This window comes from Dendrobium catenatum, unplaced genomic scaffold (assembly GCF_001605985.2).
Source record: "Dendrobium catenatum unplaced genomic scaffold, ASM160598v2 fragScaff_scaffold_1444, whole genome shotgun sequence".
Lineage (NCBI taxonomy): Eukaryota > Viridiplantae > Streptophyta > Magnoliopsida > Asparagales > Orchidaceae > Dendrobium > Dendrobium catenatum.
This window is the reverse complement of record NW_021319906.1, coordinates 223891-295979: the sequence shown is the minus strand read 5'-3', so window position 1 is coordinate 295979 and position 72089 is coordinate 223891. Positions and strand designations below refer to the sequence as shown.

The window sequence follows — 72089 nt, the reverse complement described above, 5'->3', positions numbered from 1 at the left end:
AGATGAACCCTTTAAATTATACCTTCAGTATAACTTTAGGGAGGTTTATAGGATTCATACTAAGTCTTCATGATATAGAAATTGATCCTTCCAAAATAAAATCCATCTTAGATAAGCCACCTCGTACAAGTCTTACTCAATTAAGATCATTTAAAGGTAGAATAACATATTTGAGAAGGTTAATTTCTAATGTTTCTAGCTATTGTTAGCCATTTTCTATTTTATTTGAAAAAGATGATCACTTTCATTTGGATAAAAACTACTAAAGTACCTTTGATAATATAAAGTTTTATTTTATGGCACCTCTAGTTTTAATATCTCCCATCATAGGAAAACCTTTAATACTATATACCATATCTTTGGATGAATTTCTTGAATCCTTGTTAGCCCAAATTAATAAGAAAGATAAAGATAATACTCTTTATTATTAAAGTAGATGATTGCCATGTTGGATGCCTTAACAAAGCTCGTACAAGAATTAACTTATCTGAAAGAAGAATCAATACCTATAAAAGTACAAGGATATTAGATATTGTCTACTATAAATTTAATATGCATTAATAAAAAAAAAAATTATTTTGAGGGTGCAACTTCTCTTGTGGTAGATAATGTGAGGGTTTATTGGCAATAACCTTTCATCAGCTATTTATGAGAAAGAAAACTTTCTAAGTATAACTTAACTATTGATTATTTTAAGAAAAGGGCTCTCTCTAATGCATTGGTTAAGGGTATTTTATACTTCCAATTTTTCAACTAAATGTGGTTACATTTTCTTAATAAACACCAAGCCGTGTAGATTATGATGAAGGAATATGATAGATTATGTGATGCCTATAAATTTGGTCCAAAAGTGAAACTAAAAAAAATAAATGATTGGGGTAATATTGGTTATCAATGATTAACGAATACATAGATGTTGCACATCATTGTCATCAATGTCAAGTTTATGGTATATGTTCACCCATGACTAACTATGTAGGTACCTACCTATTCATAGATTTCTTATAGGTTATGTTCAAGTTAAATAAAAGGAGGATCTACTTCTCCCACATAATAGTCTATTTGAGGGACTTGCTCAAGAACTACGAAGTTGCTTAACATTGGAGCATAGTGGACTAATTTCAATGAAATATTCCAGGCAGTCACCCCCCTCATTGAGGGTAATCTTAGAAGTTCCTTTCTCATTCATATGTATCTTTATTCATCCCATCCAAAGTTAAACCTTCATGTGAGATACATCAAAAATCAAGCAGACAACACATACTTCCCCCACAAGATATCTCTCACATTTAAATCGATCAAGACCATATTAAGATACTACTTTCCTCCTCTCACCTCAATAAGGTGACATTAGATTGTCTCCCTGCTTTATCTTGGAATAATCTCCCAACTACATTAATTTGCTTCTTACTCCCTCTTAACTCAATGGGGTGGCCTCAGACTGGATCCTTTTCCAAAATGACTCAATCTATGAGTACATTGATATTCTCATCCCCTCTCATTGAGAATGCTACTTCATGCAACACAAATGATTGAGTTACATCAAGGACTAATGCGACAACTATTATCTCTTATACATACATCCAATACTCTCCAAATCCTATAAATAGCGGAAGGAGTAACAATGGCACAGGAATGGAGAGAAGGAGTAACAATGGCACAGGAATGGAGAGACAACAACACATATAAAAACATAATGATGAGACATATCCACATACAAAGTGCGGGCACAACTTACTTTCATTACTCTTAAACACCTGGCTTGGATAATAAAGATTTTCTTTAGATACAATCCCTCCTCTCGCTCTCTCAACGATTCTAACTTCAGTATCTTTAATTAAAAGCTCTTAGTCCACAAGTGGAAAGAAGTATGGCTCGACATCATCCACCAGACAAAATAGGATTCAACATCCTCTAAGGTATGATTAGTGTGGATGTGATGCTAAAAGAAAGAAAATTGCCACCTACCAAGTGACTTGAGTCCTTAGTGAACATATTAAACCTATAATATACCACTCTGTATAAACTATAAAAAAGGAAGAGCAATTTTTGAAATATACCACTCATGAATATTGGTGGTACCCAGAATAACTTGAGGTACTTTAAATTTCATAACATTATGGTCATGACACTGAAGAATGCAATCATCTTCAAAAACTAGTTGAATAACACATCAAGGATGTAAAACTTAAAGAATTCATTTTCACCAAACTGGAGTGATGACTAAGAAAATCCCCAATATAAGAAAGTATCAATGATTCCTAGATGACTTGAGCAATCCACATCACTAAAGTAGTGTCTACCATCATGGGTAATGCTTGAAGGGAAACCCTTTCACACATAAAGAAGTCGTGCACTACATAGGTTAACATATAATCATACTCGTGATCTTTTTCATGACACACACATCATCTTCAGAAATAGATATAAATTGATGGGGCAACCCCCACAATGAGGCCATTATCATCAGAACCTTGACCACTAACTATTAAATTAATAGCATTTTGATAGACATGAGGAGTTAAATTAACATAATATTCAAGTTAACTTTTCACAAAATGAATATGCTCATCTCTCAATTCTTATACTACAGAACCCCTCTATGGATTCTTTTGTGAGAGTAGGGAGATTGAAGGAGTAATTACCCTACCTGTCACCTGGGGTAAAGGGAATCGCCAATAAATAACCATGGAAAACTTCATCATCATTGATGTTATTGTTACTTACAACACCATTTTATGTAGGCCACTACTAAATATATTCACATCCATGGTATTTATATATCATATCACTATCAAGTTTCCAACTAAAGGAAGAGAAGTTATGATAAAAGGTGACCTAGCCCAGTCATGCACCTACTACCTATAAGCAATGGGTTCAGCTAACACTTCCCCAAAAATCATTTAACTATACATAGAGTAAGGTCCAAGTATTGAGATAAACAAAGCCATTGAAGACATATCTACAATAAAAAATGAGCGTGGTAGTTCTTTCAACATCAGCACCTCTTTTAGTTAAGAACATCGAGATGAATTGATACAAACACTCCATATCAATCATGAAGTGTTCAGGTGGATAATCACAGGTATGACAAGCATCAACAAATAAATCATATGCCACTGGCTAAATGCATAAAGAGAGTCTAACTCCATCAAGCAGAAGATCAAGAAAAGATCTGCCTCATCCAAAAATAAGTAAAATAAGCAACTTATTACCAACTTCTTTAGATAAATTCAATATTATCTTTGATTTCTAATGTGGTAATGGTTCAAAAGTAAACAGGCTAATGGATAATGTGCATGGATTTCACTAATAGGAACTCAACATACTCTAAGGATGGCTACCCATTTCTACAAATTAATGTGATAGTTGACTCCACTATGGGTTACCTTTCATGAGTTTCTAAGATGCTTTCTTAGGGTATCACTAGACCAAGATACACTTCAAAGACTATAAGAAAACTATATTTATGATAGTGTAATGTATGTACTATTACAAGGTCATGTCATTCACACTGAAAAATACTAGAGCGACTTATCAGAGAATAATGCAGAAGGAATTCAAGGAGTAGAAAGGTAGAAGCATTGAATTATATATGGTTGACCTCCTATTTAAGACCCGATCTACTAATCAACATATTAAAGAACTATAATAGATGTTTCTTACTCTCGATACTGAATTCACTAAAATGCACCTTCGGGGTAGGCATAGGAAAATTCCTAGGGTTCTTACGCCTAATAGAATCAAAGTCAATACTAACAATGTATAATGTATAGTTGACATGAATATGCTTAAAAAAACCAAATAATTCCAATGACTCACCACACAGATCATCAGACCTAACCATTTCTTCTCTCATCTAAGAGAGAGATACCCTATAATGGAAAAACTTATATTGACACACATCAAATAAGAAAAAAGATATTAATCTTAATTCAAGGCCCATTTCATTCAAGTGGTAATTAATCATTCTTAATTCTAAGCCTGATGAATCAGCCTAATTACTTAAATGGTATTTAGAACTCAATGAATTTTCTATCACTTACATTTAAAGGACAACTATCAAGTCTCAAGTACTGGCTAATTTTCTCATAGACTACACTTACCAAACCCACAAACTCAAAAATAATAAACCAATCTTATTGGATTCCATATATAGATGGTGCCTCAAACGAGTAAGAGGTTGATGAATACATCATTCTTAGAAGCAATGCAAGAGTCATCATCGCTCAAGCTACATGTTTCGAGTTTAAAGTCATTAATGATCAAGATGAGTAAAAGACTTTACTAGAGGGACTATGATCAAACTAGGAATCTCTTAAAAGCACAATTTGTGGGTATTAGACCACTAGAACTATAATAATAGTACCAGAGGGGATGAATTGGTGTTTAAAATTTTCTTTTTCAAAAGTCCTTCCTAAAAAATTAAAATTATTTCATAACATAAGTTAAAAAATATATCTTATAATACAAAATATAATGATATAAAAATCAAATGCTATCTTTTTACTTTTATTTTATGTAAAAATAACTATAAAAATATTTTTTCTTCTTTTTAGTTTTGAGATTGTTATTTTTTTCTAATAAAAACTAAATCCAAATTATTCTTAACATTCTCTACTCGGATTTGCATCAAAGTAAAATAGAAAGAAAGTAAAATTGTAATAAATTCAAGTGCGATAAAAATAAGAATAAACACACTAGTGATTTATAGTGATTCAGCCAACCTTAACCTACATCCTCTCCCTGGAGTCCTCCACTTTGAGTATTTTACTAAACTTTTAGTGATTCTCCTTTTTCCTATATAATAAGGCGGAGAAGACCTTAAAAATATCTTCCACCAACCTAATCTGACGGAGTAGCCAAATTTCTTTCACCAATGGTGCAATAGAGAAATCAAATCCCTTACACTAACTTGGTATGGTGGAGTAGTTTGGTCCTTTCTCACTACAAGGTGTTTCTCCCCAAAGTTTCCCACATGAAAAACCTTAATGCATATAGGAACTTAGTTGCATGTTCTCCAGAGTAACCTTGTAAAAACCCTCCCACACTCCCTTGAATCCCATAACGATCTTCTCCCTCTCTCGCAAACTTTACCCTTTCTCTCCTTAGCTAAAAGCTCCCTCTTCAATACATTCCCATAAAATTCACAACCCAATGATTATCTAAAGAATCTTCAAACTAAAATAATAGATATTTAAATTCCATGTTCTAAGAAAAACCCAAATTTATAATTTAACCATCTCTATTTATATAGCACAATCAATGAGTTGATTAAGAGCACTAGATAGGGAGACCCTATCTCTCCTACCCCTTTCATTAGTGCGGTGAATTATTTAACTAGAGACATTGCTAACCTCTTTGAGAGTCACCCTAGCCTCTATTTTAGAACCTTTGGTGGTTTTTCAATCTCTCACTTATGCTTTACTGATGACTTTATTTTTTTTATGAATGGCTCTTTCAATCAGATAAATAAACTTTCAGAGTTTTTCATTATTTTGAGAATATTAGTAGACTCTCTTTAAATAAAAATAAATGTTTCTTTATTGTTCTAGCAAAATGTCTAATGATCGTATTGTTGCTATCAAAGCTATGTCTGGCTTTGTGCAAGTTCAAATGCCTATTAGGTCTGTTGGGGTCCCCCTTTTTAAAGGTTGTATGAAGTCTTTTCTTTTTGACGATTTAATTACTTCGATTCAGAGCAAGCTTTTGTCTTGGGATTCAAATGTTTTGAGCTTTGGTGGTAGGCTTATTCTCATTAGAAGTGCTCTTTGCTCACTTTCAGTTTATACTTTTCAAACTCTTCAACCTAGTCAAACTGTTTGTAATAAGATTAATAAACTTATCAATAAGTTTTTTTTTGGAAAGGGGCTAACATTTATTCTAAAATCACCCGATCTTCTTGGGATAAATATTATGGTGTGTTAAATGAGGGTGCTTTGGGTTGTAAGATCATGTTTGATTTATCCTATGCATTTTCTTTCAAGTTGTGGTATACCTTTCGTACTAATATAAGCCTTTGGGCTAAATTTATGGTTGTTAAATATTGTGCAGGTAAACATCTTACTATTTGCTCTTTTAATCAAGGTGACTATAAAGTTTGGAAGAGAATTTGCAAGGTTAAATGGATTGTATAACTGCATCACTCTTGAGGTCTTGGTCGTGATAATATTTTCTTTTGGCAGGATCATTGGTTAGGTTAGTATTCTATTGATTTTATTACTAATAACTCTTGTACTGTGGCTGTTAAGGTGAACTTTTTCATTACAGATAACTGTTAGGATTATGATAAATTTGTGAATGTGATTCCTAACTCTATTATTCACCAAATTTTTAATCATTCCCTTAACACTGAATCTGAGGATTTACTCTTATGTAATTTGTCCAAAGATGGTACTTTTAAATTAAAGGATGTCTAGAATCCTTTTTGAACCAAGAATGATATTTCTATTATTTTATCTCTGATTTGGAATAAAAGCATTCCCTCCACTATTGTTATTTTCATTTGGAGAATTTTGCATAAGTTTATTCCTACTAATGATAATTTAATTAAATGAGATTTTATTATACCTTCCAAATGCCAATGTTACTATAATATAGAGAACATGCATCATGTTTTTCTTTCTGGTCCTTTAGCTATTAAAACTTGGACTTATTTTGATAATATTTTCAAATTAAATTATTTTAACGCTAAACTTTCTATTAATGATAATCTTAAATTTTGGTTTTCCAAGTTTAAGGGGCACATTAAAAATGTTATTCCTTCTCTCATTCTATGGTATTTATGGTTGGAATGGAACAACTCTCTTTTTAATGGTGTCGGCATGAGCCATCATAGGATTATCAATAATGTGAAAGACAAAGTCATAAGTCTCTTTTCTGTTAACCTTCTTTCTTACAAGAATTTTAGATATTATTATTTTGTGGCATTTACTTTAGCATTAAGTTGAATGGTGATCTGCAACTACCTTCTGGTTCTAGAATTGTTTACTGGCTTAACCCCCCACCCTTAACACTTATAAACTTAATTTGAAGGGTACTTTTAATTAGCAATTGTCGGGTAATGGTGGGATTCTCAGGGACAATTATGGTAACATTATTATGGCTTTGTGGGTCCCTTACAATTGCATGATGAGAATTTTGTTGAGCTCTCAGCTATTCTCTATGGGATTGAAGTATGTATTTCTTTGGGTATTTTTATTATCAGTATTGAAGTTGATTCTACTTTTTTTATTCAATGCTTAAATAGTTTGACGGACTCCGTCTACAATTCTAATCTTTTTTACTTGGTGATGGATATTAAATAGTTAATGATCTTTTTTAATGCCTCTTTTTATCATGAGTATAGGGAGGTGAATTCATGTGTTGTTTGGCTGCCTAATTAGAGTTGCAATTTGGATCAACTCACTGATTTTGCTTCTAATAACTTACCTGCTCTTTTAAAAGGGCTTATTAGATTGGATAAAATTGTTATCCCTTATATTAAAATTTAATGAGTTTGGTTTGTTAGTTCTTATTTTTTTTCTTTGAGGTTCCCTTAGTTTTGGCTTCCAGACATATTTTGTTGGTTTAGTTTTGCTAGAGCTCTGTGTTTCCTAGCACTTAGTTTTATTGTATTGGCCTCCATGGGTTTAGTAGTCTAGGCATTTTGGTTTCCTTCAACTGGGATTTCCTAGCTTTCTGGGGGTATTATTATTTTGGTGTTTCTCCTATGTGATGCTTGGTGTTACTGTTATTGTTGTGCTTAGTTGGCCTGGCAGTTGGTTTTATTTGGAGCTTTCCTAGTTTAATGTTGGCAAGGTGGTTGGGTAATTATTATTAATGCTCCTTCCTTTGTGTGGTTGGGGAGTTTTTTATCATAATTGATGGGTATTGTTTTTCCATTAGTATTAGTTTTCATTTTTGTTCTTGTATTTCCTTTCTGCGTGTTGGTTTGAAGGTGTACTGGATGTGCTTTGTGCTTAACTATTACTGTTGGCCGATGTTTATGGGGAGGGTGTTTAAGGTTTTTTTATGGTTTTTATTGGTAGGGAGGTTGTTTAGGAGCATTATTGGGTATGCCTTAGTTTTTTGTTCTCTGTGGTTGGGCTCCTTTGGGGTTGTTCGGGTGGTCATTGGTTGGACTCTCTCTGTTTGGTTATTGGGTTTTGTTATGGTGAGTTGTTCTTTGATTTCCACTTGTGGCTATATGCTTGTTATTTCTCTTCATTGCATTTTTTTGAGTTATTGCTGGTCTTCAGGTTTCACTGGTGCATGGTGTTGTTATTTCACTAATGGTAGTGGTATTGGTGGTTGCTGGAGTTATCATTATCTTGTCTTAAATGATGTTTTATTTTTCCTTTATCATGGATATCATCTTGGTTTGAAGTTTGTTCTTACTGTAGGTACTCGTACTGATGCTTTTTGGGATAGAGAGCTGGAGCTGAATGTTTTTTGTTGTTGCTTTCCCATTTTGTGGGTGCTTTCTCTTGTGCACCATAGAATGTACATAGGTTTCTTTATATTTTTGCTTAATAGGGACCTCGAGCTCTTAGGTTTTTTTTTACTTTAATTTTGTAGCTCTTCAGAGCATTAGCGAGCTAGAGGGCCCTTTAAGGACTCTATAATTTTTTTTATTAATTCATAGGCCACTCCGTGGGTTTCTCGTATATATATGTATGTATGTATGTATGTATGTATGTATGTATATATATCACAATTTAAAGATCGTACAATATGATTAGTTCAATTCTCCCTTTTGTACTATGCAATGAATGGTTCCTTGTACGATAAGTTCTAAGGTTTTAACTAATTATACAATACAATTTAGGATTATACAGTATGATTAGTTCAATCGAATCATTGTTCATACTAGAACACTCCTAGATGATTAGAAATCATCTATATTGAGTATTCATTATGATCTAAATTATACCATATGATCTTAACGATTAATTAATCCTGATTCAATTGATTAAATTTTTGGATTAATTTTGGCAAGATTTTTCAATTTCATACAATACGAACAAGTTAATACAATATGACTAGAGTAAATTACAAATTTAAAAGTAGTACTTGAATTTGATTTTTGTTGGGGTTTTCTGAATATAATTGATCATCCTATACAAGTTAATTCATATAGTATGATTAGTTTAAAATTTAATCCAACTAATTAAGACATTTTGATTAATTTATAATCATGAATATCATATAGTGCGATACATATCATACAGTATGATATTTAGAATAAAATAAATACTTTAATTTTTATTTCCCCCGTGTGTATATGCATGGTCACTACGTTAACATGCACATTTTATAATATAGTGACTCGAGAAAAATAAAAAAACATACTCTTACAAAAATCAATCCAATACTACCCAATCTTGAGCCTTGATCCTTTAAATTTGCTTGGTGTATGATGTACCTGAACTATTAGTACACATAAAAAAAACTTATGTAATAAAAATAAATAGGAGAAAGAAGATAAAATCCATTAATATATATTATTATTATCAAACATAACTTGAATTACAATAATCTCAGCTTTTTTTATGATGACAAATATTACTGGTTATATTACAAATTAATTATATTTTCCTCCTAAGTTCTCCCCCGTACTAAGTGATTTCCCTTTTCTTTAATATGGTGAAGATTTTTTTTTTAAGAACATGAAAAATATAACCAATACACAATAAAAGAAAACAAAATTATATTTTCCTCCTAAGGTCTCCCCTTCCTCATCAAACTCCTACTCCTCATCTATAGGTTGTGAACCACAAAATTTTTTGAGTGGTACATTTCTATGATAAATTGACCTGAGTCCAATAATAATCCCCCTATAGCTAACACTGTGGGGTTGCACTCCTTGGGTAGATACATGGAAGTATTGATATGTAATTTATACAAGTTGCCTACATACATAAGATAGTATAGAGGTTCTATCCGCATTGAGTCTTAGGCTTACAAAACATTTATATAGGAGTACAGAGTTAAAGGTAAATGCTAGATTTGGAATAAATTAGAGTGTGATGCTAGCAAAGAGTTCTAGTGCCTAGTAGTTTATAATCTCCTTATTAATTAAGGATTCTTAAAGGGGTAATGTGGTCTCCCCTATAACTATGATAAGATGAATCACCTTCAACAAATTCTAATTGATTGTCCATAGGATGATAGAAGGAACTTCCTATTAGCGCATGAGTTCATTTTCCAATGGCTATGGGGATACTAAGGAAGGATTGCAAGGAGAAGAAGGGGGAATGATTGGAAGATTAAGTGTATATGACCTTAGGATTTACCTTCCCTTTATATCCTTCAATAAATTTTATAGTTTCATTCAAATCGCACAATATAATTAGAGGAATTTAATTTATCTTGATCAAGCAATTGAAAAAGTGGTAAAATCGTATAGTACAATAATGATCATATTAGTTAATCCTAATTAATTTATTCATCCTAAGGAGTCGTCCTATATGATATTTGACTAAATTGATCGTATAGTAAGAATAGGTGTTTGCAAATTATGATTTATAATTAAATATCGTACTAACGAACTGAGAATTCCAATGGTCACAGCCACATGTATCATACAGTACGAAAGGTGTGTTTGTATAGTATGATCATAAATAATTAAATTAATGTGAACATTTGGAATGCATAAATAGTGCTAATGTAAAGATTTTTGTGGATCAAACAGTATGGAATTGGTCATACAATATGATGTGAGCAAAAAATATTATTTATGTGTGATGATCAGGGAAAACTCCACAAGAGAAAACATACACACAATAATGCAATTCATAACATACTCAAACAATTTTGACATAAATAAAGTTAGGTATACAACATAAACAGCATAAGTAATACAAATAAATACACAAACTTCTAAAACACATTTCTACCCTAATTTTTCTAAGCATTTCCTAGTCTAGTCCTAAGTGTGCTAAAAATATCATAATTGAGGGTTTTTTTAAAGATATATGCTAATTGATTTTTAGTGCTTACATGATATAGTTTTATGTTACCCTTGGCTACATTATCCCTAATAAAATGATATCTAATGTAAATATTATTTGCATAGAAATGTTGAATTGAGTTATTTGAAATGCAAATAGCACTAGTGTTATCACACATGATAGGAATAATGCCTACAGAAAGTCCAACATCAAGGATTTATTACTTTAGCCATAAAACTAAGGCAACATAAAATCCTTCAACTGTATATTCTGTTTCAATAGTGGATAGGAAAGAAACTAAGGATTTTCCTATAAAATATTAAGTGACAGAGGTGCTCTTTCTTTCAACTCTATACCAAAAATAAAATCTCAATCTAAATATCCTACAATTTCAAAAGTGGTGCTATGTCTAGGATACCGGATGTCTAAGTTTTTGGTGTCTATAAGATACCCAAGAATTCTCTATACACTAATCATAAGGGATTCTTCCTGATCAACTTGGAATCCAATAAATAGATATACACTAGACATAATAACTTATCTACTAGTAGTTAAATACAATAGTGATCATATGATTCCTCTATGCCTCTTTAGATCAACTAATTTTCTATCCATATCCTTATATAATTTGATGGATGAGTCATTGGTGTATTTATATTTTTAGAGCATTCCATATTAAATTTTTTCAAGATCTCATTAATATATTTTGCCTAATTAAGGAAGTGGCATCATCTCTCTACTTTACACTAAATCTAAGAAAATAGCTCATATATCCCATCATTGTCATCTCAAACTTCTTAATCATATTATCTAAAAATTCATTACATAGATTTTTATTTATAGATCGAAATAATATGTCATGAATATAAATTCGAACTATAAGAATATCATCTCCTATTTCTTAACTAATAATGTGGTGTCTACACAACTCTTAACAAATGATCTATACACGAGAAAGTTGCTAAGCCTCTCATATCATGCCCTAAGTGGCTATTTTAATCCATATAAATCTTTATTTATCTATGTACATGGTTGGGAAATGATGAATTTTCAAAATATTGGGTTTATTCTATATAAGAATCCTCCTTAATAACCCCAGTAAGAAATTTATTCTTCACGTCCATTTGAAATTATTTGTAGCCGCTAAAAAATGCAAATGCTACAAGAATTCTAAGGGCTTTCAATCTAGCTACGAGAGCAATGGTCTCCATAAAATCAATTTCTTCTATCTGATTGTACCCTAATATAGCCTTATTTCAAATCATATGTCCAGTGTCATTTAACTTCTTTTTAAACACACATTTAGTTCCAATATGCTCTAATCAGAAGGTCTACTAACTAGCTACCATACTTCATTCCTAAAAAACTTATTTCCTCTTGCATTGCTAAGATCTAAAATTCCTCACTAAGGGCCCGATTTATGTTGGATTGTTCTACCATAGATATGAAAGCTGTATGGATGATTTCTTTCGAAGGCCTTACCTAGTTCTAACCCCCTACTGATGGATCTCCTAAGATAATTCCCTAGGGTTACTAGGGAATATCTCCACTGTCTTGGAAAAAGATCATGAGATTCTTCTCTATCTCCTAGGTAAACATCCTCTACTCCACAAGTAATTTCTTCATAATTCATCTTTTAACATAGGCTCAACAAGTCTATCTAATTTATGAAATAAAACAAGGGAGAATTCCCTATGGATTTACCTACTGAAGAATATCAAAAGAAAAATCATTAATCTACATAAGAATTAAACTTTCCAAAGTGAGATTTATTATTGATATACATAAAATAATTACAACCAAAGACATGTATATGTAAGAGATTAAGTTGCCTGCCCTTAAGTAGCTCTTATGGTGTTTTATTCAATTAGGCTCTAATATTCACCCTATTTAGCACATAAAATATAGTATTCACTACATATACCTAAAATGATCTAGGTAGGGTATACTCAGGTAGTATAGCCCTAGAGGCCTCAACTAGTGTCCTATTTTTCCTTTCATCTATGGCATTCTACTATGAAGTCTCAGGGACAAAAAAATATGATTAATTTCAGTCTATTTGTAAGATAATTCAAATGACACATTCTCAAATTCTCAGCCAATGTCACTATTAATTATAGAAATCAAACTTCCTAACTTCCTCTTAATCCTAGCGGAGAAAATTTTAAATTCATCAAAAGACTCACTTTTATGTGCTAAGAGTCTAACCCAAGTGATTCTAAAAATGTCAACTACTATCACAAATCTAAAACTCTTACTACCTAGAATGGTTTTACCAATAGATCAAAAAAGGTCCATATGAAGGATCTTTAGTATTCTAGTGGTTGTGATATCATTAACAGAATGAAAGGATGACCTAGTTAGAGGCATTCCTAAGTTAAACATCTTTAACAACCATCTCTTCCTAAGATTTTTCATATTAGCATGGAATTATCACCTATGACATAACCACAAATCCTCCATAATAGTTTTATGGCTAGAAAAATTATTAAAAATATCAATGCAAGCAAAATCAAACATGTAAATATTTTTAATTATCTTTCCTTCTAGTATAATCTTTTAAGTTAAAAAGATTGAACACTTATTTGTATGAAATTTTAAATTAAAGGCATTCTCACATAATTTCCTAATGTTAAGTAAATTATGAAAAACATTCAACTAAAAGTATGTTTTCAATAATAACACCATTGTGTTAATTGATTGTACATGTGTTAATGAATTTCCAAGTGGTGTTATCACCCAAGGTTACCTTACCTCTACTCTTAGCCTCCAGTATGATGAGCTGCTTCATATATCCAGTCATGTGTCTTGAGTAATCGCTATCCAAGTATCACTTGATCTCACTTCCTTTCTTGTAAGAGCATCCCTACAATGTCACTCAAAGGTTGGATTTGGGAACCAAGTGAGTTTGGGTTCCACCTTATGCTTTGATGAATGAATAATGTATGTTATGCTTTTATGAACATTTGGGCATCCATACTAGGTGTATTCTATGGGATAAAGTGTACATGCATGCTATGTGTCCAAGTATGCCACAAGTGTAGCACCTAACCCTTGGAAATGGGTTCACTAACCTATATGGGGATAGTGCCTCTTCCTATGTACATATTATGCATGTTGCATCCTAGGATATGGCTTTAGTGATAGTGAAGGCCCTTAAGTATTATTCTTAAGTGGAGTTATTTTTTTTAAATAAAACTTCATTTGCACTTTTATAACTTGAAACTTCAAATATCAATACATGCTCTTTAGTGTCTAATTCCATTACAAGTGTCACTAGTTCCTTGAATACTTTTTATATCTCAATATACTCATTTCTCAAGAAATCATGTGACTTAGTTAATTCAATATGCTTTTTATTTAGGTCACCAAACTCATCTAGTAATGATGCATGCTCCTTATCGAATGTGATATGCTTAGAATTAATATTTGCATGCTCTCTAACTATCAAGTTATGATCACATTTCAAATCAGAAAGTCCTTTCTTTAAATATGCTTTCTATTTTTAAGTTTCATATATAATTTATACATTTGTTCAAAATTTGAAAATAAATCTTCACAAGATAAGTAACATATCTCTTCCAGGTTGGAGTAAACAACTGTATTATTTATAATTAAGCACAAATTAGTATTTTTTTAGGGAAACCCATGGAGGGGCCTATGCGTTCATTAAAAAAGCAATTACACAATCCTTAAAGGGAACACAAGCTCACTACTGCTCACAAGAGCTACAAAAATAAACACAAAAAAACCTAAGAGCTCGAGTTCCCGACTAAGAAAAACTATAAAAAATCCTAGGTATATTCTACGTTGCAAAAGAGTGAGCAACCAAAAAAGAAAAAGCTACAAAAAATAGCATTCAGCTCCAGCTTCCCCACCAACAGATCATCACCACGACCTTCAGCATTAATCTCATTCTGCAAAACAGGATAATACACAGAAAAATAAGAACAAAAGCAGTAATAATAGATAATATAATGAAAGCACCAATAATAATACAAATAACAACCAACCAGTAAGAAACCAGGACAAAGGGTGTACCACGCCATAATCCACCATCTCATATACATAAAATAAGACATAATAACCATATCAGTAAGCCACTTCCAAGAAGATGAGAGATAGGTAGTAAAAACCATATCATCCAACCAACTAGAGGACATCGTTTGCCCAGGCAATAATTAAGATCAAACAAAGTATTAAGGAAAACAAGGATCCAAAGAAACCTGAGAGCACCAACAACCCAACTCAAAAGATCCAAAGAAAACCAGACAGGTTCAATGATAATAACAGCCAACCAAACCCAAATGTGCTGACGGGCTACAGCAGAAAGCGCCCATGAATAATTGAATAACCCCACACCAGACAACCAATGATCCAGGAAACCTACACCCAGTATGCATCAAAATGCCTTAAATAAACACCAACAACCTGGCAACAAAGAGAAATCCAAAAGATCCCAAACAGAACACTCCAGCCATGACAAAGAAATAATAAATTACTACCATAAACAAAATAGCAAGCCCAGCCACCCTAGATAATAAATCCACCAATCCATGCTATAGAAACAAGTACGCTGGCAAAAGCACTGCCAGAGAACCAACCAAAAACCAAGACCCACAACACCATTAAACATTAACATAAGGTAAACCAATCTTATCCAATCTTAAAAGTCCTTTCATAGGAACAGAAAGATTAGAAATAGAGAAATCAGCCATGGAATCCAAGCCATAGCCCCACCTGGTAATCCAATGAGCACTAGTATTGCCCTCCTCAAGAACAACAAAAAAAGAATAGTTTAAAATGATCAATAAATTCTTAATGTCCCTCCTCATATAAAACAAGGCAGAGGAACAAATCGTATCATCCCCAAAGTTAAAGGACTGACAACAGTAATTAGAACCAACCTCAACAACAATATTAATGTAATCAAGAGATAAAAAAAATTCTTAAACCATGAAAAATATCATAGGTAGTAGCAAAATTGACATCAAAATTAAATAAAGGATCAGCAAAACCCAAAATAAAATTACCATTAGAATCTCTGATGACACGACCACAGCCCACAATAGAATTCATGCTAACACCATTGACATTCATCCAAAAAATACACCTAGGAACTTTATGAAAAATATCCACTTCCATCTTAATACCTAAATCATCCGTGGTAGATAAATAATTTTTTTAAATTCATGATAGAAAGAAACTTAGCAGAATAAAGAGCCACAACCATATCTTTAACATTTTGAATAATTTTATGGTGGTTCATAACCACACCATTGAAATGAGAATTATTCATATCCAACCATAAATACTAAATGATAAGGGAAGGAATGACATTTTTTATATGGCCTTTGGATTTAACAAACTAACAATTAAGTAAGGAATTAATAGAAACAATAGCATTAAAATAATTTAAATGAAAAAATTTCATCAAAATAAGTCTAGGCTTTAACTGCTAAAGGGCTGGATAAAAAAACATTGTGCGTATTGTCCAAATGATAATAACATTGGCATTTAGACGGAAGGATAAATCCTCTTTAAATCAAATTATCATATGTAGGAATAAACTTATGTAAAATTCTCCATACAAAAATAGAAACCATTAAAGGAATACTTTTATGTCAAATTATATGAAAAATCATGGAAGCCTCTTGCTTAGATCTAAAGGAATGCCAAGTTTCATTTAATTTAAAGCAGTCGTCTTTAGTCAAAGCACATAATTGAAAATCATCAGAATTAGTGTTTAGATGGATCTTTAAAATTAGTTGAATAATAAAGTCAGGAAGAATACTAGTAAGTTTTTCAAAAGCCCAACCATTATCAGTAAAAAAATAATTCAACTTCACAGTATCATTGGAGGATGTATTAGTAATAGAATCTATAGATTGACCCCCCAAACATAGATCCTACCAAAAGAAAGTATTACCACTACCAAGGCCCCAAAAATGAAAGGCTCAACAACTCATTTAACTTTACAAAGATGTTGTGAAACTTTAGAGTTACATTTACTAAAAGAACACGTGGTGGGATGCTTAACCCCACAATATTTAGCAACCATAAAATTAGCCCAAAGGCTCAAATTAGCACAAAAATTATACCATAACTTGAAAGAGAAAGCATAGGCCAAATCATTCATAAACTTACACCCCAAACTCCCTTCATTAATAGCACCACAACATTTATCCCACAGGATTAGTGAATTTTAGAATGGCTACTAGCCCCTTTCCAAAAAAACTTATTGAAAATCCTATCAATCCTATTACAAACCGCCTAAGTAGGAAGCAAAGTTTGAAACTATAAACTAGTAAAAAATAAAGAACACTTTTGATAAGAATTTACCAACCTCCAAAGCTTCAAAAATTAGAATCCCAAGATAAAAGCTATTCTGCACAACTGAAATTAAATCATCAAAAAGAAAATATTTCTTTCTACCCTTATAAAGAGACACCCCAAGGTACTTTAAAGGCAAAAGGTCATGTCTAAACCAGTTAAATTCTTAATAGCCACAATACGATCGTGAGGGACCTTCTTAGCAGAAATAAAGCAACACTTATGTTTATTGAGAGCAAAACCACTCACTAATTCAAATTGGTGAAAAAACCTCAAAATTCTATGAATCTTATTCATCAAAGCAATAGTGAAAATGATAAAATCACCAACAAAACATAAATGATATATATGAAAATCACCTAAAGTTCTAAAGTAAAGGCTAGGATACTTCTCAAAAAGATCGGCAAGACCTCTAGGAAGGTATTCAGCCACAATAATGAAGAGGGCTGGAGAAATAAGATATTGTAAAGGAAATTTAAATCAAAACCAAACAACTTCATAATATTGTAAAGGAAATTCCAATCAATGTTATCATAAGCCTTGGCAATATCAAGTTTCAGAATCATATTACCAATTCTAACCATGACATCCAAATCTTGACAAAATTATTGAGCCAAAAGGATTTATCAATAATAGTGCGCCCTTTAACAAAAGCCCATTTGGAAAGGGGAAATAAGTTTAGGTAGAAACATCATTAAACAATTCATCAAAATTTTAGAAAGTTGTTTATAAAAAAAGGTACACAGTCTAAAATCATTCCAAGTACTAACAGAATTATTCTTGGGAATAAGCACAATAGAAGTTGAAGTAAAAAACTTAGGAATAGAATTACCATTGAAGAAATTAATAACAGCAGAAAAGAGACCATTACCAATTATAGGCCAAGTTTTCTAAAAAACTTCATCATGAAGTCACCCGGCCCAGCAATCGACTCACTATTCATACCAAAAACAGTCTCTTTAACCTCTCAAAAGATAGATATTTAGTCAAGAAAATATTATCTTCATGAGAAATAAGTTTGGGATGATAGAAGGATTGTCAATAATAGAAGGATTAAAGACTTTATTAAGAAGATTATGAAAATGTTGAACATCTAAATTAGCAATTTCAACACCATCCTCAGTAAAAGAGCCATCAACATGATTAATTTTATGAATACAATTAATAGCACGTTTCCTCTTAACCAAAGCATGAAAACATTTAGTATTATTATCACCTTCAACCATATGTTTAACAGCCTAATTAGAAGCTTTCTTTGGAACAAAACTAATGGAATGCAGGGGATTCATTATGTCAGCTGGAATGAATTATAAACCGGTTAATTAGGGAGGACATGGAATGTGCTCCTCAACTTCAAAGGTGGCTGCTCTAAGAGGTAGACTGGCTTGGCGATTTTTAAATAATAAAAATTCTCTCTTGCACAATGTTTTGGCCTCTAAATACGGCAACAAAATTGAAGTTGGAAACAACAAAGGAAGAATCTCATCTTCATGGAAGATAATTACTGATGGTGGGAGAGGTCTAAATCCTATCTTAAGATGGAATGTTGCCAATGGCTCTTCTATTAACATCCTTGAAGATAAATGGATTTTAGATAGAAGTATCAACATGTGGCCAACATTTGTCATCCCCCAAGCTGAGGAGAATATAATGCTGGACAGATTTATCACAGAAAAAATATGGAATAAAGCAGAATTGTTGAAGTTATTTGGAGTTGAATTGGTGGATCTGATTTTACAAACCAATATAAAATCTTCTCTTATGGAAGATGAGCAGGAGCTGATTCTCCAGAACTCTGGAAAGACTATTTCAGGATTAATTATTGAATCCAAACAGCAAAATGTACAGGAATGCAGATTTCTGAAATGGTTAAGAAAGACTAGAATGATTCCTCAGGTGGAAATATTTTGCTAGAGGCTTTTTAAAAATGCAATTCCTACCTATCAGTTTCTAAAGCATAGAAGATTGCAAGAGAATGAAGTTTGCCCAAGATGTTTGGAGGACGTTGAGGATGTGGAGCATGTTATTTTCAAATGCAGCAATATGAAGGAGGTGATTATCCAGTTAAATAGATGGGGATTTCGCATTCCGGTTTTTCACAGCTTAGAAGAATCCTATTCTTGGATGGATTCAATGACAGAACACAATGGTATGACTCTCAATTTCTTTTGTAATGCTTTATACCATACTTGGAAAGCTAGGAACACACTTGTACATGGTGCAAATTATATTGCTGCAAATGCAGTAAGCTTTTCTTCTTATTCTAAATTGATATTTAACTCAAAATTAGAATTAAGGGATGCTAATCAGTCTTTTAGACTATTGAAATCTTGGTATCCCCCTCCACCCGAATGGTTAAAAATCAATGTAGATGCTTCTCTTGGATCTTCTCATAGAGCCAGTATAGGAGGAGTTATCTGTGACTGCAAAGGGAGGTTTCTATTGGATTTTGGCAATTCATGCATTCATTGGGATATTTTACATAGCTATCAAATCTTTGGAAGAAGTTATCAAAGATTGGATGTTCAAATACAAGGGAATTTTCATTGAGGGAGATAATTCAAATGTGATGAAGGATATTCAAAAAGCTCAGCTTCTAGACTTCAAGGGGATGGAAGTCTTTGAATTCTTCAAAGATTTCAATCATATCATCTTTAATTGTGTTGAGAGAGGTAGCAACAAGTTGGCGGACTTATGTGCTAACCTTGCTATGGTTAGTAGCTTTGTTTGGGATGATTTGAACTGTAATAAGATTCCTCCTTCCTTTATTAATTTGTTGAAGGAGGAATCAACCTTGTAGCTTCCTTTTACTTTTTAATGCATTTATTTCTATTTCAAAAAAAAAAACCAGATGTTTAACATCCGCTTTTTGCTTCCAAACAATTTTCTCATGAGCTTGTAGTTTATAAAGGCAATCTTTAGCCTCTCTCAATAAACAAAAATTAGTTTCAGATGGAAACAATTGACACCGAGCCTCATAAGAATTCAGGTTATCTTCCACAGTTAAAATGATGGAGAAAAGATTCTTAAAACATTATGATTCCACCATTTAAAACTTTCTTAAAACTTTTTAACTTAAACCAAAATCTTGTCATACCGAAAATAGAATTATCCGGATGCAAAGAGGCATGCTAATAATCCTTAACCAAGTCCATAAAAGAATCATGAAGAAACCACATATTTTGAAATCTAAATTGAGAAGGAAAATCCCTAGATCTAGTCTTAATTTTAATAAGAATATAAGAATGATTAGAGATGGTCCTGTTAAGATGCTCAACATTGGTAGAATCAAAAGAATTAAGCCAATAATCATTAAATAATATTTTCCATAAATGCCCACGATTCTAAGTGAAATTATTAACAAAGAAAACCAATATCAATTAAGTTGCAATCCATAATCATACTATTAAAATCCTTCATAGAATGATAGATTGGGAGAGACCCCCTATGCACTTAGGCGGGTTAGCTATAGTATTAAAATCCCCACAAATAAGCCAGGGAAGGTTGCAAATACTATGGAAGTGAATGATTTGATCCCATAAAATCTTTCATATATAACGAGAACAAATGAAACACAACATTGAAAATTAGAACTTTCAATATTACAATGCATAACTTGAGTAAAATCACCAATAATATCTACTCGAACAAAATCTTTTCAAAAAAATCCAAATTTTATTTGCCACATTCGACACAGCATATTTAAATCCCAAAAATTTACCAGTACTAAGTAACTTATCAGAGAAGATAAGAGGCTCAAGCAAGATAAAAATCGACACATTATAAATAAGGCATAAATTTTTAACTTTAAACTTAGAAGAAGGACAGCCAATGCCCCTAACATTCCAAATAAAACATTAGATATAAAAAAAATAAAGGTTAATGAGAGTATGAGAATGGGTGCTTCTAGGAGATTGTAAAATGAAATTCATTTACTTCCTACCTCTCCTACCACAACCCTTGGTATAACTAGTATCATTATCATCTCTAGCAAAACATTTAGCCAACATATAAATATCCTCCTTATTAGTAAAAGCATCACTAAGATAATGATCATTCAAATAAAGCTTACTGTCATTAATCATACCTGACTGCCCCCTTAAAAGAGGCTATTCTCCTTCCTCATTGAAAACACCTTCTTCCACAGTGATTTAATTGTTCATTTCATTACCACCTTTCTCCTTTACCACATCGATTTGGAAAATGTCCTGAATAACAGTTTGATCAATCTCCTCATCCAAACTAGTATTATCTAACGATCCAGCCTCCATGAGAAGCTTAACATAAAGGGAAACATTATTTAGATTAGTATCAATAATTTGATCATTCACATTTTGACAAACAATAGGTAAAGAAGAAATAGAGTTAATGTTAACTTCTTGCACTTGGTTCAAACCATCAATAATAGTAGGATTCGGCTTAACCTAAACAGAATCCATAACAAAAGATTCATTAATAGGATCTTTGCACTTGAGGAACCATACCCACATTTCCATCAGGATAAGGTGTAATAATATCCAGTTAAACAGAAGGTAAATCACTTTTATGCGATAGATTCAAAGACTCCTTTTTCTTTCGGAGGTGCGGATGTAACTTATAACACACATTTAAACCAAGTCCATGCATCTTACAATGAGAAAAAAAAATAGATAATTTTTTTAATTAATTTTTTTAAAAATAACCATTCAGTTCCGAACTAATCCAGACCTCATTGGGGTGCTTCTTCGATATATCCATTTCAACTAACACACGAGATACAGACAGCCGTGAAATGGACGTTGTAGCTTGATCAGTTTGAAACTGTCTACCAAAGATAGAAGCCAAACATAATAAGATTTTTGAGTTAAGAAAATGCAATCGAAGATTCAGAAAAGAAATCCACACATGGGCTATGGGAGATTCCTCATGCACATCAAAATAAGGTGTCCATTTAAGCAATCTCATTTGACAACCCTGAATGTAATAGGACCTTCTAGAGAAAATACAACTATAGTCCAAATCATTGCTTAGTTGAATCACGATATACCTGGAATCCAACAAACCAACATAAAACGAACAAGACAAATTCATATTCACAAAAAACTTATGAATGACATGTAGGTTTGGCGGGCAAAGCAAGAACTTGACGATAAGAGTGAGCGCAAAAGGAGCAGCCAGCATAGAAACCACAGAATCATAAAGCATTAATGCCGGACATCCTCTAAAAGAAGAGTGAACAAACAGAAGTTTGACGGAAGAAGATGACGAGCCAGACAAAACTTCCTTAAACTAACATGACTTACCATTCGGAAGCACAGCAGGCGGAAGGATAGATGATGATGGCATCATCATCTCTCGAAAACCACAAAATCCAAAGACTCAACGACGAAACCAAATGAAAACAAGACAAAAATGAAACCATCGAATCAAGACGAGCAAAAAAATCCACGAAAAACATGCCTGAAATGAAGTAAATAGAGACCGAGAATAAAAGCCCTATATCGCCTCAGAAATGCCACCGACCAGAGAGTAGAGAGTCGTTGCCAAAATTTTGATTAAGCACAAACTAGTTACCTCTTCCTAAGGTTATTGTTCAAATGAATATGAGGCTAAGTCTGCTAAAAAATCCTTTTACATCCTCTAATTTCCATTTTCAAAGTTGAACTTTTCTTCACCCTTTTCCTAAGTAGGGTGATTTTTGAGTTTGTGATAGTCAGAACTTAGATGTCCTTGTTTCATATATTCAAAGCAGATAGTATTAGAGAAAACTTTATAAAATTTGTCATTCTTTCCTTTGCTCCTATTATGGTAGTGTTTTTTATTTCTTTTAGAAAAAGAGATATCAATTTTAACACAATTCACAATATGAAAAGTAACATAATATTTAGTTTATTTCATATGCCACATTATATAGTCAATTAACTGTAAAAATATGGACACATGGATTTTTCAGAAATCAAATGTGATACAATTGAATAATGGTGGACGGATTATTGAATAACACTGTAGCATTTCTATTCCCAAATTCTGTCATCGATCTTTTCTTAGGGTTTTTAAACCACTTATTTAGAGAACACACTTAGATACGAATTGAAAGTTTACATTGTGTGTGTTAAACCACTTGAATTACAATATCACACAATAGGAGGGTGAATTGGTTTGTTAGAAATTTTCTTTTCAAAAATTCTTTTTGAAAAACTTAATACAAAATTCAAAACATAAGTTCAAAAAAAGATCTTGTAATTTGAAAGCTAATGATATGGAAAATCAAATACTATTTTTTATTTTGATTTTGTAGAAAAATAAATATGATTTTTTTTTTTTTTTGGAAACCCAAAGAGGGGCCGACATGTTAATATAGGAAAAAAATTACAAAGTCCTTAAAGGGACCTCGAGCTCATTAATGCTCAAAAGAGCTACAAAATTAAAACCAAAAAAATCCATGAGCTCAAGATCCCAACTAGGCAAAAGTACATTAATACCTAGATACATTCTACGGTGCACAAGTAAGAGCACCCAAAAAGAAGGAATACACCAAAAAATAGCTTTGAACTCCATCTTCCTATCCAAAAAATCATCACCACGAGTACCTGCACTAATAAAATCCTGCAAAAGAAGGTGAAGGCCACGAAAAAAATAGCACAAAAAATAATAATATCTAGCAAGGTGATAATTCCAAGAGATATGGTTGTTATATATAAAATAGGTAAACAGGGAACAATTATATAAGTCCAATCACCATCAGTAGAATAACACAAACAAACCACAACCTCCTCATAAATAAAGATAACAGGAACAGTATTAATGCAAGAAGTATTACCAACAGTGTACATCTCTAATAATCCAGGCTAATGATAATCCAAAAGGGAAAATAGCCACCTGGAAAGAATAGAGTACCAGAAACCCGAGAGATGGGAGAGCTAAAGCCATCTCCCCATAAACAGATTAACCAACCAGATATCCATGCTAAGGCTCCAGGTAAATGTCCGAGCAAGAAGACTATGGGGGAAAGTGCTGCAGGTAAGAGAAGCATAAAGGCTAGCAACCGAAATGAACCATGGGTCCCAGAATTGATCAAGGGAAAACAGCCCAGAACCACCCAAAAAACTCATCCAACAATAGCAATATAGCTCAATGTCATCCAAACAAAAACAAAGAAATAAAAGGATGAGATACTTCACTAAAGCATAAAATTCAACACTATCAATGCATCTAAAGCTACTCCAGGAAGGCAAATAAAAAGGACCATAAAGAATATTCCAGAAAGCCACCAACCACACGCACAGGCGACCCAAAAAATAGATAAAAATGGGCACCAATAAGCAGCACAAAAACCACTCCAGCAACTTATAGAATAACACATTCAGGAAGAAGTTAATCCAGCCAACATATAAAATAAGGCCCCCCAAGCAACAGCAGAAGGGACCAAACGGCCATAAAGCAGAACAACCAAACAGAACCCACTGCCACCAGAGAAAGAAAAACTCACAATCCAAACAATAGAAACACGAAGCGTGGAAAAAAGCACAGCCAACTCCACCAAAAACCAACACCCACATCACCATTAAGAGTTAACATGAGGTAAACCAATCTTATCCAATCTTAAGAGGCCTTTCATAAGAAAAGGAAGATTAGAAACAAAAAACTCGGCCATATAATCAAACCCATAGCCCCACCTGGTAATCAAATGAGCGCAAGCATTGCCCTCCTCAAGAAGAACATAAAAAGAGCAATTTAAAAGGCTCAATAAGTTCTTAATGTCCCTCCTTGTATAAAACAATGTAGAGGAATAAACAGTATCCTCCCTAGAATTAAAAGACTGATAGCAGTAATTAGAACCAACCTCCACCAAAATATTAATGTAATTAAGACTAAAACAAAGTCTTAAGCCATGAAGAATGGCATAGGTAGTAGCAAAATGGACATCATAATTAAGTAAAGGACTAGCAAAACCCAAAATATAATTACCATTAGTGTCCCTGATGACACCACCATAGCCCACAAAAGAGTTCATTCTAGCACCATCAACATTGAACTTAAGATAGTTGGAAGGAGACATCATCCCAGAAATACACCTAGAACTTTTATGAAGAATATCCACCTCCAAGTTAATACCTAAATCAACCGCAGTAGAGTAGTTTTTGAAATTCTTGACTGAAACTAACTTAGCAGAATAAAGTTCCACAACCTTTCCTTAATATTTTGAATAATTTTATGATGGTTCATAACCACCGCATTGAAACAGGAATTGTTCCTATCCAACCATAAATACCAAAGGATATGGGAAGGAATAACATTTCTGATATGGCCTTTGAATTTAACAAACCAACAGTTAAGCAAAGCATTAATAGAGCCCATAGCAGAAAAATAATTTAAATGAAAAATGTCATCAAAATAAGTCCAAACTTTGGTCGCGAAAGGACTAGAAACGAAAATATGATGCATATTGTCCACATAAAAACAACATTGGCATTTAGATGGAAGGATAAAGCCTCTTTTAATCAAATTATCATCCGTAGGAATAAGCTTATATAAAATTCCCCAGATAAAAATAGATACCTGTAAAAGGAATACTTTTATGCCATATCATATGGAAAAGCTTGGAACCCTCTTGTTTAAACCTAAAAGAATGCCAAGCATCATTTAGTCTAAAGCACCCATCTTTAGTCAAAGCACATAACTGAACATCATTCGAATTAGTATTCATAGGGATTTTCAAAATTTGCTGAATAATAAAATCAGGAAGAGCACTAAAAAGTTTCTTCAAATCCCATCCATTATTATTAAAAAAATAATTCACCTTCACACTAGAATTGGAAGAAGTATTAGTAATAGAATCAATAAATTGGCCCCCCAACCAACGATCCTGCCAAAAGAAAATATTACCACTACCAAGGCCCTAAAAGATAAAAGGCTTGACAACCCATTTAACAGAGCAAAAACGCTGCCAAACTTTAGAGTTACCTTTACTGCAACAACACATGGTGAGATGCTTCCCACAATATTTGTCAACCATAAAATTAGCCCAATGACTCAAATTAGCATGAAAATTGTGCCATAACTTGAAAGAGAAAGAATAGGCTAAATCATTCATAGACTTACACCCCCAAAGCCTCTTCATTCAAAGTCCCACAGCATTTATCCCACAAGAACAAGTGAATTTTAGAATTGCTACTAGTCTCTTTCCAAAAACTTATTTAAAATTCTATCAATCCTATTACACACAGCCTGAGTAGGAAGCAAAGTTTGAAAACTATAAATATTTATAGAACATAAAACACACTTGATAAGAATTAACCGACCTCCAAAGCTTAAGAAATTAGAGTCCCGAGTCGAAAGTCTATTCTGTACAACTGTAATTAAATCATCAAAAAGAAAAGATTTCTTTTTACCCTTATAAAGAGACACTCCAAGGTACTTTAAAAGAAAAAGACCATGACTGAAATCGGTTAAATTATTGATAACCACAATACACTGATTGGGAACTTTCTTAGGATAAATAAAACAACACTTATGTTTATTAAGAGCCAGACCACTCACCAATTCAAATTGGTCAAAGAATCTCAAAAGTCTACGATCTCATTCATCGAAGCATTCGTAAAAATAATAAAATCATCATCAAAATATAAGTGAGATATATTAAAACCACCTAACGTTCTAAAGTAGATGATAGGATACTTCTCAAAAAGATCAGTAAGGCCTCTAGAAAGGTACTCAGCCGCAATAATAAAGATAGCAGCAAAAATAGGATCCCACTGTCTTAGTCCATGAGACGCCTTAAAGAAACTCTGGCTCTTAACATTCACAATGATAGAAAAATAAGGGCTTTCAATGCAATTCTTAATAAGGTTAATAAAATTAGAATCAAAAGCAAACAAATTAATGATATTATAAATAAAATTCCAATCAATATTATCATACGTCTTTGCACTATCAAGTTTTAGAATCATATTACCACCTCTAACCTTAACATCTAAGTCTTGGTAAAACTCTTGAGCCAAAAGGATATTATTAGCAATAGCATGTCCTTTAACAAAGCAAATTTGAAATGTAGAAATAAGTTTAGGCAAAAAAATAGTTAACCAATTCATCAAAATTTTAGACATGATGAAATATAAAATAGAGAAGAAATGATCCAAGCTCCACTTGTAGTTGAGAAAAAAAATGACACATTACCAATGATAATAATGTAGAGCCTATAGCAGCAACCCAAGATAGAGCTAACAAGCTGCCCGGGCGGCATGAGTAGGATAGACCAGAAACAGCCCAGCTCTAAACGGGTCAACCTGAACCCGACCTATTTTTGTAAACGGTTCGACTTTTTCAACCCAGAACCGACCCGAGTGGGTTGCCGGGTTGACACGACCCGACCCAAATTTTTGAAATAAATCTCAAACCATCAAACGTCTAGGTTTCCGGTCGCTACTCTCGGAAAAGCAGCGACAGCAGGCTGGCAGGCTACAGCGGCAGCACACGACGCCGAGCCAGGAAGCCAGAGACGCAACTCGACAGCGTCGACGCAATGCTTCGGGTTTGGGACGTGCACCGCACAGGTGTGCACGTGCGAGGCTCGACGGTGACGCTTCGGGACTCACGCGACTTGACAGCTGACACTTCGAGCAGGGGCTCAGGGCACTCGATGCTTCGGACATGCTGGCAGCAGACCCGAGCAAAGGATTTTCGGGTCAATTTCGGATCATTTTTGGGTTTCTGGGTCAACCCAAACCCGACCCATTTTTGAAACGGGTCAACTTATTAAACTCGAATCCGACCCGTTTCACAAACGGGTCGACCCAAACCCAGATTTTTTCGGGTCGGGTTTCGGGTCGGGTCAAAAATTGACACCCCTATCCAACATGGCCAAAATAACACAACGCAAAAAGTTCATTAAGCAGTTAAATATCACAGAAATATTAACCCATATAGATAAATACCAAACAGGCAATTGAGAAGGCTATAGTATTCCAGAAATGTAGATGAAGCCAAAAGAATTCCAAGACTCAAGCTCGCAGAAAAACCAATATACTAGAGTAAAATCAAACAACAAAACCAACACAAATAGATAGGCACAGTAGTAGATCCAATTAGGCCAGCAACATAACGGGAAATCACCAAAAACCACAACTAATATAAGAGAAGCCAAAACGATCCAGCCTAATTAGACCTTTCATCCTTCGGGTAAAGACTCTCAACATACTCAGTAAAACCAATTAAATTACAACCAATACTAGCTAAATAATAAGCTACAACATTCCCTTCATGTAAAATAAACATGAAATTGAATATGAAATGAGAGAAAGCCAATGTTTTTTGTCTTTGATCATGTCAAAATTAGACGGATTGGAAATTGGATTATCCTCAATATATTGAATAAGAAGCATAGCATCAACTTCAATCCAATCATTAGTGATACCTAAAGAGATGCACAATTGAATGTCGTAATGAAGAGCTTTGAAATGTATTTAAAATCTTAGGTTATTTATGTAAAGAGAATTAGGGTTTGTTATTTGATAGACTAAATGAACTCTAAATGCTTTGAAATTTGAATCATACATTAAACAAGACTCAAAGCTTAAACTTTAGAAATTAGGACCCATTAAAGTCTTCCTAGGTATTTTAAATTTTCAATGTAAACACATGTATAACTTTAAATTTTCATTTATGACAATGAAGATATTGGATTTTAGTAAAATAAGTGGCAATCAAACCATGGAACACTAGTTTAACATACAACACACGTAATTACCTAAATCCCTCATTGATTTAAATTTATTATATTTTCAAACCCTAAGTTATTTTTCTGACCTATGATTTCAAAATTCTAATTCAAAGCACTTCAAGAGCTCAAACAAAATTGAGTAAAATTCTATATATAAGAAACATCCCCATAGAGCACGCATTTCAAATTGAGCTCAAGAAAAATTGAATTTAATTAATAATCTCAAAAATTCTGAGAGCTTATATTTGAAATTACTTTTTATACATTTAAAATTAAACCACCAAACCATAAGGATTTTATCACCAAAAACCACAACTAATATAAGAGAGGCCAAAACGATCCAGCCTAATTAGACCTTTCATCCTTCGGGTAAAGACTCTCAACATACTCTGTAAAACCAATTAAATTACAACCAATGCTAGCTAAATAATAAGCTACAACATTCCCTTCATGTAAAATAAACATGAAATTGAATATGAAATGAGAGAAAGCCAATGTTTTATGTTTTTTATCATGTAAAAATTAGACGGATTGGAAATTGGATTATCCTCAATATATTGAATAAGAAGCATAGCATCAACTTCAATCCAATCATCAGTGATACCTAAAGAGATGCACAATTGAATGTCGTAATGAAGAGCTTTGAAATTTATTTAAAATCTTAGGTGATTTATGTAAAGAGAATTAGGGTTTGTTATTTGATAGACTAAATGAACTCTAAATGCTTTGAAATTTGAATCGTACATTAAACAAGACTCAAAGCTTAAACTTTAGAAATTAGGACCCATTAAAGTCTTCCTGGGTATTTTAATAAAATTTTCAATGTAAACACATGTATACTTGTAAATTTTCATTTATGACAATCAATATATTGGATTTTAGTAAAATAAGTGGAAATCAAACCATGGAAAACTAGTTTAACATACAACACACGTAATTACCTAAATTCCTCATTGATTTAAATTTATTATATTTTCAAACCCTAAGTTATTTTCTGACCTATGATTTCAAAATTCTAATTCAAAGCCCTTCTAGAGCTTAAACAAAATTGAGTAAAATTATTTATATAAGAAACATCCCCATAGAGCACTCATTTCAAATTGAGCTCAAGAAAAATTGAATTTAATTAAATATCTCAAAAATTTTGAGAGCTTATATTTGAAATTACTTTTTACACATTTAAAATTAAACCACCAAACCATAAGGCTTTTATTCTACACCTCAAGGTAAATTTGTAAGGCCTAACATTATTGAATTTAGACAAGTGTGTGCGGAGTTATTTATTTTAAAATATTCAATGATATTTTTTGGATTTTCCTTAATTTATTACAAAGCTAGCTGAACTTTTCTACACGTCGATGGCTGATTTGGCTGGCCAATGATTGGTGGGACCACTAGATAACACTCTTTAATTCATAGCCATCTGATCTGAGATCCAAAAATTCTGGTTTAATAGTTCAAAACTATGAGTTGTTGAATGGATTGAGATTCAACTCAATCAAAACCACTAATTCTATTTAAAAATAATAGATGGTCCTAATTTTATATTCCTCCTCTTCCTAGGATTCTCAGCTACATAATCTATTTGGCCTAATCAGAAAATCCACAAAACCATTTTATTTGAAATAGATCCCGAAGGATCATCTACATAAAAAATTGCAATCTAACGGCTAAATTACCTTAGTCTGCAAGTATGTTTCACACCAGCAATCCTATGAAAATTGAGGCCCCATATTGGATATTATGTCTATCGGGTGGAAAATTGAGTTTTCAAGTTTGTCTGCACCTCAGGAATAATGTCCCTTTAGGTTGCAGAGTCTGGGAGGCACTAGATCAGGATTTGACTTTTGGCCAGAATGGGCTTATCGAAGTTAGCGTGAACTCATCGGAGAAAGGGTTTGGAGAGGCTGGGAGACTGGGTACTAAAAGTTAAAGCTCTAGGGAAGGTTTTAAATGCAAATAATAGAAAATTTCTTTAGGGAGTTTTAGAGTTTTTTTTTACTTGCAAAATGCATTAATAAAAGAAACTTAATACAAACTACTAAATGATAGAAAATCTATCAATTTCCTCCTTTAACAAAGAAATAAAAAGGAGGAAAATTATTACAACTAACATCATCCCAATAAAAATCACGAAAAATAGCAAAGTTAGCACACAAATCAGCTAACTTATTAACTTCTATTAGAAAATTGAAATAAAACTTGATTGAACTCCTTTAAAAAGGACAACTCCATCCACATTTCTTCATTCTTCCAATTAGCTTTTCCCATAGAAAGTTGAAGTAGCTTGATAATATTATATTTATCACCTTCAATAATTTTTCCTTTGGCTTCAAACATCCATTCTTCCATAACTTCCATCAATGAACAAATAGCCAACACCTCCGATTGAGCAACGTCCGTAAGCAACTGAAACCAAATGCCAACAAGAATCTTCTTTTATGATCTCTGAAAACTCCTCCAATTCATGTTTTATAAGATCTTAACAAAGATGCATCAATGTTAACTTCAATCCATTTGGAAGGAGAAGGGGGCCAAGAATTGTTATACAGTTGTGAAGGATGAGTAACACCCCAGTCTTCCCAAATGAAATTGATTTGAGATGAATTAGATGCAAAACTAATTAAATTAGCAGCTATTCCAACGGAACTATCTTCAATACCTCCATGCTTAACATTATTCCTACTCTTCCATGAAAAGAAAATAAATGTACAATACATATTTGCAATAAAAGGATTATCAATAGCTAACATTTCCAAACTCTCACAACATTCAGTAACTGGAGAGAAAACAGGAACACTAAATCCCCATTAATTAAAAACTATAAACATGATTAAGCTTCAATCATTCAACTGCTACATGCTCTGACATTTCCACTAATTGACATCCTCTAGAACAAGTATTATTATCCAATAATCTTCTATACATAAGAAAATCCTTAGATGGAATTGCATTTTTTAAGTAAGCGCCACTAGAATAACTCCACGCAAGATTTTAGCTTCAGTTTCTTTATCCATTTCTAGTAATTATCATCCACCTCTTCTTCCAACGAAGCATCAAAAGTCAAAGCAGTAATTAATTTCCCTGAAATCTTCATTTTAAGCTCAACTGATTGATCAAAATCTGGAAAATTTTGAATTTGTTGAATAACATTAACCAATTATCCTCCAAAAAGTTTATTCAGGTGAACCTAATTTCATATCCCATCCGTAATAAGCATATCTACAGAGTTGCCAATATCTATCAAATCCGCAACAAATGTAGGCCATCTATCAATTCTTCTATCAAGAATCCATACATCCTTTAAGATATTAATAGATACAGCTATTGAAACTTTCCATCTTACAATTGGTAGAAGATACTTCCACCATTTACAATAATTTTCCATGTTGCTAAACATCATCTCTTAAGATCAAAATTCCAAATCTTTTCCATATTTATCAATCAGATTTCTATTGCAAAGAGAATCTGGTTTGTCAATAAAATTCCAAGAAAATTTGTCATGCAATTGTCCCACTTTAGATGAAGCTAAATGAAGTCCACGGCCTCCCCTATTTTTTGCATTACATATAACATCTCATGCTACATAATGAAGCCCTTGTTTACCATTTTTCTTATGCCAAATAAAATTTCTGCCACATTTTATCAAAATCATTCAATAGTCCTATAGGAACTAATGAATGAGTAGATAGAAAAATAAGAAGAGAAAGAAAAACATATTTAATATGAACTAATCTAACTATTAAAGAGATAAATTTATTTCCCCAAGCATTCATTCTATTCAAAGCCTTCTCCATCATATTCTGAAAATCTGAAGCAACGAGTCTTCTCAATGCAATATTCATAGATAATTTATTTACACCATTCAAACCCAAAAAACATGAAATATTTTTTTCTTCTTCCTTTTAACAAATTTTCTAAAGAAAATAAAGGATTTATCCATATTCACCTTTTGTCCAGACCATTTGCAAATAATCATTCAGAATGTTCTTCATCTTCTTCACAATTCTTGTATTTACTTCAAAAAAAGAATATCATCTACATATAGCAAATGAGATATCTTTTGCGCATTTGAAGCAATTTTAATTCCAAGTTTCCCATCTCTTTGAAGAAAAACATCTGATAATAAATGTGAACACATTATTAAAAAATAAGGAGACAATGAACATCTTTGAATAGTTGATAACCAAACCAAAAGACTACTTTATTGGACTTGACAGCATCATCATTTGAAGTCTTCACAGTTTTATTTAACAAGGAATTTTTCTGAAAAAACATTGCTAATCAATTTACCATAAGAAGGCTTAAATTTCTTCCTACCATAATTAACATGAATCTGAGGACCATATTTAGAATTCACTTCAATGTCACCAGGATTGAATCCCATCGAGCCTAATTTGATTAAAATTGATGCCGAGTTAGGTTCAATTGAATTGATTCGAGTTAAATTTCATTAAATTAACTCTATTGAATAAAATTGAAGTCAAATTGACTCGAATTAAGTCAAATCAGACCTGAATAGGTTCAACTTAACCCAATAAATTCATTTCAGTTTGGTCGAAACCCAATCTTATTCAAATCGGTACCAATATGGGTTCAATATTTTCAAATTAATTAGACCAAATCAAATTGAACCAAAATTGACTCGACTTGATTCAAATTGAGTTTGATTCAAGTCCAAATCTGAATCGAATCAGCCCAATCAATTCGAGGATGAGTCCAATTAAATTTCTAAGCAGATTGAATCCTCTCTCAAATTAGGAAATCAAATCAACGGCTTTGATTTCAATTCTGCCCTTTCCATGTTGGTTCAGCCATGCGATTTGCTTATTTGGTGGAGTATATAGGAGGCTTTAGCAAAATTCAGTGGGCAGAGGATCATTTGATATATGGAAGAAGTAGGAGAGCTACTTATTTGAAGGGATCAATTCAAAAGAAGGGAGGATCTCTCTCACACTCACTCGTCTCTCATGTTTGAACAAAACCGAATGCATGAAGCCCCCTCCTTTCTCATCTCTCTTGTTTGCACGCCCTAGCCATAGTCCCCCTCCTCTCTCCCCCTATTTCTTTGGTTCACACACCCCAACGAAGTCAACCCCCGACCCCTTCGTGTTTGATCCGTCCAGAGAAGCTACACGCCCCAGCTGAGCCAGACCTTTGACGCCTAACCCTCTCTCGCACAGGTAACTTCATCTCGTTCTTCTTTCCCCTTCTTTCTTCTTATTCTCCTCGTTTCTTCTTCTTCTTTCTTCATCTTCTCTTTTTTTCTTATTCTTCCTTCTTTTCCTCTTCTTTCTTCTTCCCTTTTTAGTAATTTTCCTTCTTCTTCTTCTTCTTCTTCATTCTCTCCCCTCCTTTCTTTTCTTCTTTCTCCTCTTCCTCTTTTTCTTCCATTTTGTTCCTTTTCTTCTCCTTTCCTTTTCCCTTCTTCATTTCTCCGTCAAGAAGACATTCCCTCTTTTAAAAATCTTGATGGAAAAAGGAATAGGAAAGTTTACTTTTATTATTTGAGAAGATATTGAAGTTATGTTTTCTTGTTACTCTTGTTGAGATGCTAAAATTTTTGAATTATTTCATAGGGATTTCCCTTTTCTTTTTTTTGTCTAAATGTTCATATACATCTTTTGTCAAAGTTCACTGTACAAATTGCATTTTTCCTGTGTAAATTTTAGAGATCAACGAGATGAATTTGCTGAAATTATGTTTATATTCTCAAGATTTAGGAACCTAAAATTTCTTCAAACTGAACTTGATGGATTGCAATGGTTTATGATACACTTTAGATTAATGAGCATGGTTATTATCTAAATCTAATCCAAGCAAAGTATCTTGCATTTTGTTTGAGCAAAGCTTCTTAATTGGTATTATTAGCAAGAGAGTAATGATTCTCTTGAAAAAAAAAATCCTCCAAGGGTCGAATTGGTGAATGAAACACCCTTGTTCTCCAATCCAATGCTTCTCATCACGTGGAACCTAATATTGATTCAATGTTTCTTGAGTAATGTACGTGTGCACTTGAAGGTTTTTGACTAGATTGGATAGTCTTCTATACATCTTCACGTCTTAATATCATATGATGTCTACATACCATGTTTATATTCACTCCTCCCTTTAATATTTTATGTTAAAGCTTCTAATAGGAAGAGGAGTTGCCATATGTTTCCTGAAGGTTTTGTAAGCATGTTTAGTGAAGCTTAATGTTTTAATAAAAACGTTTACATTTAAGGTTGTGTCCCAATAGCAAATGTATATGCAAAGAAACCCTGATTAGATTAGAAAATCCCATGTACACTATTGTGTTTGAGTGTTAAATATGAATGCAACTAAATCACCTACTCAATTCAAAGATCTGTAGCTTTGTTAAACCTACAAATGCATATGCTCTATTTTCCTCATATCATGTTTATATAGTTGATATAAAATTTGCATGCTAGTTAAGGTTGGAAATACTTCCTATGAATATCTTTCGAATGATAATTGTATTATGTTTAACCGAATTGTGCCATTATTAAATTACTCGTTGTGTAAATGTTACACCACCTGGCATTTCATTTCAATTTATTAAAAGATAATACATGTGAAGTGTTCACAATTTTAAGATTGAACTTCAATGTTATGTGAATATTTGACATCAAATGAAACGTGTAAATTGATTGAAAAGTTTCTCATGTATGTTTGAGATTACGTTGTATAAGGATTGATGCATATTTTAGGAAGCCTTTATATGTTTCTTGTATAGGTGTATGTTCCATGTTAATAAATTGTCATATGCTTCATATATAATCATTCTTACCTATGTTAGCAAGCTTTCACATACATCACTTTGAACACACATATGACTCAGTATTCTATTATTACTTGTTTGCATCATTCACTTACACATGCTTCTTTTACATTACTTACAAAGGACTCAAGTCATGTGTATGTCAGTTGTTGGCGAGTCATGCTTACTTGAGCCTCATAGAGAGGATCCCAAGGGGTGCACAGATACGCCTCAGTACTCTACGGTCAGATATATTTTTTGCAACTTGCAAAGACTTCCCTTTTATATGGCGAACCATAACAATTGCACGCATAGGATTGTTGTTTGATTTTCACCCAATTCTTATGGTAGGAATGTATTAGTCATTAGCCATAAGCTAGTTCACTTGTGATCCTTAGCCTTGTTGGCTAAGGCTTGCCCCATCTGTGAATCTTGGAGAACTTCATTATCACCAAGACATGTGATGTAGGCCACCTACTTGTGTTATGTGAATTGTTACTTTCCTACACGAAGCAGGCCTTCCCAAGATGTTTTTTTTTTTGTGCTTTAAAATACTTAAATAACTCTAAAAATCACATCTTTAATGATTTTGTGCTTTAAAATACTGTGTTATTTAACATAATTAAGAATTTAAAATTTTAAAAATAAAATAAAATTTGGGTTTTAGCTTACTAGGTTAATCTATATTTTGCTTTGTGTGGCGTGCCTTATTGTATGTGATAGAGTTAAGTTCTATTGTTATAGGCCAGTTTATTACCCATGTTTAAAATGTCATTTACTATAAGTATTAAATACACTAAAAAATATAATAGATTGAATAACAAGCAAAATAATATAAGATAATAAGGTGATTGATGGGTAACTTAGGTCTACAAGGCTATTAAGTTAGCCCCAATGAGGGTTAAATAAATCTCAGCCCTAGGGTAAAGAAAGGTAATTATTACCCAACATAAATAACTAAAAATAAATCTATAATTAACCTAAATAATCCGGCTAAATTAACCAGCTAAGTGTCAATCCTTAAGAGATGTAAGACCCTAGTATCTCCTTAAATAATGAGTTTTCTATTCTTATGTTAATTTTTTAAAAAAATTAACCAACCTTAGACATAGGAAGCCTAGCATTTTTCTTCTTGTAGTGGGCAAAAGGACCACTTTAGCATGTCACCTATTTGCCTTAGCTCAGATCTTAGAAAATCAAGAGAGGATTCACTAACCTTATAGCCTCATAACTATTATGGCCTATGTTAGGTGTAGAATTTAGGATGGGTCATTTGCCTCTCAATTCTTTACTACTCTACATAGGTTAAGGCCTAATAATCAAAATCAGAAACCTAAAATTTGTTGAGTAGTTATTTGCATGTTTTACATTCTTGCAACTTGTATAGTTTTGATGATTCTAAATATTATTGTTTTATGTATTAATATCTCCTAACACTTTTTGAAAGATTTGTTTTTGCTCTTGTATGAATTAACATTTCAGGAAAATCAAACTCCAGACTACTGAAGACTTCAAATCAAATTTAACATGTGAGATTTTGTGAATTGAAGCTTGTATTTTTCTTTGAATTAAGTTTGAGAGGGAGTGATTGTAATTGAGTGAATAAACACACACACACACTTAAAGAGATCTTTAAAAATTTATATTGATCGTACGGGACGAACATAGTTCGTACGGGACGATCAAGCCAGTTATCTCCTCTAAAGAACAATGGAACGAACAGGAGTCGAAGAAAATTTTTCTAAGTCCTAATCGTCCAGGATGAATGTTAATCGTCCTAGGACGAAATGTTCTCTGGAAAATTTTCGTTCAGACGAAATTCATATTCGTGCCAGGACGAAATGCTCTCTAGAAAATTTTTGTCCAAATGAACTCAAATTCATCCCAGGACGAAATGTTCTCTAGAAAATTTTCGTTCAGACGAAATTCATATTCGTGCCAGGACGAAATGCTCTCTAGAAAATTTTTGTCCAAATGAACTCAAATTCATCCCAGGATGAAATGTTCTCTAGAAAATTTTCGTTCAGACGAAATTCATATTCGTGCCAGGACGAAATGCTCTCTGGAAAATTTTCGTCCAAACGAACGCAAATTCGTCCCAGGACGAATTGCTCTCTGTAAAAATTTTGTCCGGACGAACTCATTTTCATCCCAGGACGAAGTGAACCAACTCTTCAACTTTTGGCAACGTTCTGCAGTTTTTGGGAACCGACCTATGGTATAACTGTTCGTACCGGACGAACCTAGTTCGTACGGGATGATGATCGAGTACGATTTCTATTCGTACCAATATACATTTTGTTCGTTTTCACATACTTAAGTAAAATCATCCGGGACGATCCACGATCATACGGGACGATCAACTACGTGTTGACTTGAATATTGGCAGTTTTTTTTGGACGGTTTTTCTTGTCTTTCATATAAATAGTCCAATTTAGACTGTCACTTAATCTTTTTGCTTACTGATTTTTGTCCCAATTAAAAGGAGAGTCAAGGAGAGAGTGTTTGTAGGAGATTTCTTACTACTGGAGCATGAAGGATTCACTTGGAACTCAAAGGTAAGAATCTCTACTTGTGGTTTTTGATTACTTCACTCTTTTCTCTCTTTCTTCTAGATTTCTTGTGAGAAAATCTGTCAAGGAGATACGGTTCTCTGCCGACACTTGAAGAGTGTGAACAGCCGAAGGGTTATCTGCCCACACTTGGAAAGTGTGAACAGCCGAAGGGTTCTCTACCCAAACTAGGAGATTGTGAAAGGACGAAGGGTTTTTTGCCCACACTAGGAGAGTGTGAAAGGAAGAAGGGTTCTCTGCCTACACCGGGAGAGTGTGAAAGGACGGACGGTTCTCTGCCAACACTAGGAAGAGTGTAAAAGGACGACGGTTCTATGCCACACCGGGTAGTGATGGAAGAGAGTTTTGTAAAGGCTTCTCCGCCTTGCTGTGGGTGCAAAAGGAAAGCCACTATTGGTATTAGTGCAATACTCGGAGGGTGCCTCCAGGGAGTGCATGTAGGTCGTGTTTGACCGAACCACTATAAATCTCGTGTCTTTTATTTTTCCGCTGCTTTTATTTTTGCTTTTCTATTTTTAACTTGTGGTTGAAAAACATTTTCTATAAAATTCACTAAAGTTTATTTTCTCGGTTTTAAATTTTAAAAAGAGGGGTAAAATTTTTTAATTACCAATTCACCCCCCCCCCCCTCTTGGTTAGCCGCTGGGACATAAGCTTAGGTTTAACAACCTAATTCATAGTGAACAAGTTTCAACAAAATTAAGTTATAAATAATTCACCCTATATAACTAATCATTTAAAGAGAAATGTTGAGACTAATAAATTAAACAATATGAACTTGACCTTCCAACTTGAACCTGTCACCTAAATTGGGGTAGTTAGGTAACACTAATTTTGATTACACTTAAGTGCTAGATAGCTCACTTTTCTATAGGTATCCTAGGGTAGGGTTTAATTAGAATAACATTTTCAATTTTTTTATTTTTCACTTTGCATTTATGATTAAGTGGAGATGTATTTGTAGCTTAGATTATTTATGGTTATTTTCTTTTCTATTTTAGAGATTGATGAGTGGGCACTTCTCCTTAAGTTCTTACACTTATAAAGATATTTTCTATAGGCGGCAACATTTTCATGGGGCTAATAAAAAATGTTATAATAATTATAAATGTGCTCTACAATAGGTGGCTATTAACTAGTTTTGATTAGCCCCACCCTTCATGCGTAGCTTGAGTTAAAGTATATAGATTTTTTTTCATTGCATAGAGAGATGGTTCACCATTGCATTATAATAATATTATTTATAGCATGTTTAAGGTCCATTTCTCTTATATACCTCCCACCACTTTTGCATTTACATAAGGCGCTACATGGACTTGAGATGCTAGGAAGAGTTTTAGATATTACCCTTTTCCAAATAGGGTAGTAAATTCAGATCGGGACTACTTAAATACCTGATGGAGCTTAGATTATAAGTTCCCTGGTTGTCTTGCATTACTTAGGTTGGGGGCTTTAGTACTAGAGTACGATACATCATTTGTTAATCTAGGATCAAAGACTAGTGGTATGAGCATATCATTGTAGACCTTATCATTGGGTAAGCTCTCCATTCTTGAGAGGCAATAAAATTCCAAATATTCACATCATGTTGATGATGTCCCTTCCATCCTTTTTCTCTTGTATGCTTTGTGTGTGATGTCTCCTCTTTTAATTTCTCCCCATTTGACCGATCGAGTGATTATATGACATTTGTGTTTTGAATAGCCTGATTGAGTATATCTTCCATTAAATTAAGAGTGCATAAATATCCCATAATAAGTTAAACCAAGAAGAGAATAAAATAGCATCCCTAACCGAGAGTATTCTTAGAAAATGACTTAAGATGTTATAAACCATGGGGGCTTACACTTGTGAGAAATTGATTCCCATATCAAATGAACTTCATTTGTGTTGATGTATTGAATTGGTGAAATCTCATAACTATCATGTCATATATATTTTTATTCATCGAGGTGTGTAGGCAAATGTCAATATTCTCCATGGATAATCATACGTATGATCTCATATGCCCTCTCATTAGTCTGCTTACGTAGAGTGTAAAGGTCCATGACTATTTTGTCGTATGGGATAACACGATCATACCCTTTGCATTCTAACCCCCACAAGCAGTATCCTTTTGGAGACCCACAAGCATATGCATCTTTAGATCTTTATCAAGCTTATTGGGGTAAAAATGAGGTTCATGGCCTTCCTAGAATTATAATATGTCTATAAAACCTAGAAAATTTAACAATCTATATTTAGGCATGCCATCATTTCATTCCAATACTCCTATTTATTCTAGTATTCCTCCGTCGAGGTAATCTATCATGCTAAATATTAACTATACATATGGTCATTATGTATTAAATTAAGAATGGGAGATATTCAAAACATCCATAATTCATTTAAGGCATAAGAGTCTATAATAATACTTGCATTATGTTCAAATCATTAAGCCAAAACTCAAAAATTATCCAGACAAACAAAATAAAAAGCAAACACATATTCACTTCATTCATAACTTCAATCATAAAATAAAGATACAGGATAAACAATTAGAAAAAAAATTATCAAGATAATACAAATGTATTTGGATAAATTTAAATGATGATCCACTGAATTTGCTTTTAAATATATATTAATTTCTTTTTTTCAAATATGGATAGCTTAATATTATACCACCCCAAAGGATAAACTAGTGTTCTACTAACAATTTAAAAAGAGAAACTATAATTTATTTTCATAATTAGACACAGTATAAGGTATATGCAATTCACCTAAAGAATGAAGAGAATATTCATCTATTGTCTCAATTAGGAAACAAAATTAAGAAATATATTTTCATAACAAAAAAACATAAGGGATATTCAATTCACCCTATGGGTATACGAAAAATCCTCTTAGCTTTTGATTAGGAAATTAAATTAAATAAATTTAAAAGGCAAGTCGGCATCCTTAGATTCTTCCCCTATGGGTATACAGAATATTCACTTAACAAAATATAGTTAATTATACCTTCTAAGAGAATACTCTTGATTAAAGTGAAGACCAAATAATTAAAAAAAAATCATATAAATCGAATAAAATGCATGGGTTATAAAAATTTTAATGTATAGGCTCTAGATTATAAATCTCTATGTTGAATTTAGAATTTAAAATTTAGAGATAATAGGAAAGTTGTTCAGAAGGAGAAAATATATACAATCTAGGCTTATGCCTATCTGAAGTGGACTACCAGGTAACAATCCTAATCACACATAACTGTTTTATGCATGCAAGATAGGGCGGCTCTATCCTAGAAATCAAGGAGGTATAAATTAGAAAACTTTAATCAAATGTTTTGCAACATGTTTACAGAACTAATTGTGCAATGTAAATGATGTATGAACAACACTATATAAATAAAAAATAATTTTATTCCTTTATAATTTCATTAGAGTATAACCCATGGTGTGTTGAAAAATAAAGGTGGCTTAGCTCCACCAACAAACATGCTCGCATTTCTATATCTATGAAATATAGATCTAAATATACTTATTTATCATCTTCTAGCTCTAGATTTTCTATAAAATTCTAAAAGAGAATGCTCTTCAGAAGAGGGATTATCTTTTGGATCCCTATACACATATACATAAGCAAGTACATTTAAATCCTTACAACTCAATAAAAATTTACAACTTAATTTATATACATTCCATGTATACAACGACACATATTTTGCGACAAAAGGAAGATAGTACAAACACATATTTAATACAACAACAACAACAACAACATCAAGCCTTTATCCCACTACGTGGGGTCGGCTACATGAATCCTTTTTCTCCATTGTGTCCTATTAAAAGTCAAATTCTCGTTTAAATCTAATAAAGAAAGGTCATTCCTAATATTTTCTAACCAAGTCTTTTTAGGTCTACCCCTACCTTTCTTAACATAAGTCAAATCTAATACCTCTACTCTCCTAACCGGGTCATCGCAAGGCCGCCGTTTTATGTGACCAAACCATCTAAGGCGACTTTCTCTAATCTTATCTTCTACTGGAGCTACTCCAACCTTTTCACGTATATGCTCATTTCGTATCCTATCTCTAAGGGTAAAGCCACTCATCCACCTGAGCATCCTCATCTCTGCCACACTTAACTTAGTATTATGCTTCTCTTTTAAAGGCCAACATTCGGCACCATAAAGCATTGCAGGCCTCACTACCATCTTATAGAATTTTCCCTTAAATTTGAAAATATGAGGCAAACATAAACAATTTAAAAGCTTAATTATTCATTCCATGACATCAAGAATATTGAAAATAAGCAAACAAGCCAAGGATACCCTCTGGCAAAGGTACCTGCATTAAACTAAACACACAATAACCTAGTCATAAGACTAGAGTTAGTGGTCCTAGCAAATAAATTCTAGTTTGTGAAAAAAGGTTGTACTTGTTTGATATGTGTTGGGAGGTTTATTATTTTAGTTATGTATTAATAAAATTTGATTTGTTGGAAACCAGGGGAATTTTAATTTAAATTTAAGTTTTAATGTTTTGATATTTTAGGATTTATTTTTTGATAGATTTTAATTATTAAATTTGAATAATGTTTGGTTATTTAAAGTCTCAAATGGTCTAAGTGTTTTTAATAATTTGGATGAATGTTTATTTAAATTGAATAGTAATTACCTTTGTTAAACTAAGGCTATGGGGTTTATTTCATCCTCTTCAGAACTAAATCAATAGCCTTGTGAGCTTGAATTACCCAAAAATTACCTATTTATATAAGTTTGATTGTTAATTGATGATTTTTTAGTTAATTCACTTTATTATTAATTATTTATTAATATTATTATTATTATTATTATTATTATTATTATTATTATTATTATTATTATTAAATTCTTAATTATTATTTAAATGGAATAGCAATTGCCTTTGTTATTTAAATTGTACTAATTGGTTAATTATTGACTTAATATTAATCATTTAGGTTGTGAGGTAATTCTCTTTAAGTTTGTATAATTTGGACGTTTATAGATTTAGTTATGTATTTTGTAAGTTCAGTCCTCCCGTTATTGAATTAATTGAGTTAATTAATGAATTTTACAATTTCAATGGATTTATGTTTAATTTGATGAGACTTTTGAGATCCCTTTACTTAGCATTTAGTTTTGAACCACCTGAGCTTTAGAATTTAATTTTGTGATTTAATATGAATTAATCAATAATTTTTATTTATTAAAGTCCTGACAAATTGGGTTTATTGATATTTAATTATTCTATTTTTATTTTTATTTTATTAACATGTTTACTTTCTTATGTATATTATGATTTAAGAAATAAAAAAAAGGTAATTCTAGGTTGGCTGATAAATCAATGCTACGAAACTCTCAAGTTTGGCACTAACGAGTAAAATCCTACTCACTAGCAGGTGATTGGGATTGAAAATTTCAAAGCAGTGTTTCAACAAGAATCTATAGTTTATGATATCCAATTCACATGCGAGGCTTAAAAGACCTAAGGGGCCCTGAGTTCATAAAATTTATCTCTTCGGAGAAAGTCAACGGTACAAGCCAACCATAGCACCTCCATTTGAAAAAAAAAAATTGAACGTGACTAGTCACTTTAGCTTTACTCTCTAATTAGCCCTACCATTCCCTTGCACATAACGTAAAGAGAAAAGTATGTGTCAAAATTTATGTATTCAAATATACAAATTTACATGTATACATAATCATGATGATGACATAAGGGAGATTGATGTAAGGTAGATGTTATTTATGATACTATAAGAAGAGAATTCATCATCAAAGATATAATTAGGATAAATTTAGGAATGTTAAAATTTATGTCTTTCTCAAAAAATTTAATACTATAACAATAATTGCAATGCATCATGAAATTTTACACAAGTTATCTTAATATTGAGTTTAGAATAGGATAATTCAAATAAGAGTGTTTACATTGTACAAAGAACATTACTTAGAATCATTATTATTTGATCCTTCATCTTCAAAATATATGTGTTAAATGCAAACTAAAAGAAATAGTGCATATATATAACAACAAGAAATGGGACTATTAAGTTTATCCTTAACAAGTTACTTCCCTTTCATACTATTAATTATGATTCTTATATTATACAAAAGAGACCACAAGTATATATGCACCACAAGTACTTAGTAATATATAATCTATGTTGTTTTGATGATTGACCTACAAATATGTCTATGGTGAACATAGCAACTAAAGCATTGTAATTAGTAAACAACACGTATTGAGAATGATGTCTATTAAAAATATAAACTAGCATCATTCACTTATATTGATCAAATCAATTGTGTTTCTTATTTTGTTTTATTTTATGTGTATAAAAGGTCAATGTGTGGATTGTTACCTGTTGACATTTAAACATATATAAAATCTCACTTCATGCTAATTTTCTATCCCTATGATTTATTCTATTTCAATAGTTATCATGTTTTGTATAAAATGGCATGAGAAAAAAAAATGGCAGAGGGTTTATTTCATTCCATCAATTTAGTTAACCACACATAAAACAAGTTCGTCAATGACTTAAGAATTTTAAATTGCTATTTCAAATCATTGTTAAACAAATAGTGAGGTTCAGGAGTCTGGAAAGAATAAAGACTTATAAGATTGCAGAAATTTATTACACTTAAGAAGAACTCAAAATTATTATAATAGCGTTAGTTTGTTGTGATTTTATATATACATAGGAAATGAATAAATAAAAATCAAATTTCATCGAAAGAAAAAAAAAATCCAAAGGTCAACTTTCTTTCCAACAGAAAGACATTAAAAACATATATATATATATATTTATATATATATGCATGGCTATTAAAGGCAATATTTATTGTCAAATGTTATAATTAAATAGAATAATTGAATTTATATTTATTTTATATTACAATGACAGAAAATAAAAGTTCATCAAATCATATATAATATTCTTCGAAATGACCAAGGAATCCTGAGTAAGCTTCTCTCACTGTTGATGCAAATTTTGTGTTGAGCAACTAAAGTGACAAAAATATAGGTGTAGCAACAAAAGAAGATCAACTACCTTTGATACTCTGTTATCTCTGCATCAATGGTAATAAATTATAACCATTGATAAATAACTATTAAACTTTACTCAAATCGATTGATGTAGTGTTTGTTCAACTCAATGTATTTCTTTCTAATTATAAATATCTCTACTGTAACATTTGATATATGGAGAATGTATGTAAATTTTCTGCTATTTTATACCTTCTTCTGTTTTCATATTTTAACACAAGTTCTGGTTGGTGAATACATTATCATATGTAAGCAAACTCAAGAGCAACTCAATACAGTTAGAAGCTTCTTAACCTTAATTTAGCAGAGAACCACAACATACCTCTATTGTATAAACTTTTTTTTGTAGCAAAATTCCTGTATTAAATGGTTATAACAAGGAGATAGTAGTACTAAACCCTTATACAAGTCAAGCACCTTAAATTTAGAACAACATAAGATATTACCAATATGGATCAGCAAAAATCTAGGAGGACATTGGCTGAGTCAAATCTGTAAACCAGTCCCATTTTAGCACTAGGTGGGTGAGACAACCTGTGAAATGCAGCTATAGTTCTCTTAACATGGAAGTGATAGTATAATAAGAAAATAACTTATCTCCTAAAAACCAAATCACCAAAACAAAAGTGAAACACAACATCTACTAACTCCAAACAAAAGCTTATTCTTCAACAAATATTGGATCATTAACAAAGGGAAGAGGTTCATGCATGCTATATAACTATAAAAATTAAGCTAGAACACAAAACACTTTAGAAGGGAAAATCCCAAAGCAATAATGCTGAAATGGCTATAATGTACAGAACAGCTAAAGAAGAATCTACACATTTCACATGAAAGAACTAAATGCCTAGCAAAACCCATTATAACTTTACATGAATGTATTTTCAAGTAGAGCTAGAGGTGCGGAATCAAAATATGTAGATGAAGAAGTGCTATCATGACAAGAACAATTTAATAAAGAATCACCATAGTACCATGACTTCAATTGGTAAGGGTTATTGTCGGCCAAAAGTTTCTGATCAATCCACCTAGCAGCCTGCTATGTATTATATCTTTGATATGCGGAATCCTTACTATTTACTCCTGTTTTTCCTTCCACTTCCATGCTCTGGCCCCAAAACCTGATATAGATGGAGATGGCAGCAGCGGATGTTGACGACATGGCTTGGGCTGGATTGGTCGGCTGAGAGGAGAGGCGTGTGAGGTGCAGCTGGGAGATGAACCGTGAATGACCAGGGAGAGTATGTGAAGTGTGGCCGACCCTAGCATAAATGGGAATATGAGATCAATCGTGAGAAAAGCCAGACGTTTTTTGTTTCTGTGGCTGGAATTTTTATTGCGTCCTCCCAACTCAGAGATGCATTCTCCCACCATCAAAAAATTTGGTTTTTGTTCGGTATTGCTATGTATTATTTGATAATAACGAAGAATATCTTCATGTGAAGACCAATACCGAGTTATACCGAGCTGTACCGAGCAATACCGAGCAATACAAAAAAATAACAAGTTCTTTTTAGGAAAAACTAGTTATTTGTATAGCTCGGTATTGCTCGGTATAGCTCAGTATAACTCGGTATTGGTCTTCACATGATGATATTCCTCGTTATTGTTTGGTATGCTCGGTATTTTCTCGGTATTTCTCGTTTTTTAGCGCGAATTTAACTCTGGGAGGACGTATCTCTACGTCAGGTGGGAGGACGCAATAAAAATTCATGTGGCCGGCCCTAACTTCTTGAGCAAAAAGCTATCACATAGAAACATTTTAAAATGAACATCATGCACTTTAAAACCCGTGGTTGATATCAATTGTTGAAATTGAGAGGCTTTTTAGACAAGGTGGATCTACCTAAAGCCCAAAGGAAAAAAATCTATTATATAATTTTTTTAGTAATTTATTCTTTTTTTTTTAGTTTTTATTACAAAATTTTTTGACAATTGTCTCCCCTAAAAGTTTTAAAATATTATGGTCATTAGGCAATTCCCCCCAATATAATTAAACACATTGTTTAGAGGTGTTTTTTTTTTTTTTTTTTAAATTGCCAATAGCATTAGGTTTTTTTTTTTTTTTTTTTTGAAATTGCCAATAGCATTTAAAAGAAGAAAAACAACCTATTACAAGCTAGTGGGTGATAGAGAGACTATCACACTCATCCTTAAGCAAAACCAAAAAACTTGGAGGAATCTTATTACAATAAAGATCCTCTCAAATAAAATCTTCTACTAAAGCAAAATTAGCACAAAGGTCGGCTAATTTATTACAATCTCTATGAACACAATGAAAAAGAAAGTTACCTATATCCTTCAAGAATGACAAATCTTCAGCCGCTTCCTCCGTATTGGGGACTTTATTTAAAGAATCTTGAAGATACTTGATGATATTATGATTATCCTCTTCAATAACAATTCCTTTAGCTTCAAAGCTCCAAGTATGGTTAAATAATTTCAAGGCCCGAATGGCCATAAGCTCCAAAAAGCCAATGTCACAATGTACACATTTGATCCCAAAAGCAAAAAAGAAACCTTCCTTTATGATCCCTAAAAACTCTTGTTATTCTCGCCTCATTATAGTTTAAAAGAACAGCATCAAAGTTGCCTTTAATCCACTCGGGTGGAGGAGGGTGCCAAGGATTTTGGTATATATTTGATCTAATTTAGAATTATCAAATCTAAACCAGTTATCGTAGCCTCGTGCTCAGCTTCATTTGTTTGTACATGGCATTAAAATATTGTATGAGTAATACATCACACCTTGATCAGGTGTAATAAGTATTATACCAATTCTAGTTTATTCTGGGGAGACATCATCTGATTCTTCTTATCAACTGGAAAGATTACCATCAAAATATAGAATTCCCAATTGAACTTCTCGTTTGATTTGAGTTTTAGGAGTTATACATCTGGTAGTTCCTCATTTATCAAGGAATTATCTAGCACTTAGGAAATATTATTTGATGTTGTTAACTGACTTGAAGTAATGCCATCAAAAGAGAATTCCCAGATGAACTTCTCATTCGACTTGAGTTTCATGATTCATTCATCCGGTAGACCATCATTTATTAGGCAATAGTCTTTAGCTTGGCGAGTTGCTATGAATTCTACTATGATGAATCATTTCTTTACTCGTAGAGAAACAAACATGATGTCAAACTACGATGGAGCTATCGACCAATTATCATGGACCCAGATTAACTTCCTTAGATGCTAAAATGAAACCTCCCTTATGTTTTTAAATTAAAACTTATTTCAAAAGATCAAATTAAGGAAAAGAAAATTAATCTTTTAAGTTTCTTGCTTGATCATTTATATCTAATAAGATATCAATGTATAGAAATAAATCTGGTATCGAGATTTTCAAAAATCAAGTATCAAGAAAAATATCTGGAGAAAAATGATTCTATGAGATTTAGGATTTTAAAAATGAAGCCCTTTAACTTATTTTATTATTATTATTTTTATGTATACTTTGAGCATCTTTTAGTTGCTTGGCATACTTTGGTGCATCTTTTTTTTTATTTGGTGCTTTGCACATTTTTTATTTGGCGCATTTGTATGCATCTTTTTCATCCACGTGTACATTGCGCATCTTTTTTATATATGTATACATTTTCTCCCTTATTTTTTTTATAGTAAAAGGGGGGCTTCCTTTTAAAACCCTAAGATGAATCTCAGTAGGATTATCTTCCAAACACGAGAGAAGAGAACTCGTTTTCTCATAAGTGGAGGAATTATCCACAAAGTAAATTCGAATTTCCTTGATAGAAATGATAACTTGATTAGGAAAAATTTAGAATAGATTTATAAATATGCTGGTGATACTTATAAGATATAAAATTGCAGGACCTCTGAGAAGATTTTATTTCTAAGCAAAATTTGCTTTTGATATAGGTTTAGATTTAAAATCTGCGTCGACCCTCAGGCGAGAGGGGGTAGGGGAGGGAACATAATCCTTTTTTTTAATATTAGTCATTGACAAATTTTTACTCTTTTGAACGTTTGTTGTCGTCAAACATAATTTCTTACATTTGACATTTAAGATAGCTGGTACATCATCTTTAGAAAAAGTAAATCAGATATTTTCTAACAAAATGTAAACTCATATTCTCTCTCTTTACGGAGATGATCGAGCATCGACCATATTAACACTATCAGACATCTCTTTATCTATTTCTTCATTCTCTGCAGCTTCTTCTTCGTCGATCTGGCGAATACTTTCTTTCAGATGATCCACAATCTCTTATATTATTTTCTCTTCCATATGGTGTCGATCTACTGGAGTGTATTCTTTGGAAGAAGATATTTCTATTACAGATTTTAGTTTCCTTGATGTTTCTTCCGCTGCATTATTCCTCTGGTTCATCAATGTAATTAGGGTTGGAACCACCTTGGGCTGTTGAATCCTCTCCCTATTAAACAATGAGTTTGACTGATTTGCAAGTTTCAGTCTCCTCTTATCAAAACCAGAGGATTATTCGCTACCCTATGAATAGTGTCGATCAACCCTCAAGGGGTATCGATTTGACGGATGATTAGAAATTCTTGGTGGAGGATTTCTAGACTGATTCGAATATACATGAGATATGGGATTATACCCTCGATGGGCTAATTCTCCATACCCTAGAGATTTGACAGGGGTATGTTGGCTATACTGTTGATTTGAACTCTGATAATGATCATGGTGTGAGAATTTCCTTGGTTTTCCATGGCGATCTACAACAGCTGCTGGTCGGCTTGGACCCAGTTCTTGAAATTGTCTTCTTCTCTTCGTAGGAGGAGATTCTCCTCGCGTTCCACCTGAATGTGGAAGCATTTCAGTAGAGATCACATCCTTCACGCTTCTGATAAATTCTGTCTTTGACTGCCCATAATCAGTGGCACAGTCCCAGACCAGACTATTGAATAGAGATTTGAACTTTCTTTTCCTTTTTAATGATGAAGGAAGGACAGGATCTCTACAAAATGGAGTAGGAGGAGAGTTCAATATATGCAATTCATTCTCTTCCTTAGAAGTATCGCATAGTGGTCGAAATTCACTATCAACCAACTGTGAAGTATTGATATAAGTTTCAAGAGTTTTGGAATTCATCTTCTTTACTGCTTCAGTTGCAGCAGTAATCTAAGCATCTTCATTTGACATCTTTTCTATTTTTTCTCTACGCCTCATACGATGAATCACATTGCGGCGTTGAGACTTAGTCATCTCCTAGATTCCAGAAGACGACCCCATCTCAAAGTTTTTGGTTGCAGGAGTTTCACTAATGATTGGGAACTTCTCCTTAGCGAGAGCAGCTGACTGGGGATAAGTCAAACGAGTGAAAACATAGGGTTTAGTAACTGCAGGGGCAGCTACAGGCCCATCCATGATGTTAACTTGAATGGGAGTTGATCTTCTGGATTCAGCCAGAGGTGCAACCACTTCAGGTTGTGGTACACCCAAGGTGACTTGGAGATTCTCAAATCCAGACCCAAATCTGATATGGTTGCCCTCCACAGATTGGGCACCAGTAATGTTGATGTTAAATACTAATTTTTCAGACACTTTCTGTAATTCTAAAGAATCTGAATCAATAACTGATATTTTCTGAACTGGAAACTGAACAGGGAAGTTGAGAGTTGCACTGATTTGAAGATAACTAGAGTTTATGATGAAAATCGAATAGATTGGAGATTAGAAAGATGAAATGGTCCAATTAAGGACCCATGCCAAAGGAAAAATAATCATAGCGTGAAGATTTGAAATGATAATTGATTTTAGGATTGGAAGGGATCAGAATTAGATTGAAAAGAGTTTAAATAAGGACCCTTGTCCTTAATAATTTCGAGTATAAATAAGAAAACACGAGTAGAATAAATTAGAAAGGGTGAATAGAGTAGAAGTTTATAATCTAAAGCCTGATTTCAACGCATTGACTCAAAAAAACGGATACGAATGAAAAAGAGAAAAGTCTAAGGCATGCAAATGACATGCAAATGTCAGAAGACAAACGGACAGCATAACCCCTACTAGACCTAGGACCAAACCTCCATTTCGGGTGGACGTCCGCCAGGCTTTTAGGATTAAGACAGGTAACCATGGGTTATGCCCACTCGCATGGGCATGAACATGCAATTGGTGGACTCAAAGTAAACATGCAAATGTCATTCAAATGGCAAACAGGCTGGGTTGACTCGATTTAGGGAATCTACAAATATACAGTTTAAATAAAAGACAATCAAATCAATATAATTCATAAATCAAAGACAGAATATTGAAACTCCAAAATAAATATAAAAAAAGAATCGAATATAATGAATGTAAAAAAAGAAATCACGAATGATTTTGAATAAATTTAAAAAGAATCCTAAGTGACTAATCACACAAATGACATATAAATATGAAACAACAAACTGACAACATAACCCCTACCAGACCTAGGACCAAACCTCCGTTTCCGGGTGGACATCTGCTAGGCTTTTAGGATGAAGCCAGGTAACCATGGGTTATGCTCACTCGCGTTAGCATGAACATGCAAACAGTAGACTCAAAATAAACATGCAAATGTCATTCAAATGAAATACATGCTTGGCTGACTTGATTTAAGGGATTCTATAGATATACAGTTTGAATAAAAGACAATCAAATTAATATAATTCATAAATTAATACAATAAAATTAAGACAAATCAAAGAAGATTTATTGAAATGATTAAGTCCACAAGTAAGAATCGGAGAAACAAAATTGGATACAAGAAAATCAAAATATATATGGAAATCTAAAAGAAACTAAGCACACAAATGGTACTCAAAATGTCAGAAGAGAAACGGACAGCACTTCGGTAGATTATAAGACCTACACTGGTGCTGGCAATTTGCCCATCTGCTTAGCTTTTTAGGAAAAGCTAAGGAAACCATGACTATCGATAATTATTGATATGATTTCTAAACTAAACAAACAAATGATAGGCAAGACTTGACTGACCAGACTAGAAGGACACAAAACTATACAAATCAAAGACTTGAGGTAGAAAATCAAATCGAAAAGACGAAATCAAATATAAATCGATCATAAGAACCCATGCCACAAGACTATACAAATCATCTATGCAGATAGTAGGAGACTAGACAAATCAAAATTTACATGAAAATTTAATGGCCTAAATATTTAATTAAACTTATATATAATTTTAAAAGAATTTAGTCTTCAATTGAAATGGAGAGAGAAGTCTATCCCCAGCGAAGTCGCCAGAAAATCTGTGAGAAAATAAAACATAATCTTCTCTCTAATTTAAAAAAAAAAATGCTTTTTTTTAAGAAATAATTTTAGTTCCTGACACAAATTGCTTTATTTACATTTTAATGTTTTCTTTCAATCAAATCCACATAGTCGGACATTATACCGCCCCGAGGGGTAGAGTAATGTCCTTCTATTGATCTAAAAGAAAGAAGAGTATAATTCATTCTTCTAATCAAGTGCAGCATAGAGAATATACAAATCATCCCGGGGGATGACAAGTATATTATCCTATTGACCCTATTAGACTAATGAATTTTAAATTTATTCCCATAATCAAATATAGAAGACATTTGATCTGCTCATAAGAAAAAAAAAACAACTATCCACCTATCCTTTGATTACAAAAGTAAATTTTAAAAATATATAAAAAGCACTAATCTACGTTCACAGATCATTCCCCTACCTTAGAAAGGAAACTAAGATAGGGTTTAGATTATTCTGGGATCTAGACTCCCTATAGGGGAAAGCCCCTATAGTTAAGTACATCTCCTAAGAGAATACTCTCAATTTAAATGAAGACTAATTAATTCTAAAATTATATACAAATTTAACTAAATATTTGGGCTAATTTAAATTTTCATGCTCAGCCTTTAGATTATAAATTTACCATTGAATTTGGAAGAGTTAGAGTTGATTAAATGAAAGAATGTGCAAGGAGAAGAGTGTATACATTATGGACTTACAACCTGCCTAGAGTGGGCTGCCAGCTAACAAAACTAATCACAACAATTTGCCGATGAATGCAAGATTTAAGATGGCTCTATCCTAGGAATCAAGTAGTTGTTAAAGAATTTAAATCAAATGCAGGGTAATATGCTTACAAAAAACTGAAAATCTACACGAATGCTAATGTATATATGAAAGAGAGCTGATTTTATTAATATGAAATTTACAGGTTACATCACAGGGTCTGCAGTAAAGTAAAGGTGGCCAGGCCCCACCGATAACAAGCCTGGGTTCTAAGCCTATAGAAGAGTAGAATTAAATACAACTGCTTATGGTCTTCAGACTCCAAGTCTTCTATGGAAATCCAAAAAGGAACATCCTCCTGGGGGAGGATATTACTTTTTTGGAGCCCCATTTGTATATGTATAAGCAGTTATTTTTAATTCTTTTACAAACTCAAGACACTTTACAGACTCAATCTATATACAACAGATCTAAGGAAATAAAATTTACATTCTTCTTTACAAGTACATCAAATCCTAAGAACATTCTACTTTGCAGGTAAGTAAAAGCAAAAAAATAAAGTAGTTATATAACTATGCATGCTATGAGTGCATTGTGAACAGTTATATATGCAGGAAAGTAAAGACATAAAAGTAAAGTACACGGCCCTCTTATTCACTCCGCTCTCTGGTGGACTGACAAAAAAATAAATATGCATGCTATGAAGTACCAGGAAAGTAAGCAAACACATATGGGTGCCCTCTAGGCAAGAAACCCGCAAAAGAACACAACAAACCACCGACCTAGCCTAGGCTAAAGTTGGTAGTCCTAGCAAGCATCTAAGTGTGTGCAAGAGGTCGTGTGGCTTTGATAGGTCCTATAGGAGTTTATGTTTGAATTTCATGTATTATTAGGATTTAATTATTAAAGGCCAAATTGGAATTTAATTATAATTTAAGTTTAGTGTATTTGAATTTTAATTTATTCCAATTTTATATGTTAGAGTTATTTGATTTAGTTTTAAAGAACTTATAGATTAATAACTCCCTAAGTGCAGGAAGTTATCAATTTATAAGTCATAGGACTTTCAAAATACACACTCTTCTTGTAAGGAAGATAAGTGTTCATTTGAGAATCCCCAAAATTTTATTAGAGAGGGGAAAAGGGACCTTATAAATGCAATGTAACATACGTTCCCTAAGGAGTCATATATGTTACATAAGGTCGGCGTTTTATTATATTTGTTTGAAGATCTCCTAATCCAAATGTTTTAGTGCCTTTCTAAAAGGAGTCATGCACAATACATGAGAGATCTTTTAGTTATTTAAATTTATTAAAGGTCCTTTAAATCAAAAATGACTAAAGCCCTCCAAAAGGAATCAAGTTTTAGGCATTAAAGACCTTAATTCATTTAATTTTAATTAATTAAAAAACTTGGTTGATTAAGATAAATCTTAATAAATCTAATTATCAAATTAATTTAATTTAAATGAGTTAGAATTTAATTTAAATTTTAATGAATTTTATTGTAATATTTAGAATTTTTAATAAATTATTAAAGAAATTACTTATAGAGACATGTCTTATCACTTTGCAAGTGATAGACTCTGAATCAGAGGTCATTTGACTTGGTTTTGAAGTGTTTGAAAATTCACTGGAAAAGGCATTTAGGACTAGGCCTTTAGACTTAGGACCTGAGTCTGGATTCTTGGATTTAATCAGGTTTTGATTGAAATCTGGATATATTGGGATATGGATTGACTTGAGTTTGAATTGATTATAATCCTGGATCGATTTGAATCTAAATTGATTCTAAAGTCTTATGTGGTCCTCATGTAAAATGAGGTCAATAATAGAGATAGGTGTTGGAATAGGTGCTAGACCTTCCTCATGTTTATCTACTTCTTGATTGCGAGCCTGGCAGTGAGAGGCACTTTGAGTTAACTAGAGTGAGGTATTATAATAGAAGACTGGGAAATAATCAGTGGTGTGGGAAATTGGAAGATGTATTAGGATTCAATAAAAAAAGTTATGATGTGTCCTAAGACTAGATTGTATATTCTCTTATGTTTAGGATCCCTAATACAGGATAGACATGAAAGATAATGAACTAAAAGATCAGCTGCATTAAAATCTATTTGAGCCATTATGAAGTAAGTTGTAAGAAAAATAACAGGAGTAACATTGAGTCAATCACCGGGTCTAGGAATAATAGAGTTTCTAAGTATATGCTGGATCATGTGGGCATCCTTAACTAGAGTGCTAACCTGGGCAAAAGTTACTATAGGATTCCCTAAGGATGGTGTTAATAGGGGTCCAATCAAAATCAGGATTTGTAGTTAAAACATGAATTTTTTCATCAGTTGTTGACATGTGTAGAAAATCAAAAAAGTCTTGGTAGGTAATTTCTACTAGACACCTATTAACATAGGATTGGAGGGTAGTACACCAACTATTTAGTCTAAGGCTTGCAAAAACTTCAAAAAGTAGTTTAAAATAAAAGGGATTGGCAAGAGAAAGTATGAAGATCAGGGTGGTAGAGCGAATAAAGCCAATACTCAAATGTGGTGGTCCTCCTATTTAATGATTTTGGAGGGAGTGATTCTGACACCCTTATATCTGCTATAGATATCTTCATTAGCTGCCTCAACAAATCTTGGATCGACAATATGATGGGAGAAACTTCTAACAATTGATCGAGACTGCTTGCCTCCAGCCATTGAAAACATTTAGATCTTAAGTGAAGGGGAAGAAATATTGGAGAGATTTGAGTGAAGTAGAAATGTTAAATTTATGCTATTTATATAGAATCAGCCAGGTTGTACAGCATGATCGTAAGATCATCCAGGGCGATCATGTGCAAATAATTCATCCAAACAACTGGTTAAAAAAGTTGATCATTATTGCGACTTAGTTTTTCAATTCTATGCTTTTATATAATGTGAAAATTTTATGATAATAAAATATTATTGTGTTGATTATTATTTCTCCTTGCACATATTGGAAAAATCTTGTTTGTATTGTTTGTATGTACTAATGTATCAGGAAAATCATACTCTAGACTGTAAAAGACTTCAAGATAGAATATATTAGAGTTTCTTATAATTGAAGTATGTAATTTTTTTTACTCGAGTCTGAGATAGTGTGATTATAATTGAGAAAATGTGCACACACACTAGGGGAGTGAGTCAAAACTTATACTTTTAAAACTGATCGTACTGGATAATTTATTCTGTGAGTATTCCTTCAAATAAAAGTTAATCAAATCTTGCCTTAGTAATTTTTCTTAAACTATTCATATTGTACGAACATTGGTTCGTATAGATGACATCCATAATACAAATTGACTATACACCAGTTTATTCTAGATGAACTCTAAATTTTCTAAACTGATCATATTGCATAATCATAATTTCTTATAAGTGATGGCCAGAGTATAAAATGGGTGCGTACTAGTTGTCCATATGAATAAGAATTTTTTTAAAAAATGTTCGTACTATACGAACTTGAGTTCATGCATATGCCATCCAATGTATGAAATGGGCTTGCCCATGTTCGAACCAAATGATGCATAATTTTGTTAACTAATCATACTGTATGAAATAAGGATTATACGTACGCCGACCGGTGTATGAAATGGGTCCGTACATGATCGTACTAGATGAGCATGTTTAGTTTTGAATAGTTCATACTATATGATGTAAGGATCATATGTATGCTGACCAGTAAATGAAATGGGTCCTTACACGATTGTACCGGATGAACCTCTTCAGTTTTGAACTGTTCATATGTATGAACTATGATCATACTACAAGACGGTCAAATTGAAATTTTTTGTTTTTTGGATGGTTTTTTCTATCTTTCATATTTAAGAGTCCTAAAAAATTACTAACACATGTAAGGATCATACGTATGCTGACCAGTAAATGAAATGGTCCTTACACGATTGTACCGGATGAACCTCTTCAGTTTTGAACTGTTCATATGTATGAACTATGATCATACTACAAGACGGTCAAATTGAAATTTTTTGTTTTTTGGATGGTTTTTTCTATCTTTCATATTTAAGAGTCCTAAAAAATTACTAACACTAACTCCTACAAATTTTTAACAACTATAGTTGGATTTAAGAACTATAAATTTCTATATTCTTCTATTTTTACTGCATTTTTATTATTTTGTACTTTTAATATTGCTGTTGAAAAATTAATTTTGAGAAAATTTCTCATTGTGCTTAATAACTTAAATCAATTTCCTTAATTTACCAAGAGAATTTTAAGTTACTAATTCACCCCCCTCTTGGTTAGCCTTAAGACAAATTTAATAGGTCTAACAACCTTTTTGGGCTTTCAAGTGATAGCAGAGCCAACTTTTGAAAATTAAGATTTAGACAAGTTATTGACAATGACTATGGCTACTTTTTGGAAATAATAACACACATGAAGGATATTCAATCACAAAGCCTCCATTGTTTAAGAAAATCCCTTTTGATTTTTGGAAAACACGTATATCTACTTTTCTTAATTTGCTTGATTATCGCATGTGGATTTTAGTATAAGAAGGTTACACTAGACCAATTAGACTTATAGATGGCATTATAACTAAAACACCATTTAGTAACTAGACAGTAGAAGAAAAAGTCTTAGCTCAATTAAAAACTAAATATTTAAATAGTTTTTTCTATGCACTAAAATCAGAGGACTATATATATATCAACCTGTGGAACTGAAAAATAAATTTGGGATAGACTTTGCATTACTTATGAAGGAATTAATGAAGTAAAACAATTTAGATTGAATATTCTACTATACGATTATGAATTATTTTGCATGAAACCAAAGAAATCAATCACTGACATGTATACTCATTTCACTCAAATAGTCACCTCATTGCATGCTTTAGGTAGGAAACTAACAAATACTGAAAAAGTAAATAAAATTCTTCCTTATTTGCCAACTGCTTATGATACAAAGATAACCGCTATAACAGAATCAAAAGACTTAAATGTTTATTCTATTGACAATCTTCTTGGATTAATATTTGCTTATGAGCAAGAAGTGACTCAAAGATAGATTGATGCAGGTGAGAAGTGGAACAAAAAAATATTACATTGAAAGTGGATGACTCAGAGAGTGATCAGTCTCAGCCTGAGGATGAAGATGATATTGCCTTAATGACAAGAAAATTCAAAATTTTCCTTAAGAGGAAGCAACAAAGACATAAATAGAATAATAAGGGTAAGTTTCACAAAAATTCTAAAGCTTCAAATGATGTAATTTGCTAAGAATGCAAGAAGCCTGGACATAAAATTCGATTGCCCAAATCTCAAAACTAATCCTAGCAAGAAGAAAGTTGAGGAGAAGACTAATGTAAGGAAGGGTTGGAAGAGATTATAGAGAGAATTATAGGCAGACTTAGCTTCAGATTCCTCAGAAATAGAAGCAGAGGAGTAAGTCACGAACCTATGTTTAATGGTTGGCAAGCTTGTTCAGTCAGATCAAGAGGAGTTTCACTCTCGCGCAAAACATTGTGAGAGCATTTGGTACTTGGACAATGGATGTTTGAATCATAAGACTAGATATATGACACAATTCATATTGTTGGAAGTAAAAAATAGAGGCAAGGTTACACTTGGAGACATTACCACTATGAAAGTTGTAGGCATATATATGATTGGCAAAAATAATAAATTTTTCATTGAAAATTTTTTTGTGGTAAAAGGCTTAAAGCATAACTTATTGAGTATTAGTCAGCTATGTGATAAAAGTTATAGTGTAAAATTTTTTCCCAAAAGTTGCATAATAAACTAAAAAGGAATTAATATTTTTTATGAAAATAGGATAAATAATATGTACATGCTTAATTCAAATTTTATTAAATCTTTTAATATTTTGTCTCAAAATAATTACTGATAAATTTTGGTTATGACATAGGAGACCTTGTAAAAAAATCATGAAAAATCATAGGAAGATTACCCAAAAAGAGTTAGTTAGAGGTATACCTAAACTAGACCTCACTAAGGACCACCTATGTGATGCATATCAATTAGGAAAATAGGTATAGTCCTCCTTTCATTCCATTAAGGATCTTAAAACTAGAAAACCATTGGAAGCCATTCATATGGATCTTTTTGGAATGATTAGCACTGTAAGTCTAAGAGATGAAGTATTTGGATTTGTTATATGTTATGATTTTTTAAAATTCACTTGGGTCAAATTCATATTTCAAAAGAGTGAATAATTTGAGGAATTTAAAAACTTTTCTACTTAGAATTAGAGAAAACTAGGATGCATGATTTTATCAATTCAAAGTGATTATGGAGGAGAATTTGAAAGTGAAAATTTTGTAGATTTTTATAGCAAAAAAATCATAATTTTTCAACATGTAGGACCACTTAGCATAATGGGATGTCAAAAGAATGAACAAAATATTAATTGAAGGTGCTAGAGCCAAGTTGATAGAATACTCACTTATGAAATATTTTTGATCTAATGCAGTTTGTATATCTTGTTATATTTTGAATAGGATGAACATTAGATCCAATTTGAACAAAAAAACCCTATGAATTTTTTAAGGGAAGAACACCTAATCTTTCATATTTGTATATTTTTGGGTGCAAGGTGTTCATTCACAAAATGGTAAAACTCCTTTAGAAAAATTTGATCCAAAATTTGATGAAGGAATTTTTCTTGGATATTCTAGAGTTGGTAAATCATATAGAGTACTTCACAAGAGAATTTTGATAGTTGAGGAGACCACACATGTTATTTTTGATGAATTTGGCATTTCAAAAGAGCCAATGTTGGAAGAAGATCATGTTAAAAATATCTCCCATGAAATTAAAAGATAAAGTTAGAAGAGAATGTAAGAATAGAAAACCCTTTGCCTAGAGAATGAAAATTTTCTAAAAATCACCCTAAGAAATTAATTTTACGTCAACTTAGTGAGGGTGTTAGGACTAGGCATGGACTTAGCAAAGAAGTGGAAATTTTTTCCTTTATATTAATATTTAAACTTACTAATATAAATCAAGTACTTATGGAGGAATTTTGGATTTTGGCATGCAGGAAGAGTTGAATCAATTTGTTAGAATTATTATTTGGGAATTAATTGAAAGGCCTAAGGATCAAAGTGTTATTGGAACTAATTGGGGTTTAAAAAATAAAATAAATTATTTAGGAGTTGTTAGAAACAAGGCAAGATTGGTGGCCAAAGGGTATTCAAATAGAAGGAATTGAATTTAAAAAAACTTTTGCCCCCGTAGCTAGACTTGAAGTGATAAGAGTTTTGCTAGCCTTTGACTATTTTAATGACTTTAAATTATATCAAATGGATGTTAAGAGCTCCTTTCTTAATGGGATAATATAATATGATGTTTATGTTGAGCAACCTTCAGGGTTTGAAAATTCTAAATTTCATGATCATGTGTTTAAAATGAAAAAGATATTGTATGGACTGAAACAAGCACCTAGGGCTTGGTATGAGAGGTTAAACACTTTCCTATTAGAGAGATGTTAGGTTAAAGAAAGTGTGGACTCCACTCACTTTTTGGAAAGGATTGGAGAAGACATACTTACTATTAAAATATATGTTTATGACATTTTGCTTGGATCTACTAATAAAAATCTTTGTGATGAATTTTAAAAAATGATGAATAGTGAATTTAAAATGAGTTTTTAGGATACTTGAATTATTTTCTTAGTTTTAGTATAAAGTAAAATAAGAAAGGAATACTTCTTAGCCAATCAAATTATATTAAGAATATCCTTAAGAAATATGAAATTAATATTGCTAAACAGTGACTAACCCAATGAGTTCCCCCATATAATTTGATAAGGATCCTAAGGGAAAATCTATTGATCAAAAGAAATTTAGAGGAATAAATGGATCATTATTTTACTTGACTACTAGTAGACCATATATCATATTTAGTTTTTGTTTATGTTTTAGATTTCAATCTGATCTAAAGGAATAACATTTGATAGCAATTAAAAGAATTATGTGATATCTTTTGGGAACTCAAAATTTAGGAATTTGGAATCCTAAATATAGCTGTTCTTTTAAAATTATTAGATATTCTGATTCAGATTTTGTAGGATGTAGGGTTTATTAGAAAGGTACTTATGGAACTTGTAAATTCATCAGAAACTCTTTAGTTTCTTAGTCTAGTAGAAAATAGAATTCATAGCCCTTTCAACTACTAAAGTAGAATACATGACCTTAGGAAGTTGTGTGGCACAGTGTTTTGGTTAAAATAGTAATTGATTGACTTAGGATTTTCAATTGGCCCTATTCCAATTTACTTTGATAATATAAGTGCCATTTGCATTTCAAAAAATCCTATTCAATGTACTAGAAACAAGCATATTGATATAAGGCATCACTTCATTAGAGATCATGTAGCTAAAGAAGAAATTGAATTACATGTTACTACTAAGAATCAATTTAAAGATTTTTTCACAAAACCATTGGCTTTTGACATGTTTAGCACTTTAAGAACTAGATTAGGTGTGATTGATCTTAATGCTTAAATTGAAATTCTGCAAATATGATTTATTGTATTGAAGTGTTTGTTTATTTTCTTAGTTTGTTTGTTTATGTGTGTTTGTTTGTGCATTTTTAATTTGTTTGTTGTAATTATTTTTCTTTTAGTATTTTATTATTAGTCATATTTTTTTCATTTTTGTATGTCATTGAATTTCAGGTGATTGATTTTGAAAAGGTTTTCTATTTATTATGTTTTGTTTTAAGTGTTATCATCATATCATACGAAATATTTTCATATTGTATGAATTCTGTAGCATGTACATGATAATTTCATGAGTTGAGTACATGAAACTAATTTTTTTATTGAATTTTGTATTGTACAATGTCATCATCATCTGTACAAACTATTTTTTTTGTCTGTACGATTGGTGACAGTTTTAAAAATAGTTTAATTAATTTTTGTATGATTGTACGTATAAAATAGCATTTTGTTTGTACGATCCAGTGGTCATTTTTTCATGGGGACAAACATAACTGCCATAAAGTGATCTTTAATATTTTGATCATCCTAGACGAACAGGTATTCATCTGGATGAACTAATGGTCAAAAATTTTGTACGAAAGGAAGTCTCGAAAATGGCGTTTTATGAAAAGTCATTTCTTTTTTGGCCGTATTTATTTGTATGTTCAAAAAATTTTTGTCCCGTACAATTTTAAAATCATCGTATGAAATGAATTTTGTACTGTACAATAACTCATTTTTCTTTAAATAGACTTCGCACCTCTGAGAGATAAGTTTTTCTTCACATTCTCTTTTATTTCCAAACCTCAAGTCTATACCTTATTATTGGCTAGCAGTAGTAAACGACTTCGTACCTCTGAGAGATCACCCTTCCGATCTGATAAGGATGAAAACTTTCTTTCCAAAGAAAATGAGGAAGTTTTTGATCGATAATGTTTTGCCAAAATAACCCCAGCCCAACTTCTCATTAAGAGCGATATCAACTTTTATATCATGCCCCTATTTGCTTCAACCTAGTTTTCTTTCATTCTTAGCCTGATTTATGCCTACCATCATGAAACCTTCCAAATGTTTATTACTAATATGAAGGTAAACCAGGAACAGACCAGGATTACCTATTTTGTTTTCAAGAAATAAGTAGAAATAATTAAGGAAAATTTAGGTAACTTCCTTCACCTAAGAACCCAAGGAGTTAGAGCACACACCTTAACCTCTAGAGTAGAGTTTGATTGGTTAGAAATAAATCAAACTCTTAGATGTGTTTCCCAAGTGAGTCATCTATCTCATGTATACACTCTTAATTAAAATGCCTGGATTATCCAGCACATTTTGAGAACCTCAATTATTCCAAAAGCTGGTGATCACATAAACTTGACTCCTCTCTTGTCCACTATCACTTACCTAATTATGACTGAAACTTCTTATGATGAAGGCTAATTAATCATGGACTACATTTACAAACTTTTTGATATTGGACAACCTGACAATATGTCGAAGAAGAATGTAGCTTTAGGACACCTAGTTGCCTTTTATTTAGAGAAAAAGAATAATCTAATTCATCCTGATCCTCCCGCTGAACTTCCCATCTACTTTACCTCTTTTCAAACAATCTTTGGGTGGGATCAAAGTTCTGAGGGAGATGATTCTAAGGAAGAAGGAAGAAACCTGAGCTCCAGCACTTGCACCTACTTCTAAACCCGATCAAAACTTATATGAAGAAATGGTTCAGCGATTTGATAGACTTGAAACTCATTTTGATCAATGATTTGATCAAATTCAGGCACATCTCAATCAACAGGATGGCAAGTATAACGAGGACATGAGGTGGATTTGAGGGATATTTGACTCAGTTAATAATAATGTAGCTACAATTAATAGCTACTTCACGATGTTCAGCCCTTAACCACCTCCAGACCATGGCCCCTCAGGATATTAGTAGTACTTATGTGTTCTAGTTGCTAATGAGTTTCTGTATTTGTTGTTGTGATGCTTTCCTGTGACCATGAGTTATTCTTGTATTTTGAGGATGATGTAAGTTTAAGTAAAAAAATGGGTGTTTGTAAGTGTTTTGGGAGATCAATGAAACAATGGAATGTTTTTGTTTACATGCATTAAATTTCATTTCTTGAAATGCTTATGCTTTTAGAGATAAATCTTTAGTGGATGATCTTTAGAACAAGATTTTCAATTAGTTTGCTTTATAAATTAATTTCCTTGCAAAATTTAATTTCTCAAAATTTTATGTTACATTATGACAGGATATAGATTAGAAGATCAAATTCATATTCTTTGGACAATATTTACTTAGCTATAATTGTTGCAAGATTGATGTCTTATTTTTATTTTATTTCTTTTTCAATCTTTTAATTTTTTTTAATTATTCAAATTTGAGTTAAGATTTATTGATATTGGAAAGACCAAAAATATCAAAAGATGCACAAAGCATGCCAAACTTGAAAAGATGTGCAACATTCTCCACAGTGAAAAAAAAAATGCACAAAGTTAGCCTAAATATAAAAGAAGCACAAAGTGTGCCACAAAAATAGAAAAGACATGTAATGTCGCCAATCAAAAAAATTTGTATTGTTATTTCCTTTATCGTTCCATCTCTTATTCAAATCTACATAATTGACAAAATTTTCACTATTGAATTAGAAACTAATTAATCTTTATTTTATCCTTTTTTACAATAATTATTTTTATTCAGTTTGTCTAAAATGAACAGTGAACCTGATTGACTTTTCTTATCTTTATTCTTTGATTTAAAATTTAATTTTTTTTTCTTTTAAGCATTTAGAAGTTAATGTTGTGCTTGCAATTAGTTTAAAATCTTTCTTCTTCAACTACTTAGATTTATCTAAAAAATTTTTATTTCAACTTGTTCTTCCCTTTTTGTTGTTGTCAAAAGGGAGAGTCATTAGTATTGTTTGATGTATGTCTTTGATTGTTTGATGTATGTCTTTGATTGTTTGATGTATGTTTTTTGATGTTAATGTGTGTATGTTTTGTGTTTTTATCCGTGTTATTTTTCATGTTTTTTTTTAGTAGTGTTTTCTTGTTCTTTTTAATTTTAAGCTTTTTGTGTTTTTGTGATTGGTCATTTTGTTAGGGGGAGCTTAGGAGAAAATTTATCTTAAGTGTTAACTCAAATAATAATTGTTTTATCATCATGAAAAAGGGGGAGATTGTTGCGAATTAGTTTTTCAAATCTAAGCTTTTATAACATGTGAGTTTTTGATGATAATAAAATTTTATTTTATTGATTACTATTTCTCCTAACACATATTAGAAAAATCTTATTTGTGTTGTATATGTGTACTTATATTTCAGGAAAATCATATTCCAGACTACTGAAGAGTTCAAGATAGATTATATTAGAGTTTCTTGTAATTGAAGTTTGTAATTTTTTTTTTCTTTTTACATTAGTCTAAGAGAGTATGATTGTAATCGGGTAACTGTGCACACACACTGGGAGAGTTAGTCAAAAGAAAAAAACTTATACTTTTAAAACTGAACATACTATATGATTATTGAATCATACTAAATGATTTATTTTGTGAGTATTCCTTCAGACAGAAGTTAATCGAATCATGCCTTAGAAATTTTCTTGAACTATTTGTACTGTATAAATATTGGTTTGTACAGACGACGTCCAGAGTACGAAATGGCTATGTATCAGTTTGTTCCTAATGAACTCCAACTTTTTTGAACTAATCATAATATACAATCATAACTTCTTACAAATGATGGCCAGAGTATGAAATGGGTGTATACCAATTCATCCATAAGAACAGGAATTTTTTTTAAATTGTTTATACTATACAAACTCGAGTTTGTACAAATGCTGACCAGTGTACGAAATGGGCACATCCATATTCGTACCAAATGTTGCATGATTTGGTTAAACTAATTATACTATACAAAGTAAGGATTGTACGTATGCCAACTAGTATACGAAATGGGTCTGTACATTATCGTATTACACAAACCTGTTTAGTTTTGAATAGTTCATGATGCACAATGTAAGGATTGTATGCATGCCGACCAATGTACAAAATGGGTCCATACATAATCATATCGAACGAACCCCTTCAATTTTGAATTGTTTGCACATATGAACTATGATTATAAAGTATGGTCCAAGATGGACAGATTGCATCCCTTCTTCCTTATCTAGGTTATTGAAGAAGGAATGTGAACCTTACATTTAGTTTGTAACTAGTTTTTTTTTTACCTTTGCTCTTTTAATGCATTTTGCAATTCTAAAAAAAAAAGATGGCCAATTTGAAATTTTTAGTTTTCTGGATGGTTTTTTCTATCTTTCATATTTAAGAGTCCTAAAAATTGACTGACACTAAATCCTAAAAATTTCTACTGCAAATTTCTTTTGACAGTGCACTTGAAGAGTGTTTAGGAGAGTGTCTTGAGATTGGAGAGCAAGAGATCCCTTAATAGGTATTTGTGAGGGGCTTCACAAAGTTTCCCAACGGTGAGGATCTCTTGCTTGTTCTTTAAAGTTCTACCCTACTTTTATTGAAGACTCTTGAAAGAAGATTTTCGAAGGAGTACCGATACTCTACTAACACCAGGAGGGTGTGAAAGGATGTTTATACTCTACCGACACCAGGAGGGTGTGAAAGGATGTCGATACTCTGACGACACCAAGAGATTGTGAAAGGATGTTGGTTCTCTGCCATCACCAGGAGGGTGACAAAGGATGATGATACTCTATCACACCAGGGTTAGTGGAAGAGATGTTATTGTAAGGGATTCTCTACCTTACTGTGGGAGCAAAAGGAGAGTCACTTTGGTATAGTTTCAGGTAGTGGATGTAGGTCTAGTTGGATCGAACCACTATACATTTCTATGTTCTTCTATTTTTTTATTTTTATTGTATTTTTATTATTCTACACTTTTAATATTGTAGTTGAAAAATTAATTTTGAAAAAAATTATCATTATGCTTAATAACTTAACTTAAATTAGTTTTCTCAATTTACCAAGAGAATTTTAAATTACCAATTTACCCCCCCCCCCCCCTCTTGGTTAGCATTGTAATAAATTTAATAGGTCTAAGGACCTATTTGGACTTTCAGTCATATCAACTAGGATAATAGGATATCATATAAAATGATTAGATAGAGGGTAAACTTCCCAAGAAATTTGTTTGTACAATTGTTGACTAACTACATCTTACAAGATGAATATGTGGATCATCCAGAATGACGTGTCATTAAGAATTATACTAACTACATTAAAATCAAACTGGCATTAAGAATCATACTAACTACATTAAAATCAAGTCACTAGTGCTATATGGGAAGCATGTAATTAGAAGGAGGAAACTAAACAAATTAATGGGAGTAAATGAAGTTTGAAATACTTGGGAATCAAACTACATTAAGAAGATTGAAAGAACAAGACTTCAACCATACTATTGAGAAAGCAATGGAGAGATTGAACTCATGGGGAGCACGATGGATTTCTTTGGCAGGAAGAATATTATTGATTAAAACAGCTTTCTCATCTATGATCTCATATCAGTCTGTGCATTCACTTATACAAAAAAGTGTTCTTATGACAATTGACAAATTAACCAGGAGCTTTTTATGGCATAAGGAAGATGGGAGATAAGGCTTGCATTACATTGCTTGGGAAACACTATGTATATCCATCAAAGAAGGTGGCTTTGGTATATTAGGTGCTGCGGAGAGATAAGGACAATTGAGAGCAAGGTTGGCTTGGAACTTCTTGCAAGGTGATCAATTTATCCTAAACAGAGTATTAAAGATAAGATATGGTGATAGTATTTGGGATGAAGGCACTAGTAGAAATATATCTCCAACATTGAAAATTCTGAAGGAAGGAGCAAAAGTCTTGAAATCAATAATAAGATGGAGAGTGAAGAATGGAGAAAAAGTCAACATTACATCTGATATATGGATACTTAACAGAAGATTAGATTCGTGGCCAGCCATATGTATCATCAACAATCTAAAAAATGAGGTCTCTTCACTTATCAAGGAGGATGGGAGCTAGAACAAAAAAAACCTGAACACATATTTCTCTAAAGAGATGTGTGATTTGATTCAACAAATACGAATTGAAAATGAGGCTGATAAGGACAAGATTGAACTAATATACAACAGCTCAGGGAGATCCATTACTTCTCTGTCACAAGAAGCCATCAATGTTAATCAAAACTGTGAGGTGAAGAATATTAGATTGATAAATAAGCTCAAAGTTAACCAAAGAGAAAGTCTATTTTGGTGGAGGTTAATTAACAAACTATTGCCAACAAATGAATGGTTACACCATAGAAGATTGATGAGTAATATGGAATGTCCTAGAGGGTGTAAAAGTCCTAAAGATACAAATCATATTGTTGTTAAGTGTTCTAAGCTAATGGCAATATTGCAGAAGTTGAGACAACGGGGTATAAATGTACCGACATTTCAAACCGTTGGGCAGTGTGAAGAAGAGCTAAAAAACAGAGGAAAGATGAATGTGGTAATGGCAAGAATTTACTTTTCTTATGTTTACCACAACTGGAAGTTCTGAAACTACTCAAAGCATGGGAAGAACATACCAACAACAGCATATATAGTGGCTGAAGTATTATCTCAGGTGTGCTCCATACAACTAGCTCCAATCGAGAAGAACTGGGACACCAATCAGCAAATGCTGTCCAAAATTTTGTGCCCGCCACCTGAAGGTTGGATTAAATTGAATGTGGATTTGGAAATTCTTCCTACAAATACAATAGGGATAGCAGGAGTACTAAGGGACAACAAAGGGAGAATGATATGTGCTTATGGTAAGAAAATAAAACATTGGGACATTGCTTTTTTGGAGCTAAAGTCAATTCTCACAATTCTCACATTTGATAAGCAGTTGCTTTGTCATTACTACAATTACCTTGTCACCAACAATCACCATATTTGGCCACCAACTATCACCATATTTGGCTATCATAACCTGATGTAATAAATCCTCTATTTCATCAATGATATGAGTTTTCTAGAGACTCTAAGATTTTAGAGAGAGAAATTCCTTTTTTCAAATTTCTGTTTAGCGGTTGCATTCGTCCGCGCGAATGTCGGTAAACGATCGCCGGCGTTCTGCCGGCGATTGTCCCAGAGAAGTTAATGAGTCTTCACTGATGAAGACTAAGACCAACAACATCGCCCAACGAGGTCAGTATAAGGAATTCGGTAATATTTCTTTGTCTTCGAATCATAATTTGGTTGCAGGAAATCTGATCATCCCGGAATCTGGAGTTGGATCTACAAGCCTTAACTATCTTAGTCGATTACATTCACGTAACTCGATTAATCAAGGAGCTTTGGTGATCAAAGAAAATTCTAATCCTACTCCAAAAACTATCAGTTTTGTGGAAGGTAAGGGCAAACGTATCATTCAGCTGGAGGAAACAGAGACTCCAAAAAATTCAAAATTATCTAATTCTATCCATGATACTACCGCTTCTTCTTCTGGAATGAAGATCTTCGTTAACCATTTGTGAACTCAAATGCAATCCCTGGACCTAGTCACAGCGCGATAAATGAGAGTACACAATGTCGTGTTAATGAAAATCAACATTCTGATTTTTTTAATAATACAGTATCAGATGTAGATAAGATAATCGACGTTATGCCCAAGCCTTTAGCTTCAGGTGTGGTCAATCCATGGAGAAACAAGGCTTACATTATGCTAGATTTCAAGGAAGATGAAGTAATGATTTTTGAAGATGGGAAAGCAGTAAAATTAAACTGGGAAACAGAGGAGAAGAATTCTAAAATCCTATCTAAATCTCTGGTTGTAAAAATTTTTGGAAAAGAACAACCGTCAAGCACTATGGCATGGGAACTGAGGAAACAATGGAAACATTTCGGTCAATTCCACTTTACAACCTTGGGTAAAGGTTGGTACTTATGTTCTTTTTCGTCGGAAGATATGTTGGAAGCTGTACACTCAGGGGGGCCTTGGTTTGTTAGCGAACACATTATTGGGATGGAGAAATGGACTCCAAAATTTAACCCATCTTCTATGGAAGGCCTTACCTCTCCCATCTGGATTAGAATGCCCCACCTACCATTGCAATGCTGGGATGAGAAGAATGTGGCTTACATTGCCTCAAGAATTGGTAAACCAATTATGCTAGAAGGAAACATGTTCCATTGGGGAAAAAGAGAATTTGCTAGAGTTTGTGTAAGGGTCAAACTTGGACATCAACTTCCTTTAGGAGTTTGGGTGGATAGCATGGGAGGAAGATTCTTTCAAAAAGTAGAGTATGAAAAAATTTCAAACTTTTGCTTTGTATGTGGTAGGATAGGCCACATAGAAAAGAATTGTATCAACTTGAATAAAGACCTTAATGGCTTGGAGAAAGAAGGAGACAATGGCTCAAAAATAGCAGGCTTTTCAGATCCTGAAATTCAAAAAAATTCTACTTATGGACCTTGGACTTTAGTTACCAATAAAAGTCTAAATTCCTAAAACAAAAGATCAATCTGAATACTCATAACTCTTTCAAGTATGTGGAGAAAAAGTTGAATCCTGGCACTAATGAAATGAATTTTATGGATCCAAAATTAGTTTGCTTAGGGAAAGATATCCCTGGGCGGCAAGCCCATTCCAATTCTATTCATTTATGTGATGAAGACAATCTGGAGAAATGTCCTGGGAAGCTAGTTCATTCTAATTCCATCCTAATTGAAGACGAAAACAATATGAAGAAAGGTTCTGAGGAACCAGGGATTCTTTGTAATCCATCTATAGAATGGGAGTCAAGAATGATAAACTGTTCTACTTTATTAGAACCAGATCTGGGTTTAAATGATTTTTCTAATGGGAAGGGTTGCTTGCGAACTCAGATAGATCCTGTAGGATTATCTGCGAACTCAAGTATTCCCTATCAAATTTTAGAGATCAATTTGCTGAATTCTATTCCAAATACATCAGAGGTTCCTTCTCTAGAATATTCTGATAATATCTTTCAAAGGGATCTTAATCAAATAGAATCTCGAAAGTCTGGAGATGCAGAATCAAATGTTGATAATAACACAGGAGTTTCTGCTATTATAACTGTTATGAGACAGCCTGAAGGGAATATGGAGGTTGATCAGGATAATAATTTCCATATTACTCATAACAATAAATTTTCTTTGCTTAATGACGTAGTGGAAGAAAGGGTGGTTGAAGAAATGCAAACAAATCATATGGTAAAGGATTTGGAAGAAGGTGAAATCCTTGTTAATATGGATGTATGTCAAGGTAATTCAGATACAGATCCTATTCTTGGTAATTTGGAATGCAAACCTGTGATTGATACTATCAAAACAAATTCCAAGGGGAGTCTTCAATCTCAGAAAATCAAATTAGCTAAGGAAATGAAATTCCTGGGGCCTCTCAGCTCGTCTTCAAGAATGACTAGAAACAGTTCTATCAAGACTAAGGGTGGAGGAATCTCTCCATTCAAGTCAAAATGAATTCCATTAGCTTTTGGAATTGTAGGGGGGGCTAATAAAAAGGAAGCCTCCTTTTATTTGAAAGATTTTATTAAGGAATGGAATGTCTTTTTTGTTGGCATTGTGGAGACAAAGTTAGCTACTCTTTCTATTGAAGACTTTGTAAATATGATGGGAAATGATTAGAAATTCATTCTTCATCCTTCTAGAGGGAACTCAGGAGGAATCATGGTAATCTGGAACATTAAAATGGCTGAATTTACTTTAATTGAAGCTTCGGATCAATATATTCTAGGTGAACTGGATATTCTCAATAAAGGAAAATGGAAATTGGTGACTGTTTATAGAAGCAGAGACGTTCTAGGCAGAAGGGAGTTATGGAGAAGTTTGGACAAAGCAGCTGATCAATAGGTGGTGACTTCAATTGTATTCTCTCTTAAGATGATAAGAAGGGAGGGGAAAAATTTTCATTCTCAAGAGGACCCTTGGAAATGAAATCATTCATGAATAAGAATGACTTACATGATGTAAGTATTCTTGGCTCGAAATATACATGGTGTAATAATAAGTATGATAGTGCAAGGATACTAGAGAGACTTGATAGATGCATTCTTAATTCAAAAGCTCTAGATCTATGCAATCATGCTTCAATAAGACATCTGAATAGAATCACTTCAGACCACTGTCCCATAATTTTAAAGCTTTTTTAACTTCCTCCTTCGGGCAGCAGGATTCAAAGATTTGAAGATGTATGGATTTCTTATAAAGCAGCAGCAACTATTGTTAAAAAGTCCTGGGCTAAACCAGTAAAGGG

At 32.6% G+C, this 72089-nt stretch overlaps 1 long non-coding RNA gene across 4 annotated transcripts; it reads right to left on the bottom strand.

Annotated features, from left to right (window-relative positions):
- Positions 1–23576: 23576 nt before the first annotated feature.
- LOC114580962 lies at positions 23577–46797 on the bottom strand. 4 transcript variants are annotated; one of them, XR_003702754.1, is made up of 3 exons: positions 46325–46797; positions 45802–45889; positions 23577–25867 (listed from the first exon to the last, which is right to left on the bottom strand). It is a non-coding gene; the product is annotated as an uncharacterized LOC114580962 (long non-coding RNA). The 4 variants fall into 4 exon arrangements; XR_003702752.1 differs by having other exon boundaries at positions 46333–46797; XR_003702755.1 differs by lacking the exon at positions 45802–45889.
- Between the last annotated feature and the right edge of the window lie 25292 nt (positions 46798–72089).